Genomic DNA, 72,089 nt, shown 5'->3' with positions numbered 1-72,089 from the left:
AAATAAATAAATAAATAAATAAATACAATGAGACTCATAGAAACAGTAGAAAAGTGGTTACCAAGGATTAGAAGTAGGGGTGGGTGGAGGAAGGTTGGATGGTGTCTGGCTCCTAGTTCTCATTAGGCCTCAAGGAAAGATTTATCTTTGTCTTTGAGGTGAGCCTTTTCTCACTTTCAGAGAAATGATGAGGGTTTTGCTCTCCATGATGGAAAAGGAGGTGTTTTCTGACCCTGGAGTCGGGTGTCACCAAGGAGATGCGCCATGGACAGTGTGCACCAGCCCTGTGGGAGTTTCCGGGGGTAGGAGATGTAGATGGAAATGTCAACATCAGTCATCTCGGGCACTTCTTCCTTTTGAACTGGAGGCAACAGAGAGAAGGTAGATGCCATCGCAGGGAGAACGGTGCATTTAATAAAGGGAAGGCGTGCTTGATGCCTGCTGGTGGAATTTATGTTTTCCATAAGGTTTAAGGCAAGATCATTGGCTTAGACTGCAGCAGGCATGTTGGACTTTTAGGGGAAAGCGGACAAGATGAAAAATAATGATTTTAGGAAGTGGGATGAGAAGTATCCTGAGGCAGCAGTGTGCAGGGAGTGGTACCACACAGAAAATGGTGCAAGGGTGTGGTTTCTTCCTCCAGCCACACCCAGCTCAGCTGCATTTCCAGAGTGGGTTTAAGGAGGGCTACTATCAGGTCCTATCATCAGGGCAAGGATTTTTGAGCTAAGGATGTTTGCAAGGTGGTGATCAGAGCTCTCAACTATGCAATTGAACACAAAGGGTGGAAATAAAAGCACATTAGTCCATGTATTAGGAACCGGATGACATACAAAGAGGAGCCTAGAAGGAATGACCCAGACCCAAGCTTGAAGACCTGCGTTCTGGAAGCCAGTACTTCAGACATGACTGGGGATGACCAACATCACGTGACTGCAAAAAAAAAGGTCTTGAAAAAAAAAAAGGTCTTGAGAGAGCTGAAGGGGAACAATACTTGGGATGCACTAGAGCAAAGACACAGGTGAATTTCACAGACTTCACAAGTATTAGAGTTGTCATTATCCAACTCGAATATCATTTGCATTCCATCATTGTAAGTTGGCTCAAGGAAGCCATAAAAATAACTGAACACATTTCTAAGTGGCCAGAGAAAGAGGAGAGTCTGTTTTCTTCATTCCTCTGGCGTTTGGGGCAGGTCGCCTTTTTTTATTTGACTGTAAGTCTATCTTTATGTGCCTGTAAGACGATATATTTTTCTTTGTGAAAATACATAAATTTAGGATGACGGCGGTGACATCGGAGCTCACCAAAATACTTTAGGAAGAGAAAATTCATTAAATTGTTTTCTGTGTGTACCTTTTGGATGTGCCTTCAGAACTAAAAGTGGAGGGGGGAGGTCAATCAAGCCAAAAGTCAAAATAAATAAATGAATAAATAAAAAGTTTGAAGGGGATGATGAAAATTTACCATTTGGACTCTGTTTGCAATAAATAAAGGCACATACCTTCGACAAATCCAATTCTTAGAGAAATACTGTCTCTTTCAGAGTGTTTTTTACACAAGAGGAGAAAAAGGCAGGAACGTATGAATCACAAGGCCATTTGTATGTAGACTCTACAGTCGATGTATCACCTCAGTCTTTGGGAGCTGATATGGTCCAAATGAAGTGTTATTAGGAATTTAATCGTGGTAAATATTTCCTCCTGGTAGTTACATCTCAATGGGACTGGAAATCCCGCCAGTGTAGACACCGATGCCCCTTGAGGTGCTCAGAGGCACTTAAAGGGGAGTCCTGTCCACCTAAGATGCCCCAGGTAGACCCCGCAAGACACGTCCTCTTTTCTCCTACCCATCTTCCCCCCAGCCGTGCATGTATGGACACCAAATGCAGAACCAGCCTGGACCATAGCCCTCATCAGACACTGTCTCTGGAGATCTGCTGTCAACGTTGGGGCCGCAGAGTGAGTCCGGTGGGAGCTTGAAGCTGTCTGCTGCTCTTCCGTGTAGGGACCCCACACAGTCTTGTTCTACACAAGGCAAAGCCATCTGTGCTGGGCCACAGATGGTGGGTGGCGGATTATCCTGCTAGGGCTGCAGTATCAAAGCTGCTACTCTCCAAATGGGGATGGTGATAATAAAATTCTTTCCCGGGTGTGGGGCCTTTACTACAAATGCAAGCGACTCATAGAGCTTTCAGAACGTGATAACGTGCTCAGTAAAGTTTTGATGCCCCATGGGGGAATGGGAGTATTATTTTCTCTCTATAACCGCCCAAACGTCCTGGCCAGATTGCTCCATCAAAACTGGGAGAAGGGAGCTTAAAAGATAGTTTTAGTCTGAGGTTTTCTTAAGTGGTAAGTTTCGCCATTGCCTGTGGGGGGACGTGAGCCAAAACTGGCTCAGGAGTGTCGGGGTAAGAAGCAAAAAGAGCCCTTGTGTTTGAGGTATTTCAAAGATGTTTTTCACTGGGTGACAAGAGAAGAGGGGAGCATCGTGCACAGATTGCAAACTGACAGCGAGTCCTAAGGGGCCCGGTTGCAAGTCCCACGTGGAGAGGCTACACGATATGGGGCTGCCAATTAGTTGTGCAACGTGTCAGCAGGGATCTGTGCTAATGAGGAAAAATATTTGAAGATGTCACATGTTAAACTCTGCTTGTCAAGGGCTTGCAGAGACTTGGCTTGGGGTGCATCTCAATGGAAATGGGATTTCCTTTCAGTTTTGACGAATGACTTTCAGAGCCCCACAAACACCCAGGTGAAGGTGCAGTGATAATACCTACTTGGTAAGAAAGGAATTCACCATACGGTTTTGATTTTTTTTTAAATTTTATCTCATTTCATTTTTATTTTGTACAATGTATTTTTTTTATTGTGGGAAAATTATAGAACATGAAGCTGACCATGTTACCCACTTTTTTTTATAAATTTATTTTTTATTGGTGTTCAATTTGCCAACATATAGAATAACACCCAGTGCTCATCCCATCAAGTGCCCCCTCAGTGCCCGTCACCCAGTTATGTTACCCACTTTTAAGAGCTCAATAGCATTAAGCACATTTACCTCATTGTTCAATCATCCCCTCCAACCATCTGTCTCCAGAACTTTCCATTTCCCCAAACTGAAGCTCTGTCTCTATTAAACAGTAGCTCCCCATCCCTGTCCTCAGTCCCTGGCACCCACCCTTTTACTTTTTCTCTATGGATGAGACTCCTCTATGGACCCCATATATGTGGAGTCACACAGGATTTGTCCTTCTGTGTCTGGTTCATGTCACTGAACGCCACGTCCTCAAGGTCCATCCACACCATAGCCAGTGCACATCTTTTCTTTTCAAGGCTGCATCATACTCCACTGTGTGCATGGACCACATGCTATTTATCCATCCATCCATCCATCCATCCATCCATCAACCCATCCATCCATCCATCCATCCATCCATCCATCCATCCACCCATCCACCCATCATATCTGTCCATCCATGGATCCTTGGAGACTTCCACTTCTTGGCCATTGTGAATCCTTCTTCTGTGAATGCAGGCGTACAAATATCTCTTAAGTTCCTGCCTTCAATTCTTTTAGATAAATATCCACTCATGGAATTGCTAGATCATACGGTCATTCTGCCGCACTAAATATTCTAAATAAACTTGCACCAAAATGCTTCTTTGTAGAAGATGTTTTAATGGCTTAAAGTTGACGATTATATAATTCTGAATATTTGTATCAGGGACTCCAGAATTCTGTTCCCTCACTTACAGTTGAGCAAAAGAATATGTTAATCCTCTCTTCCCTTCATAGAAAATTTATTGTTTCTCAAAATCTATGGACCCTAAGTCAAAATCAGGGTTTTATTAAGGGTGGTATTAGGTTTACTATACAGGGGGCCACACACTTATGGGAGAAGCCAGTCTTTAAAGAGGGATATAGTTTAATGTAGAGGCAATTTCAGTTCTTCTCATAATTATTCCGGTATGCCTCTTCTCGTTCCTTTACTTCCAGAGAATCCTATCCATTCTTGTGTATGTTGTTTGCCCGTTAGAGGTCTGCTATCAATCCCCCTTTATGAAAAGTCAATCTGCAAACATCTCCTGTGGCTGAAATTCTGACATGGAGTAACATGTAGGATCCGAATACGTTCTATATTCTTTTTGGCTGCTTAGTGTATTTGAAATAGCTATTTTCTCACTGTGAAAAAATAAGCCAAGATCCCTTGAAAACCACCCTGAGGCAATTTTCATGAAGAGCCCAACGTCACCATGGCACTCATGCCCATCACCCTCCGCCTCCAATACCATTTAACAGATGATCTGGTAACTTGCAGGTTCATTTTTAAAGGATTGATGTCATGAGAGATCATAATTGAATGCAGGAGTTATTTCACACTTACCCTCAGAGGGAGTAAGAATTTATCTACCAAGACGTCTGTCTCCACGTCTGTATTTTCCTACCACCTCTATGTCAACTCTCTTCTGGGCAAAAAAGAAAAAGGGTCAAGAAGTTCTGAGATTTAAGTAGAATAGAGTTTAATGATGTGATGCAGGGAAGAGTTTGTTTTCTTGACATAGTGGATATGTGTGTTCTAATCTCATGGCCAGACTCAACTGGCACAAAATCTTTAGTAAGCTTCACTGTCATCTTCTCTCATTGCCTTATCAACGCCATAGACTGATCATCAAAATAGTAGCCGATAAGGTTGAGAGGTTTTTGGAGATTTTTAAAGATGACACTTGCATTCATTACTTTTACCTCTCAATGCTTAAAACACCCCCAACAGCAGCGGCTGCCATGCCACATGCAAAACTACCACGTTTAGAATAAAATTCTACTTTGTAACTTCAATTGAAATGTTTCCTAGATAATCTAAATGAATAAAATATCTTCTAGTCAATCCACCCCGTTTTAAAAAAATATGTTATTTAAAGAAAAAAAATGTCTTCAGGTAGAAACAGAAATAAGAGCCCATCTCCTATGCAAAAATACCAGAATGAGAGCAAAGAAGAATCAGAACCAACGAATATATGGGTTACGGTAGTAAAATAAGTCATTTCGTGGAGGGAAAAACATAATACGTACGCAGGGAGTGTCATGGCTTTTATAAATGGTGGAAATGTAGGCTGGAATCAAGAGCCAAAACTTGCTGTCTTCCGTTACCGATGAAAATGCATTCTCTTCCCTTGGGTGATATTGTAGGTGAATATGGTAGGCTGAATCTGGGTAGAAAGTATCTACCCATATTTTCCCGTTTTTGTCTTCCCTATTCTGGCGTGTGTTTGAACCGTGCTTCTCAGCGTATTTTATTCTGCACAAAATATATCAGACGGGATTGCAAGGTGGAGAATTTGGAAGTTCCAGATTCACAAGGTTAGGAGGCCACGAGCATAGCAATGAACCAAGTAAAGGATCAAGTCCTAGCCATCACTGTATTTTTGGTTGATTCTCTTTCTTTAGGACAAACCATCTGGTGGACTTTTATGACCTGTACTGTTTGCTTTTCCAAGTATAAACCTATGGGTTTATGCACAGTCAATAATGCACAGTCAATATCATTTTCCTGAAAACTGAAGAAAAGCAGTTTTACATGCTATTTACTACTTACACATAAAATTACTTGAAACTCCCTCCAAAGTAGAAGGGGAATGTCTAACAACCTCCTTCATCTTGGTGTATTGCAAATACAAACTTGTGATGCACCCACTTAATGATGCCAAATGGGCGTCTTTCGCAGACACTTACCTGAGAGTAACACCAGCACATTGTTGCATGAGTAAAGAGTCAGAGATAGCTCATGAAAACCTTTAAATATGACAGGAATTTCCCTGTATGACTAGAGAAATAGATTCTTAAGAAAATGAGTTTGATAGATAATGCCAGATATGTGTATCTGGATCCTTAACATCAAAGATCTGCTAAATGGATTTATAGCTTAAGGTATGCTTACGTGTTTTTTTTTTTTTTCGTGATGGGTTTTTTAAAAAAGATTTTATTTATTCATTTGAGAAAGAAAGAGCACAAGTGGTGAGGGGAGGGGTTGAGAGAGAGAGAAGCAGATTCCCCACTGAGCAGGGAGCTAGACATGGGGCTCCATCCCAGGACCCTGAGATCATGACCTGAGCTGAGCACAAATGCTTAACTGACTGAGCCACCAGGTGCCTCATGATGTTTTGGGGGGTTTCTTTGTTTTTGTTTTTGTTTTTAACATAAACTACCCTCAATGTGGGGCTGGAACTCAGGACCTTCAGATCAAGAATCACATGCTCTACTGACTGAGCCAGCCAGGTGCCCCAAGATATGGTTCTATTAATATTTGTGGATATACATATTGACTATATAAGTTATATACGTGTGTAATATTTAAAAATGATCACCTATAATTTAATATATGAATATACTTAGATATTTAATCTATGCTTATACTTTAGATTTGGGTATTAAATAAAGCATTAAAATGTAAAGGGTAAAGTGAGGAGAGCCTTGAAGAAAAAAAAAGTCTACTCTTAGCAGAAACCAGGAGCAACATAAAATGATTACTCAGATGCCTTTTTTCTCTTACCTTGGCACTGACATTGAATTTTATGAAAGACATACCCTGGAAGCAACAACCACCCACAGCATCGTTTTCGTTGTGTGTTTCCACCAAAATGTCAGTGCTCATCGGTAATATAATTTGTGTAATGGGATATTATATTATAAACACACTATCCTGTGGTTCTGAAAACCACAAAGTAACTCCAGACCCCATCCAGGGAGAGGAAGGACGAAGCCCGAGGAGTCCAGGTTGAAACGGGGTTAGTGTTGTTTTGTGGCACGGCGTGCTTTAAATCTTCATTCACGAGCTTCCATGCTTCAAATACGAAAGCTTCGCCATGGAATTGTTTCCACTCTCCCGTGCTAGTGATGGAAGAGAGCCCTGTAATTTCTGGAGGCCACACGTTCTCCCAAACTAGCAAGGCGGCTGGGCGTTTGCTGACGTCTCCAGGAGGGGAGATTAATGGGCTTCCAGCATTCATGGTGACCACCTGTATGGACTGTGTTGACTGGGAGGACAATGGGACTCTCCAAAGTTCTGCAAAGGGGACACCTGTGGGCATGAATAGGCCTCCAAAATATTCCTTCCGGACAGAGTAGAAGATGGAACAAGGTCAAAAACCTTCAAGGGGAAGGAAAAAACATCAACCCAAGTGGCTCTTGCATCTCAACATAAATGCAGAACAAAGCTGGCGCTCATATCAGCAGCCCCTTGGGGAGAAAGGCTGGGTGCCTGGGTCATTTTCTTCCAATCTGAGTGAGTTTTCTTTATCTACCCAAATCATTAGAAGTTAAATGGAGAACACAGGATGAAAAGTAAGCTCAGAGTCTGCCTAACTCAAGACACCCTGGCTCCATAAAGAGTGTTTCTGGTTGCATTAAAGACCACCGGCAATTATAAGCTCAGGATTGGGAGAATCACTAAGATTTTGTAGTGTTGAATCCTATGGAATTAAAGTAGGTGATTTCTCTGTAGTATATTTTGTTCTCAAGTCACTTTCTAGGGCCTGAATTAAGGTCACTCTAGTGTCTCTACAGTAGGCTTGCTGTCACATGAATTTCCATCTCTGCTCTTCTCTTACTGATTTTTTTCCCCAAGTTCCTGGACCTTCACTGTGTGTGTGTGTGTGTGTGTGTGTGTGTGTGTGTGAAATAAATATTGAATTTGCTTTCACAGAGCTTTGTTGAGACTCCTGATTGAGGTAATACAAAAGGCAGTTCCTAAAATCCAAGTGCACGGTGTGTCCTAAGTGAATGTTAGCTTTCACTCTTTCCTTAGGGAATCACTGAAATCTAGGTCTGTTGTCAGAATGGAGGGAGAGCTGAGACTCAGCAAGAATATATACAATATCATGAGTTTATCACATCAGCCGTTGTGCATTTGGGATTCGTTGCTTGATTCAGGGGAGAAGAGGGCAGAGGACTCCCCTCTGCATGGCAGGACAGGAAGCGGGCACTTCACAGTGTGCTGTCGACAAAGGGAAGACCAGTTTAACTGGGGGTGGCTTTAGAGATTGAAAAGTGGGTGCTATAGGGTCCTGGAGAGAAAAGGGGATGCACATATGGAGGGAGCTACAAGTATGTTAAGAACTTAACAACAGGAGGGACACCTGGGTGGCTCAGTGGTTGAGTGTCTGCCTTTAGCTCACGTCATGATTCTGGGGTCCTGGGATCGAGTCCTACATCCGATTCCCCACAGGGAGCCTGCTTCTCTCCCTGTCTGTGTCTCTGCCTCTCTCTGTGCATCTCATGAATAAATAAATAAAATCTTTAAAAAAATAAAAGAAACAACAGGAGAAGGAATTCTAGTGAATTGGAATGCCTGGGTCCAGCCATATAAGGAAGTATGGACTCCCAAAGGGTTAGTACATAACCCTTGCACCAGGCTCTGCTTTTTGGGAATCCAGGGGGAGTCTGTCAGCAGTAGCCAGCCCGATCCATCGTTTTTAGAATTACTTGAGATGATATACATGTACTGCTTCTCACCTGTCCAACCTGTTATAGGTCCTCAGGATAAGTTGGGTCACCAGAAGAATCTAGAATCTGTGCATGAGAATGTCTTGATTTTCATAAGTGGCTTTTGGGGTTTTTCAACAGTTATTATGTTGTGATGATAGCAAATGTTTGAGAAAGTTCATTGCCAAGGAAAGGTCATTTGAAGGTGGCCACCCTAACCGACAAGGATGATGTTCTCAGGACTCTAGCTACATTAACAGGAGGATGAGAATGTCAAAGTAGCTCCACGTCCAACTTGACTTGCTTTGCCATGTTTGTTCAGCCCTGCTTGGGGTTCCTGGTTGGAATTCTAAAAAGAAAGGGATTTTGACAAGCATATTCTGATAAGCTATTTGAAAGAAGTGACATAAATCCCCAGAGGCCCTGGGCAGGTGACACCTTATAGACGATGGGGAAGGCGGAGCACAAGGCATCATGGGTCACTGCGTGGGAGAAATCAGGTTGTTCTGGAACGGTCCATGTATGGTGTCTGTGGAGGTCCCAAGCACTGTGTGGGGAATGTTGTGAGCTTTACTGCAGTGCCAGGAATGTTTGCACTCTAGGGCCATGGAGAAGAATAAAGCCAGAGAGGAAATATCAGTTTAGGAATTCCACAGCCTGAAATTTGTCAGCAGCGCAGACATTAACATGTGAAGTAAAACAAAACAAGACAAAAGAAGACCCTAGTAAGATAGATGGATGATGGATAGATAGATAGATAGATAGATAGATAGATAGATAGATGATAGATAGATGATAGATAGATAGATAGAGGATGGATGGATGGATAGATAGATAATAGAATTGATGGATAGATAGATAGATAATAGATGATAGATGATAGATAATAGATGATAGATAGATAGATAGATAGATAGATAGATAATAGGTAGATGATAGATGATAGATTGATAGATTGATAGATGATAGATGATAGATAGATACATGATAGATGGATAGATAAGAGCTATAGATGGATGGATGAATGGTTAGGTGAATGGATAGATAGATAAATATGATGGATGGATGGATACATGATAGATACATAGATAATAGGTAGATTTTTTATTTGCCTCTAGCCATTGAGTAAATGCTTTTGATCAAAATTAAAGTGCTTTTTGTCAACAGGTGAGAAACAGATTGCTCTTGAAAATCTTTCTTGTGTTTCCACAATGCGTATGTACATCACACCACCTCATCGTTCACTTTAAATATCTCACCACTTTATTCATCAGTTATACGTTCAGGAAGGTGCATTGAGGGCAAAAGAGGTCACGGTTTAAATATCTTTTTTTTTTTAATTTTACGTGAGTGCATAGAATATTAAGATGTGAGCTACGTGAAGACAATGAGGGGGTCCTGGGACATGTGAGGACCGTTTAAGGTGGACATTGTCATCCATGGGCATCTTCCTAGGACAGCAGGGGCACCCAGACGGGCCATGTGGGAGAGGTCCACACGTCCCAGGGCAGGAGTGCAGTGAGAACTCATGGTTTCACGGCACATAATGCTGATTCTCAGAGCCTCTGACAAGGTGGGTAGTGAGTTTCCGTCTTGCCACTGATAAAAGTTGACCACAGGGGCACGTGGCTGGCTCAGTTGGTAGACCCTGCAATTCTCAATCGTGGCGTTGTGAATTTGAACCCCATATTGGGTGAAGAATTTACTTAAAAAAAAAAAAAGTTCTCTATAGATGAGATGAGGAGTGGCCCAGACGGAGGAGCAGGTCAGGGGTTCAAACCCAGCTTTGATGGCTTTCCGCCTGAGCTCTGCCGATTGCCATTCTCTTACCAGGCCTGCCTCCCTCAGTCAGTGGAAAGAATGAGCAAGTCCTCCCGGAATGTGCAACTGTAGCTCCAAGTCTTCCTGCCCCAGGGCCTGGGAGTAGGGGTTTTTGATGTTTTGTCTTAAGGATTCATATGCAGACTGCACTTGCCTACACTTTGTTTTGCTAAATACTTACCAGCATGAGGTGAGGCCTGTCCCCAAGTCCCTCCCTTCTCCCTCTCGGGTGACAAGCAGCTGCTTAGCAAAGTCATTCCGTGGACACATAACAAAGTAGGGAGCTCTATCTCTGGCTCCCTCCTAACTTCTTCCTCCCGTCCTCCCTTTAGTGGAACCGCCCGGTTGAATGACGGTCTTGGAAGAGCTACCATAGAAAAATGCAAGCGTGTCTTTGGCTTCCTTTGGCGAGTATCAGGTCATGTTTCTACTCCCCCGTAACGATTACAAGAGAGGACAGGGTTGCGTTCTTTGACAAAGACAAAAACAAGGGGAGCGTATGTCCGTGTGTGTGCACATTGGAATTGCAGACACTGGTGGTAGTTTTGCTGAGGGAACAATATGTGCCCTACTCTGGTCTCCAGGCAGGGGCTGAATTGCGGCCCCCCTAAAATTGATATTCTGAAGCCTTACCCTTTTTAGCTCCAAATGGGGCTGTATCGGGAGGTGGGGTCTTCATAAAGAGGGAATTAAATCAAAATGAGGTCAGTAGGGTGGGCTGTGGGTCCCCCCTCTCCCATTTCCCAGTGTACTCTGTCAAGGACGTTCCCAGCCTATCGAGGACGCGTTGGTTTCGAGTGTCACCGCCATGATGACCATGACGTTGAGCGTCTTCTCATGTGCATATGGGTCACTGGTGGGCCTCCTTTGGAGAAATGTCTGTTCGAGACCCCTGCCCACCTTTGAATGGGGTTGTTAGTTTGGTTGGTTGGTGTTGAGTGGTAGGACTGGTTCTATACTCTCCATGTTAATCCCGTCTCAGATGTGGGATTGACAAACATGGTCTCCTACTCTGTGGGGCGCCCTTGACGATCTTCATAGGGCCCTCTGATGCACCAACGCGTTTAGTTTTGATGGAGTACAATTTATTTATTTTTGCTTTGGTTGCCTGTGCTTTGATGCCATAGCCAAGACATTACTGTAGTTTTTCAAAACACTTAAAAAAAAAAAAAGTCAAGCTGATGTGAGGTCAGAATGGAAAATACGAGCGTCAATTGGATCTCTCCATCCCCAGGAATTCCCGGGTGGGGTCACGGGTCCCAGCCTCTGAGTCTTTTTTTTTTTTTTTTTTTTAATTTATGATAGTCACAGAGAGAGAGAGAGAGAGGCAGAGACACAGGCAGAGGGAGAAGCAGGCTCCATGCACTGGGAGCCTGATGTGGGATTCGATCCCAGGTCTCCAGGATCGCGCCCTGGGCCAAAGGCAGGCGCCAAACCGCTGCGCCACCCAGGGATCCCCCCAGCCTCTGAGTCTAATGGCACTTTGGGTCACATGTTCACTCTGCTGCTTGTCACCACCCAGAAGACGGTGTCACCTTTGCCAAAGGCACTGAAGCACTGACTGGTCACCGCTAGCTCTCCCTTCATGCCCAGAAATCAGCGGACTTCCGGTGTCCCAACCCCAGCCCCCCACCTGCAGTACCATTGCTCAGCTGCACCAAATTCTCCGAGGGCCATTTTGGGAAAGTTCCCCACATTTTGTTCATGTTGTTTTCCCAGTTCTCTTCTCTTCTCTTCTCTTCTCTTCTCTTCTCTTCTCTTCTCTTCTCTTCTCTTCTCTTCTCTTCTCTTCTTTCTCTTCTCTCTTTCCTCTCCTCTCCTCTCCTCTCCTCTCCTCTCCTCTCCTCTCCTCTCCTCTCCTCTCCTCTCCTCTCCTCTCTTTCCTTCCTTCCTTCTTTCCTTCCTTCCTTCCTTCCTTCCTTCCTTCCTTCCTTCCTTCCTTCCTTCTCCTTCCTTCCTTCCTTCCTTCCTTCCTTCCTTCCTTCCTTCTCTCCCTCCCTCCCTCCCTCCTTTCTTTCTTTCTTTCTTTCTTTCTTTCTTTCTTTCTTTCTTTCTTTCTATGTATAAAACTGCACTCCCAGTAAGACCCTCTTTGTGTCTCTTAGACAACATTTGCAAAACGTTGCAAAAGCTACGTTTTCGGAGAGGCTGTGTTTTCCCCCCACCCCCGTGGGCGGTGACGTTTGGAGATTTTGCATGACCGATGCGAGTGCCCCCGGAGAGGACTTTTGGAAGGGAAGGTGATAGATAATGCTAGTGAAGGATCGCAGACCTCCTGCCAAGTTTGCGCAGACAGGGCAGGTTTTCATCCCGTTGGCGCTCAGCCTTTGCCAGCACTTTCCAGACCAGTGACGTCACCCCTAAAAGGACTGAGGCACAGCTGTCTGTCCAGAGGCATGGAGGAGACGATAAATCTCACAGCCGTAGGCCCTGATACCTGAGCCAGCTGCCCAAACCATCCCAGGCCAGGCCTTATTTCTGTATGGTGATTTTTTTTTTCTTTTTTTTTAGGGGTCGTTTCCCCGTGGAGCCAGGGACATATTGTGCAGCCGTCCTTGTGAGTGGCCTCCCTAAACAGGCGACTGCGACTCTTGCCTCACCCTGCAATCTGTCTCTACAAGAAGAGCATGGTTTAAAGTTATATTATTCTGAGACAGCAGAGCCTTCTGGCTCCGGGTTGAGCCATGTGTAGAATTTGGAAGTGCATGGTCTCTGCTTCTTATCTTTCTCAGAGGTCACTGTGAAGTTTGGGGGGGTCATGTGTGCAGGTGATAAATAACGAGGTTCAAGACACTGCATGTGTGTGTGTGTGTTTAGGAGACAGTGCACATATTTAGACCGCACTAAGCAGGATGTGTATGAAGATATCCAATAGAATTTTAATGCTCTAGGGGGAAAGCCTTGGCCACCACCCATCATGTAATATTTATAGATGAAACATATTATTTTGGAAGAGTTTTTCGTGTGCATTTTGAGGCAAGGTCTCTGGGCGTTTAAGCAACTTCACGTTTATCTGTTGGAATCTTAGACCAGTAAACATTTTTTTTTCCCCTCTTGGAAACGTGTTTGAAGGTGTGGTGTTCTTCGGGATTTATTTTCACATAAACTTCGAACTGTCATATGGGAGCGATTCAAAAATCTCTGTTCCTAGCCTAAAAACAAATACCATTGATATGTGTGGTGAACGGCACACACGAGAGATTTCAGTGAGCTGGATCTTTTCACTGTTGTTTGAAACTGCAGTTCAGGAAAGTGAGAAAAGAAATGGGAAAAAAAAAAAAAAAGATCCTCAGTCCAACTCAGTCCAAGGAGAGACTTTCAGTGATGCACACAGAAACACGTAAATACACAGACACATACACGCATGTACACTCAGAGACGCGCGTAAGCACAGGCGTGCACAGACGTGCACACACATGCATACAAACACAAGCTCACACAGAAACACACACATGCAGACACACCAGCGCCCATGGACACAAACCATGCACATGACAGACACACATAAATAAACTCATGCGGAAACACACACATACGAACACCCACACACGTGAAAGCGAAAGGCACGTATCCCAGGCCAGGACCAGATGGAGGATGCAGGCAAGATTCAAAAGGGCCCCATGGCCAGGCCAAATAGCCGGGAGCCAAGCAGGCTGCAACCGACAGCCCCCAGTGCCAGCTGTGTGCAGGCGGACGAGCCTGGCCTCAGCTCCAAGACCAGCCCAGACGGGTCCCTTCTGGGCCCCCGCTCCCTGGAAATGAGGCCTTCCTCTGCGGTCAGAAGGACAAGCTTGGTCCCACCATCCTGCATCCACAAAATCAGCTTGGAGGAGCTCTTGGAGATGGTGGTTGAGAGGCAGCTAATGAGGGACTCCCCGTGCATTTATCCAGAAGGCACCATGTGCGATGGACACCACACGGAATTCCTCATCTGCACTAACTTTAGGTGCCTGCCACTCTCCCTGCTTGCTGGGAGCTCGGGGAACCCAATCAGAGCAGCCGGCAGATTTTCAAAATGGCAACTGTCCCCCTGTGCACATCTACAGGAGTCTTGCAAGCTGGGCACCCAACGCCACCGTAAGAAGAAACCTGTGTGGTGCAGGAGGTGGGCTCGTGTCTGCTACTTACTGACGATTCCTGCTCACCATCAATGCCTCTGTCCAAGGCATTCGCAAATTTAATTCTCTCCCCGTATCGTGCAAACCCAGCCCTGTGAACACTCATGTCAAAACCCAGCTCACATGGTCAAACCGGTGTCAAACCGGCACCATTTTTGGTGGCCATTGTGAAGCTCTGCTCGGGTCCAATTTTTTAAACTAACCCACGTGCCCTGCCTGGGAAGATCCCAACAGCCTGACCGAGGATAAACTCACTTAAAGGACTGCACTCTGCATCAGATTCGTATGCAAAAGGATATTAAAAAAAATTTTTTTTTTTTTGAGAAAAAAAAATTGAGATGGGCCACCTGACGCAGAGGATTTTTCTTTTTGTGCTTCCGGCAAATGCTTCACCAAATGTTTCATTATGCTGCTTGACGGATGGGGGGGAGCCTCGCTTGCAGTACATGGACCATTTGCCTCGGGGTATTTATTTCCATCTGTTAAGGACTGAATGTTTGTGCCCCCACCTCCCTGCAAAGTCATATGATGATGCTCTAACTCCCGGCATGGATGTTCCTGCAGGAGGGAAATAATGAAGTGATATGGGATTATCACGGTGACGCCCTGATCCCATAGAATGAGTGTCCTTATAGGAAAAGACACCATCTCTCTGTCGGTCTCTGTGTCCACCTTGTGGACACACAGCAACAAGGGGGCGTGTACAAGCCAGGACAAGGCTCTAGACAGAAACCAAATGTGGCGATACCTTGATCATGGACTTCCACAGTCCAGATCCGTGAGAAGCCAGTGTCTACTATGTAGGGCATCCGCCGGCTATATTTTGCTAGGACGGCCTGTGCTAAAACACCATCTCTGGCTGTTTAGCTCTTGATTTTCTATCTGTGGGCCACACGGATTCCGTAGCCTACCGTACCGTATGCTTGTTAGGTGCCCCGCGGATCCGAGGGAGCATTGGCTGGGCCTAGAGGCCATGCAGGGGGGCTGACGGTGCCTGACTGCGGTGTGTGGCTATGTTTCTGCCCCTTCACGGGACTGCGGGAGAACATGTGTGCACAAGTGTGGGCTGTGTTTTCTACTCTTCCATGTTTGTTTTGGCCGAGGTGACAGTAGAGACGTGGCAACTATGTATTTCTCGCTGGTTTCCTCTGAGTGGGCTCTGGGGTGGGTAACTCTCCTTAATTATTTACACTTGCGGGGACCCTGCCCGTCTGGCACTTGCTGTGTCCGGCCTCATGGGTGGGCGAGCCTGTGCTTTTGCTCATGTCAGCTGGTGATTGATTTCCTGCTAAAATGCTCCTGGAATTGACATTTCCAAGATTAACCGTGCCGGAGGACAGCATCGCGGAGAGAGGGGCTGGGGGGCTCTCAGGTGCTGCCATGTGAAGGTAGGTACTTAGTTCTGGACGAACGGCAGCGCCGCGTGGAATGCACCTCCTCGGGGTGCGCATATGACCCTTTCGTGCTCTCACGTCTCTCATTTCAATAAGCGTGATTTGAATATAAGTGCACCTGCTATTCCGGAGGGACGGGGACAACAGTACGAGAGAGAGCCAGAAAATATCTATCTATCCATCTACCATCCATCCATCATCTATCTATATATCTATCCATCTACCCATCCATCATCCATCTATCCAGTGATCTATCACCTGTCATTCAATCTATCATCTATCTATCCATTCATCCATCCATCATCTATCATCTATCACTCTATCTATTCATCATTTATCTACCTATCCAGTGACCTATCACCTATCAATTTATTTATCTATTCATCCATCCATTATCTATCTATCTATCTATCTATCTATCTATCTATCTATCATCTATGCATCCTCTCTATCAGCCATATATCTATTCATACCTACTATGGACATTGAGCGTCAGTCGCGGCTTCCCAGTGTACAGGCTTCATCCTGGTTAAGCACTCTACGAGGTTCATGGATGATTTCAAACAATGGGGGCGGGGGTCAAGCTTAGGGAATGGCCCATGTATGCAGGAAGGGCCCAGCTCGCAGTCCTACCCTTCTAGGGTATGCACCGAACAGCTGTGTACACCAAAGCATGTCCTAGGAGCAGTTCGAATGCCCGTGGCAGTCTTGTAAGTTGACGTTTCCTTTTACCATGTGGTTGTTTGTATGAACCATGCTGACTATGACCCAGTAGGTGCCTCCATGAATTCCCTGGTGTTTTGTTTCTCCGCTGCATGGGCTCTGTGGACAACACACACCAGGAATACTATTCAGGACTGAGTGCCCGGGGGAAGGAAGCAGCAAATCTGTGATTTGGCTTCAGGTCGCCACCACCGTTAGAGCAACTATTTTTAAAACAATGCATTTAGGAAAAATACATGTTTGGATATACGTTCAGAGTTGCAAAGAACAATGTGTTAATTGTTGTGAATTCTAGTTTTTACCTACCAAATATAATGTCTCTGACAATTGCAGGAAGGAAATTCATCTTTAGAATTCCCCGGCATCTGGGCCACGGTGTGACTTTTGAATAAAACTGCCCTAGACTCCTTTGATGGGGGCCGGATGGGGGAGTAAAAAGCATGGTTTTCATGCTCTAGGACAACCCGTGGGGACGTGACGCTGACTCAGGAACAGTGTCGGTCACCACCCTCACCGCCACCATTGCCGTAGGGTGAGACAGAGGGGCTGGGAAGACAAAAGGAGCTAGTATGACTTCAAGCTCTTAGGAATCAACATCTGACCTCTCCCCTAACAAAACGTTTCCTGGGAAATCCTCTGCTCTGTGTGCATTTTTTTTTCTCCCCTGGAAACTTCACTTGGAAGCTCCTCATCTGACAATTGGGAATCTGAGTCCACATAGAAGACTGGAGTTGGCCAGAGACATTGGACTCCCAACGCATAAGTCCTCTGGGCTTTCGTGAGAAAACCTTAACTCTGGGTGTATCCCAATCTTCTCCATATTATGTCACTTTGGGCAATTTGAGTAACCTCTGAATGTGTGCTAATTACAGTATTTTATTTGCCAATGTGTCACTATCTGATTGCATCCAAGAAGTTTCAATGCATTTGGCTCCAGTTGGAACTCAAAGCTGCCAACTCTAGAGTTTTCTCTGTATCTTCACCAATTCCCTCCTCTTTCTCTTTCCTGATGGTGTGTAACAGGTAAGGAGCTGCCCATACCCAACAAGCATAATTTGTAATGCTCAGAATCACCTGGGATGTCTAGGTTACCACCATGCATGGTAAACTATAGAGTTTTGTGGACAAGAATGAATTAATATCCTACCTTAAAGGTGTCTCTTTTTTCCAAGGAGACAGTCACCATGTGCCCAATACTACACAGGAAGCTGTGGGATCTCACCCTGACCTACGGGCCCTGTTTCCTTCTTGACTAGGCTCTGCTGGCAGGTGGCACGTTGGCTAATATGCACTAGGGCTCCGACAATACTTGTCCAATAGACACGTTGAATCTCAAGCCCTGTCATCCTTTGATGAATGAGTACATTTCAAATTCACCCAAGGCCCTGATGTCATAACTAGTAACAGCTCTTGATCAGGCATTTTTTTGTGGGGTAGTTTTGGCATCTCATTTTTTCCCCCAAGACTCCAAGGACACGTTCATTTTAAAATACTTTCCTTTATGGAAATACAAGGCACAGCACAGGGAATATAGAGTCAATGGCATTGTAATAGTGTCACATGGTGACAGATGGTAGCTATACTTGTGGTGAGCACAGCATAATGTCTGAATTTGTGGAATCGCTATGTTGTATGCTTGAAAAAAATGTAACTGTGTGTCTACTATATTCTAATAATAAAACAAAATCAAATAAGATTCTCTTGGAATGGATAGATAGGTAGATAGATACATGAATGAATGGATGGATGGATGGATGGATGGATGGATGGATATGATATCTATATGATAGATACAAAGATGATGGATGGATAGATACATCGATAGATAGATAGATAATGGATGGATAGATAGGTAGATGATGGATAGATCGATAGATAGATAGAATACTTACCTTTGACAGTTCTTTCTTTTTTTTATTTTCTTGGTTGTAAAGATCTAACATTTTCCTTTTTCCTAAATAGCTACAACTTCTTTCCCCTTTTGAGGGTCAGGGGTCAGTCCCAGCTATGTTTCCAGCTTCATTTTTTTTTCCTGTTTCAGCATCTTTTTTGGTTAATGAAAACAGTTTAGGAACATTTGTAAATTTGGTTCAACATTCCGATCTGTTTCAATAATCCTTTCTGACTTTTCTCAAATAAGCAAGTGATGGTTAAGTGTTTCCAGGCCTGTGGACATTCTCCTGGGGATATCCTGAGGGAAATACTGAATCTTCTTGGGCTTTTTCTGAAATCTAGCTCATGTTCTCCCAAGGGCACACTCTGCAGCCGTGTGCACAGAGTCTGTTCTTCGGAAAAATAATACGAGAATTGCTTGCTCACTGAGACATGTCACCTTCAACTATGACCGAAGACCAGGTGATTCATGCAAAGGTGACGTCTAACCAGCCACTGGCAAGACTCACTCTCCCTAGTGCATAATATGACTTCCCAATTTTTTTTTTTACCTTAAAACCTTGTAAATCAAGAAGCATTTGCTTCTTACATCCTTCTCTCATACTCTGCTATTCCATTTCTATAAGTGTGCCCCTTCCTAGGGAAGCAATTTAAGTATTTCTAGCGCTTGCAACAAAAATCTTTTCCAGTTAGCATTTAAAGATGTCTTCCAATCACATGGTTTTACACACATTTTGCCATTGGTTAAATATTGACGCGCGATCAAAATCACGTCCGTAAATTACAGACTGTCCTGATTTTGTCGGCTGTTCGAGAGTGTTTTTTGCTGCACTCACAAATTTTAGCAGGTCTTGCTATGAATATGAGCACATTGTCAGAGTCATTCTAACACGTACGAACTAACACGTCTACACGTATACTCCTGACATGTGTCCACGAATGTGGTTTAAGACCAAACAAAAGAAGGACACCGTGGGTGTTTCCTGTATCACATGACATCACGGCATTTGGGAAGCGTTTTAGCTAAGACATGGCACGGCTCTCATTGCAGCTGCTGTCTGAACAAGGATTCCCTTCTCTCCGATATTCTGTAGAGCAGAATGCTCACGCTGTTTGGATATGGAATGCCTCGATGGAGGAAAAAAAAAGTTTATTAAAGATTTGGTTACCAAAATGAAATATCTGGGGAGGAAACGTCTGAATTTCAGGGGATCATTTGTCCCTTTTATACAAATGTCTGTGTGTTTCTGTGGAAATCCAGTATTATAGCTAATTGAAGGGGAATGTATGTCTCTCCCTTTTTTAAAGGGTGCTGAGGATACGTCTGCAGTGTAAGGTGCGCAATGCATAAACGCAGGATGGGATCCCAGGAAAAGCCCAAGCCATCCCCGTCAGACTCTCTTCCATTCAGCCTTTCCATTCACTTCATGGCAATGACCTTTTTTAGTAGAAGTGAAAGTGGCCTCCCTGGTGCCCATTAGCCAGCAACAAGGGCTGAATACTTGCCACGTTGTGATGGCCACAAATAACAGATCTCCACCCTGAAAATATGACACGGACGCCATCTTACTATGGAAAGGTCAAGTTGCATCTTTTTTCTTGCTAAGATCACACAGCTGACCTATTTGGCCAACAAACGTGATGAGAGATGGAACATCCAACCTCCACCAGCCAACGTTATGGTAATCAGTTATTTTGCTACGTCTCCCACCATGATTCTCTCTTTTTTTAAGATTCCATTTATTTGTTTGAGACAAAGCAAGATAGAGAACACAAAAGACAGACTCCCCGCCGAGGAAGGAAGCTCAACTCGAGTCTCTATTCAGAGCTGTAGATCCAGTCTCTATTAGATGCTCAACCGACTGAGCCACCGAGGCACCCCTCCCACAATGATTCTGTTCAAATTTTGCAGAGTTTGCTTTCCTGAATTTCCATGCAGTCCAGGTGAGCACATGTGTCTTGAAACACTGATATGAAGCCCCAAGGTAGCAGCTCTAAAGGGCTCAAGCCACGTAGGGCAAAAACGGAGTATGTTGGGTTCCTGGGGGATCTCCTTGGGTTGCAGACTTTCCAGAGGGGTGATGGGCAGGATGTTGCTGGATAAGGCAGAATGAGGCAAAACTCACTTCTGGGTGCACAGAGATACCCTCAGGAGATCTAATATGAGGAGAGCCATGCTGATCAGTCGTGGCAATGGTTATCGGCTGAAACTCTTCATGAAAACCTAATAGAATAAGGATTATGATGGTGATAATGCATTTTTGAGCTCTCATAACAGCACAGGAAAAGCTCACCACAGTTTCATTTCCCTTCTCTCTCCGTTGAAGCAAGAGTCACAAAACATGAGATGAACTCACGGGCATTTAGTGCATTCACAATGTTGTGCAAACACCACCCTGATCTAGTTCCAGAACTTTCTCATTCCCCCCAAAGAAAAAAAGCCCCACCCTCATTACCAGACACTCCCCATCTCCATTCTCTGCACCCTAATCAACCTCTCATCTATTTCTTTTTATTTATTTCCCTATTCTGGATATTTCTTACCAGTGGAATCTTACAATGTGGGGTCCTTTGTGTGTGGATAAGGTTTCTGAGATTCATTCGTGGTATAGGATGTATCAGAATTTCTTTCCATTTTATGGCTGATATTCCAGTGTGCATACATACATATGCCACAATTCATTTCATTTCCTCCTCCACTTGGTGGCCTGCATGCATGTCTTTGCTTGCCTGGGATTGTCCCGATTCACACCTGTGCCCGCGAATATGAAAAGCTCTGCTTTTGCATCTCAGTTTGGATGATGAACAGCATGGCCGCCTCTGGTTCTAGGAACACATCCCTGCAAACTGACAAAACTAGGAGTATTTTGTTCGTTTTCTAGCCGACAGCTCTGATCATTGTAAACCAAGGAGAACTCAAGGCCTCCTAGGACAGACATGACGTTCATGCTGATCCACAGGAGGGTGGGGGTGGTGGACCACGGACTGTCGGGCCTGGGGTGGGAGCAGGGGACACGAGCAGTCCCCCACATGGAGAGATGCTAGGATGGACTGGGACACACCCCTTCATGTTCCTGAAACACCGCTGTTGCATTTCCAGCTGCCAGGACAGCCCCGTGACCTTCCTCAGAACCCACACGACAGGAGCAGAAAGATGTGCGATTCGGGGCTGCATCTGTGGACACCTGGGCCAGCTTATCACTGCCGTCCCCATCATCCTGATACCCCTCCCCTGCTCCCTCCTGGAATGGCTGGCGACCTGCAGGCTAGGGCCCCCCAGCAAATGCAGCAAAGAAGGTTGATGTTCTGTTGCAGATCTTGTTAGTCTTGTTGGCCTGGTTTCTGTAGCTCCTTACTGTAGACGGCTGGTCTCCCATCCCTCTGGAGCTATGAAAACTTGCCCTCCCTGTGTGGTTGGACGCACCTTTGCATTCGACACCTTTGCCACATGAAAGCAAACAAGAAACAAATAATGGGAAAATTGCATTTGTGCTTGAAGTGATTTTATGGGAGTTGAAGACATGTGTTTGGTAGGACGTACACAAAGTCCTTCCATTGGCAGGGCAGGGGAGATTTTGCCTGTTTTTATGCGTCTGGCTGGGATTTCCCACGTTGACATGGTCATAAAATGCCCGTCACGTGATACAAGATGAGAAATAGTGCATGATGGGGTGCCTGGGGGCTCAGTTGGTGAACCATCTGCCTTTGGCTCAGGTTATGATCCTGGAGTCCTGGGATGGAGCCCCACATTGGGCCCCCTGCTCAGCGGGGACTTGCTTTTCCTTCTACCTCTACTCATGCTCATGCTCTCTCTCTCTCTCTCTCTCTCAAATAAATTAAATCTTAAAAAAAAAACTCACAAAAAACAGTAGTGCATGATATCTCAGTAAGCCTTTGTCCTTGAACACTTGGGAGTCAAGACCTCAGACAGACCCCTAAGCATCTGAAAACTTCAGGGGACATTCTAGATAAATGGTCTGCTGGGGAAGGTGTGATTGGCGATGAATTATCACATGTCCTGAATCCTGTTGGGAGTCCAAGGCATTGTGTGCATGTCGGGGGTGTTGGGAGGAAATCTGTGGACACATGAGCATGTGGGGTGGTGGCATAGAGTCCCACACACTTCCATGCATGGTGGCAAGCACACCCATGCTTGTAGCAAGACCAGCTAGCTATACATGGTAATGCAGGGAACATGTTGGAAACTTGCTCTGTGGGAAGTGGAGACGAGCCAAGAACACACCAGAGCTTTGTGCAAAGGTGAGAGGGGGCTCAGAGTCCACAGTCAGAGAGAGCAGTGGTTCTTCTCCTAGGGCTGGGGCAGCTGGGTCGAGTCTTCACAGGTGAGAGCCCAGCGAAGGAGGCAGAAGGTTCTGGAAGAGTTCTGCTTCTGTGAAGTTGAAGCGTATGCTCAGCCGCCAATCCAGGCCAGCTGGAGGAGGTGCTGCCGAGAAGGTAGAGGCAGAACTGGGCTCAGAGGCAGAAAGGCCAGCAGAAAGGTCAGAGTGGGTGCTCAGCCGCTTTTCCTGGAGGCAGGTGCGAGAGCAGGCCTGGGAGGCCCAGTGGATGCCCTCATAGGAAGCATCAGTGTTGCTTTGCTGTCAGGAAACCGAGACCGACCTTCTGAACAAACGTTGGCCGATGACGGTGTGACCTGGAAAGAATGATGTCAGGGCGCGGGATGTGCCTCTCAGCAGTTGAACAGTACAAATCTGGAGGAATTTTTTTTTTTTTTTTTGTAGATGCTCTTCTGTCCATCATCAAAGGCAGCGATTGTCACCTGGAGGTGATTCTGTCCCCCAGAGGACATGTTGCAATGTCTGGGGACATATTCGGTTTTCACAAGATATGCATGGTTCTACTGGAATCCGGTGAGTAGATGCCTGGAGTCTTGCTAAGGAAGCATCATACGATTCATGGGATGGCCCCCAGTCCCCAGTATTATAGGATTTGTGTTCCCTTTAGTTCCCTGGGTTCTTGGTCATGCTGTTTTGAAGAATGGAGAGCTAGACCAGACATAGAGTGGTGGGCGGCTAAGGTTATGGAGCAAGAGTCTAAAGCTCCTGGAGAGGGAGGAAAGCCCGAGTGGGTTGCCCCAGTGTTTCTAAGTTTAGGAGTTTTTATGGGGACTTTTGCTGAATTGTGGTAAGCAATCTAAACGTGCTGAGTCATGCCAATCTGGGCTTTGGCCACATATCTGTCTACCTATTAGATTAATGTCCACTTGCTGGTGGTCTTCTCCTTCTTCTCCTTCTCCTTCTTCTTCTTCTTTGCTGACATCTGGGGGCTTAAGTCTTAACTGCCCCCTTGCCTGTAATATTGACAAATGCTTTTGTGGCTCATTGCCTTATTTTAGGACATTTTGCAGAAGCCATTTCTGCAAAGGCTGCAAAGCAGAATGCTCAGGCGGCCCTGTCTAAGCTGCACAACAGGATCGTCGGTGCCGTCTGATTTTAGCTGTCCTGACTCCAGATTTCCTCGCTGGGGACCCCGGCCCTGACTCCGTAACTGTCCGCCTGACTCCCAGCAGCAGAATGACCAGGTCATACCACATACATGTCTGTAGGGCTGCTGGCAAGCTCAGCCCAAGGCAGGTGTGCCTTACGCCAGGTGAGATGGAAAATTATAGCACAGGCTTGTGCGGCATGCCCGGGAGCTCCGAAGGGACGTGAGGTTTTTTGAGTTCACCCATGTTGACTTTGTGTCCTTCTCCGCTTTGAAAAACCGGCTCATCAAGTGATGCCAGGGGTATGGAAGCTTTCCATCCTGTCGTCTTGGTTCAGTGGAGCTGGGTTTGCGCTCCAGCTGAATAAACAGCCTGTAAAGTGGATCCGACATTTCAAGCTTGTTTCTTTGTTGGGAGTCACCCTGGGGAGGGGGCGGGGGAGCCCTGCTGGGATCTCTTTGTGGTCTCCTCCGGTTCAGATTTAACAAAGGTTGGGACACAAGTCCCCCCACCCAGCCTGCTGCCCCCTGACTCTGCGTTTCTGATGGTGCTTGAAACGACGATCCCACAAGAGTTGGGTTGTTTCTTTTTTTTAAAGCCAAGTCCTGAATTGAACACATTGCTAATTTCCATTGTTAGTTTATGAGAAATTGTGAAATCATGAGCCAGATTGAATTAGATGGCGAGCCAGGCTGGCTCTCAAAACAATAGCGGGGCTGCCAAGGATCGAGGCTGCGTGCACCCGTCTCTGCAATAGCGTGACCTCCCTGCCTCCCTCGATGCCCCACAATGCTGTGTGGTGTCCTGGGGTTCGTCTGCCTCCAACCCCGGGTGGAAGCGCTTAATCCTGAGGGCAGACGCTAGCGATGGGCTCCCAGCTGCAGCTGAGGTCACTGGCTCCTGCGTGAGCTCTCCCGTTAGCAACGTTTGCTACCTTTGTTTCAAGAATCACATATGGTGGCCCCTCCGGGTGACAGACACACAGACTAGAGCCAGTCCTAGCGATGCCCACTTCCGGATGTTCATGTCCTTGTGTGAGCTGCTCCTCTGGAGCATGGGTGCCACCAGTCAGCAGCCAACAAACCTACTCATATATAACAGAAACACAACAGTACCTGTAGACATGCATATATACTAAACACCAATCCCGACAGCTAGTGCATCGTGAGCAGGGACGTAAATAAGCAACAGCAAATATGCAGCTTTTCACAAATATCAATGAGAGCCATGTCAAAAAAAAGACACCCAGGCGTATATAATAAAGCACGGCAGACATGCGCATGGTGCGTACATGTACAAATAAATGTACACATAGGCACGTATCTGTTCATTATAAATAACAAATCACAGCGTATTACACAACGCAAACATAAATAACCAATGGTGAATTTAGTCATATAAGCAGTGTCATGTGAACACGGTATATTTAATGCATGATACGTGTATAATATACAACAAAAATTCACGTGATCAATAATGATAACAGATACATGGATATCAAAGGACAACATATATGTGCACACAAACACAACAGTAGCAAAAAATAGAGATTTTTCGTGTACGTGTGCATGTATGTATATAAATGTGTATATTTATACATATTAATATTTATATTTAAACATAGTATATAGTTTAATACATTATATGAATTACATATGTGTGGGTACATGTGTTACATAGTGGATACATGCATTATACATATTATCATTTTATGTTGTTAGTATATATACAAATAGGTTTATATATATTTGTCATCATGTCTTTTTTGGAAGATTTTATTTTTAAATAATCTCTACACCCGATGTGGGTGGGACATGAACTCACAACCCGGAGATCCTCTGCAGGCTCTACAGACTGAGTCAGCCGGGCGCCCTTGTTATTGTGCATTTATTTGTACGTTCACATATAAACATTTGGGAGGATTTCTAAAGAATGCATGTTGACATCATTTTTTTCGTTATTTGAAATCTACTTATATGAAGCCACGTCAGGAGATAACGTCATCTGCTTCCTGCCACTGTAGGCTGCCCTAGATTCAGTCCCATGTGATATATGACAAGAAATCTGCAGGTATTTGTTGCATATGTATGCTTACAAGCATACGTAAGAAGGGAATAATAAAATTCACGAATATCTAGTAAAGTATATTCATATAAATTAGAGCAATAAATATACAGGTATATGTGTGTGTGTATAACATGCATTTAATATATATTCAATATGTGTGAGACATAATATAGAAATATATTATTGCATATAAAATGCATTATATATTATATTACTAATTAATATGACTAATAATTAATTTGTTAATTAATATATGTATATATGTATATTTTATATATGTATGATATATGTATATATGACACACTGCTGTTCCTACAGTATCTTCTAAAGGACACACACTGTTGACCTCATTTTTTTGGGTAGATATTTGAGATCTACCCCTACGCAGCCAAGTCCGCAAGTAATGGCACTTGGTCCCTACATGCCAGCCTGCTCCACATTCATTCTCCTTGAATCACCCTTTGGAGTGAGAATAAAAAGCTCCCACAATCTTAGGTCGAGACTGTTTGTTTTGCAGCCACGGCAACAAGGAGCCATGACAACCTCTTTCAAACCTGTTCAATCCATCACGGACCACAAACCAGCCCATCCCTGAAAGCCAGCCAGCCAGAGATGGAGGCCCTCCAAGGCACCCGCGTCCCGGTGCCAAGCGCTTTACAACGGTGCCACCTGGAGCTGCTGCAGACGGTGCCAATATGTCATCACCTCCACACATGCACCCATCCCTCAGCTGCATACTGTCCCGAGGACCCCCCCTCCCCCCCCCCGTGAGGTTGGCAGTCTGGCTCTGCCTGGCAGGGCTGTCCTTGCAGAGCGAAGAGATGAGGTGTTCAGCCTCATGTCTGTGTTTCAGATGCTGGGAGCTGGCCTCTCCATCCTTGGGTAGGTGGAAAGTCATCCAGCCGGAAGGGGCATCCCCATGGAACTCTCCTGGAGTCCTTCGCGGAGGTGGGCAGACATCCCCACCCTGTGCTTCTGGGATAGAGTGCTTCCTGAATCTGGACACAGAAAGATGGACACCGCATCTGGGCAAAGCCCACGAATGGAGTGAGCAAGGGGACACAGGAGCTGTACCTCGTAGCGGGGTTAGGTCAGTGAATCACTCACTGTGAATGTCTGATTCTTCGGAAGTCCACCTGCATACCCTGGCCACTTTGTTCATTCCACTTTACGTCTATTATTAAAGCACGTCTTGATGTATATGCACATTCTCATAACCGGTTCCTTTTCTTGTGGTTAAATGCGAGTAACACGAATCTTGCCATCTGTATGGACTCGTGGGATGCTGTAACAAAGTGCCACAGACGTTTGTTCTCTCCCAGTTCTGGGGCTCAGAAGTCAAGAAGCAAGACGTGAGCAGGACCGGTTCCTTCTGGAGGCTCCAGGAGACAATCTGCTCCACGTCCCTCTCCCAGTCTTGGAGACAGCTGGCAATCATTGGTGCTCCTTGGTCTGTCGCCACCTCATCCAATCTCTGCTTCTGTCCTTATATGTTGTTCTGCTTGTGTGTGCATGTATGAGCCCAGATTTTCCACCTTTTAAACATTGTAATATTTTATTATTTTTTTGGTACTCTCTATGCCCAATGTGGGGCTCAAACTCATAACTCAAGGATCAAGAGGTCGTGCGTGCTCCCCTGACAGAGCCAGCCCCGTGGCCTCAGATTCTCCATGTTTTATAAGGATACCAGTCATATTGGCTTAGACTCCCAAACTCCCAAAGTATGACTTAGTTATACGTACGATGGCCCTAATTCCAAATAAGGTCGCATCTTGAGGTGCAGGGGTTAGGACTTCAATATAAGATTTTGAAGGGAACAGGACCCAAGTGATAACACCCTTGTGACCCCGTTAGAATGCACCATCCTGGGGCATTTCGTGCATTCACCATGTTGTGCAAACACCACCTCTAGCTCCAGGAATGTTTTATGGCCCACAAATGGAGACCTCATCCCCATTAGGCTCTTAACTCCCTGCTCTGTGCTCCCTGCAGCGCTTGGCAAACATCGGTCTGCCTTGTGGCTTTCTGTTTAACAGCCAGCTACCACGGGTGTTCAGCAATACATTGCAGGCAAAGACACCTTTGAAGGAAGGCCTGACCCCTCTAAGACAGTGCAGATGTCTTATCGGGTTTGGAACGGCGGCCTCTCTCCGGTTCTGTCTCCATAAAGCACACATGGCAGCTTAGATGACCTCATTCTTGGATGGTTTAAGATTTTGGCCAATCTTTCCAATGACCACATTACAGGGAAGGCGTTTCAAGGTCGCCCAGGGAAGACCAGCGGAAGACAAGCCAATCCGCTCCCTTGACCAGGAGCAGATGAACAGATATGAGCACGGGGAGGAGTTGCAGGCCTGACAAAGTAAGACGAATGTGAAGCCCAGGGGTGATAAGGTCACGGTTTTGTCTTAAGGGAGCTTAAAAGATGAGAGCAAGACCCAGTTAAAATGAGGAAAGTTGTTGAGAGTCTTGCACAAATAAGGAATGTCCCTCAAGCTAAAAGTGGAGGCCTCCCATTTCTAAGCATCTGCCCTGCCTTCTGGTCTGATGGTGGCTGCGAGGAGAAGCCTCCCGTCTCCATCCCGCCTGCATCCAGAGCCCGAGCAGGATCTGACATATCTGTGTTGAGCGAGCAAACAAACTCAAGGAAACGCCACGGCATAGACGGGCCCGGCTGCTTCCGAAACTCTTTAGGCCCCAACACATTTCATGGGAAGCTGCGGGTTTGCCTCGTGTTCTGCTCCGTGCACATCTCGCCAACAAAGACGCGACCTGGATTTCCTTCGCCACCAAATCAAAACAGGGGAGTTGCAAAGGGATCGTTTCGTATTTCTACCACGCTCTCCTCCCTCATTGCTGGGCTCCGCTGCACCAAGACTGGGGCTTTGCCTCGCTTTGTTCTCAGCGTTGGGTTTGATGTCAAAGGCAGAGGCAGAGGAGCTCTGAAGCGTGACCGTGCTATCGCGGGGTTCTGTTGACGGTTTGGTTGATTTAACAGTGTGCTGATGGAAATGGCATTTATGGAACAATTACCAAAGGTAAGGGACACCACTAGTAAAGAGGATGGACGCGCCAACGTCAAGACTGTGCCGACCCTTGGCCTACGCGGGTTGGTGAATCTCGGCCATGCACAGCGTCGTCGCATGGGCGCGACAGTAAGGACACCCACATCGACTGGACTTGCAAGGTCCTGGAGTCGAAACAGAGTAAAGTGATTCATCAAAAGTTTAGAAATACAATAAAAGGAAGAGAAGAAAACCATCTTAGATCCCTTTAAGGAACAGTTTCTTGCAACACAGAATTCTACGCCGTGGAAGAGAAGCCACACAATCATCCCCATAGATGCTCCTTCTTGTGATTTGCTTTAACCGGTGCCAGGACTTTTCAAAAGTTTTGGATGGCACCCCCCTGGACAATTAAATTGCATCTCACAACCCCAGGGCCATGTCATCCACGAGTTAACGAATACCCGTGGAAAACGTCCAGTGTTTGAAACGCTCTTCAAAATCCCCGAGGAATCCATAATTTGGGAATCCGAACCGATCCCTTTCTAAATGGAATTTAGGTCAATGGAATTTCTTCTGGTGAAGTCTGGTCAGGCTGTTGAGACGATGTTTTTGGCGGCAAGTCCGCCCTGTCTGTGGTTCATCATTCTTTTCTTTCAGTGCGACTTTTTTTTTTTTTTTTAAACTTCTTTATAAATTAAAGCACAACTTGAAAGTTCACATGAGGTAAAAGAAATATGGCGGTCATAGTTTTCTAGCATAACCGAGCCAGAAGTGTTCCTTCTTTACGTGGGCGCGGTGAGACCAGATTTCTGTGTAGACCTGAGGCAAACTCAACTCCCAAAGGCATCCACTGCTGTTCATCGCTCCCTTTATAGTACAGTTAAAAATAATTTTTGTCTTATTCTGAGAAGAAGACCACCCCGGTCAAAAAAAACTGTTACTAAAAAAGGAAAGAAAAAAAAAATGAGAGATGAGTCATGAAAAGTTCCATTCACCACCTCCACGGGTTGTCTATAAAGCAAACCTAAAAAACATGGTAGCTGGGAAAATGCATTGTTGGATTGGCTTCCTTTGTGGGATTTTTTTTTTTTTTTTAAAGAAAAAGAAAACTGGTTTAGAAATGACACGTGGCCTTTTTTGGGGGGAGGGTAGCTAAGAAATGTTTAAGAGTGTGAAACAAATAGTAATATGGAGATGATTGGAGGAGGAGGGCGCCTCTGTTCCTTTTGGCTCAAAGGGAGGGGCCAAGACTGGGGAGGGGCTGGTGATTAAACACTTATGGTTTTGCATGAAAACCCACATTGTTGGGAAACCCGGGTCGCTCAGCCATTGAGCGCCTGCCTTAGGCCCAGGGCGTGATCCTGGAGTCCCAGGATCGAGTCCCACGTCGGGCTCCCTGCATGGAGCCTACTTCTCCCTCTGCCTGTGTCTCTGCCTCTGTCTCTCTGTGTCTCTCACGAATAAATAAATAAAATCTTTAAACAAAAAAGGAAAACGCATTGTTGTCTCCAGTGCTTCTTGCTCCGACAGGTGATAAATCTCAAATTCGGGTGAGTGCTGAGGTCAAGCATTGATCTGCAGGTGTCTGGTGGTTGCACAAGGGTTCGCCCACTGCTTTTGGAAACTGAAGCATCCCTTCCCTTAATGTGTAAAAAAAATGCTGTGCATGCAGCCGTGCCAGAGGGGAGTGAGCGTGAGGAATCCCGAACCCACTTCCAGTTCTGGAAGCGCCTCTGATACAGCGAATGCCTTTCCCTTTGTCCTGCTCAGCTTCAGAAAGAAAGAGAAGCAGAAAAGAGAAGAGAGCAGAAAAAGATGTTCCGGCCTATTGCACATCGGGTATGTCCGATGCAGAAAACCGTGGGTGTCAAGGACCGGGTTGGAGGTGTGCACCGGGTGTGGACATCCGGAGCCGGGAAGGGTCGGGGAAACACATCAAGGACCTGGAAGCTACTGCCCGCGTCGGTGTTTAGAAACAAGTCCCTGTGTCTGGTTTGGTCCACACCACCAGCCGCCCGAACCAACCCATTGTGAGTGCCCTGGCCGAGTCAGGAGCTGGGGCAGCCCCACTCACGCACCTGGGGGCAGCCCCAGAGCTCGGGAGGCGGCGTAAACCCAGCGGGGGGGCAAGGGAAGCAGGGAGGAGGCCTCAGAGCTGCTCCATCTGGGTTCGACCGGGGTCCTGGCGGGCTGGTGAGACACTTCGGGGTCATGCGCTCCTGCCCTTGGCCGTGCCTGCGCTCCCCGACCACATGTGCCCTACGGCCGCCTGCTGCGCGCACATCCTGGCTCGTGGTGCACACGTGTTGGGGGAGGTGGTGGCCAAGGCATCCAGGCCTCTATGAGGTCAGCCCGGGCCTGCAGGAACTCAAGGGTCTCCGCAGCCCTCACACATGCCCCCTGGGTGCACTTCAGTGCGCGGTGCCCGGTGCATCATGTGGGTCACTGAAGTCCCAACGCGGCCCAGATTTTCTTCAGTTCTCCCTGTATCCGGAATCGTGACATTTTGCACCAGTGAGACTTGATGTTTTGGGTGCTCCCAGGTCAGGCACACACGCTGGGCGAGGGCGTGGAGGCAGCTGGTGGAGCTGGCCATCGGGGATGCACCTGCAGCTATAGGCACCTGGCTGCGACTCTCCTTCAGGGGGCAGGAGGGAGGAGGCCAGTCCAGTTCTGCTGCAATAAATAAATAAATAAATAAATAAATAAATAAATAAATAAATAAAAAATAAAGGGAAAAAGAGAAATATAAGGAATCACTCGTCCTTCCTTTGAAGGCAGGATGCGCCCAAAGCAAGGAAGCTTGGCTGTGGGCTGCTCCCTTTATTCCTATGACTCTTCCAAACCCCGCTCCGTGTAGTTACGAGACGCTACTAGCTGCAAAGTTGGGCGTTGTTAGGACTTTTTTTTTTTAATTAGGACTTTTTTGTGGCAATTTTTTACATCGCTTTGAACTAACATTTATTCACCTCTTCCTCCCTCCCTTCCTTCCTTCCTTCCTTCCTTCCTTCCTTCCTTCCTTCCTTCTTCTTCTTCTTCTTCTTCTTCTTCTTCTTCTTCTTCTTCTTCTTCTTCTTCTTTCTTTCTTTCTTTCTTTCTTTCTTTCTTTCTTTCTTTCTTCCTTTCTTCTTTCTTTCCTTCCTTTTCCTTCCTTCTTTCATCTTTTCCTACTAGCATGTCCCTGGGAAGACTTTCTCAGTGATTATTCTCAGACCTTGGCAAGTAGCGAGGAGCTCGGTTCTTTTCAGCCCGATCCTAAGAGTTCAGGTTGATTGAGTCATATTTTCGATCCATCTCTATGGGCGACACTTGACGGAGGTTCTCAATTCCCAGCTGTGTATCTATTTCCTACGTTCTACGAACCGCCCGTTTCCTTGGCTTCTGTTAATTCTGGGTTTTGTTTCTTAAAAATCCACCCCGTTTTTGCAGAGAAAGCTGCATTTTTCAGTGTGCACGATTTCCGTGATTAGCCACAGATTTTACCTGCATCATGACGCGAGCAGACCCCAGCAAAGCTACCTGATTCCCCTGTTGTTGAAGAAATGGCTGGTGTCGGCGATGACTTGCATGGGTGCCGTGGGAATCATGCCCAAGCTGCGGTGCCCTCCTATAGTCCCGGTCCCGGTGATTTTATCGCCGGTGGTGGCAGCCAGTGAGTACATGAAGTCGGCATCTGTAGGCAACGACAGTCCGGCTCTCGGTCTGCTGCTCACTCCCCGTCGCATCTCTTCCCCCATCTCCCCTGTGGCCCTGGGGAACCCCCAGCCATGCGGTCAGCGAGAGCATTTCCTCTGGGCTCAGGGGTCGGACACACCTCGCTCCATGCAGAATGCCAGGCAGCCCGTGACGCCCTTCCCGTGCCCGACACACACTGTCCCCGTCTCCAGCTCCTCCTGGCGCTGTGGGGACATCCTGTCCAGGTCCTGCTGGCTGCTTTGCAGGCGGCCCGGGTGTCTCGCTGTAGATGTTTTAAGAGATGCTCGTGTGTGTTTGGACGCCCCGTGCCATGCTCCTTGGATGCGTCAGGTTGTGTGTTCATGGTCCGCATCAGGCTTTTGGAGTCAGAGCAGGAAAGTCTTCACGAACCTTGGAAAACTAGCAGTCATCGTTATTTCGACTAGGACCCCGCCCCGTCTTTCCAAAAGACTCCTTACGTGTGTGCACGTGCATGTGTGCAAAACAGGTGTGTGCGTAGAGACACGTGTCCGTAGAAACACACAGATGGTGTATTTACATGTATTGCCCTGGGGTTTTGGAAACGTTTTATACTTTGCTGTGTGACTTTTAGTTATTTTTTATTATTTTTTTAAGATTTTATTTATTTATTCATGAGAGACACAGAGAGAGAGGCAGAGACACAGGCAGAGGGAGAAGCAGCTCCATGCAGGGAGCCCGATGTGGGACTCGATCCCGGGTCTCCAGGATCAGGCCCTGGGCCAAAGGCAGCGCTAAACTGCTGAGCCACCCGGGCTGCCCTGCTGTGTGACTTTTAAACTTGTAGCATTTGCCATTTTGCCTTTACTTCCCTGAACTCAGCATGACCCTCCGGCTTCTCGATTGCTTTTCGTTTTGTTTTGTATTTACTAGTCCTTTGGGTTTTCAGCAAATCGACGTACAAATGTGTGAAGTGTTTTATATGTGTGCACGTGCATGTATGAAAAATGGACGTGTGCATATGTACACCTTTGGGTGTATATTGCACACAGGTGGTATATTTACATGTACTGTGCATGTGTATATAGATGTATATGCACATCATGTATGATGGCATTTAATTCCTTTGTTTGCGGTTGGAATTATTTCAGCAGAATGGATGTATGTGTATGTGTGTGTGTATGTGTGTATATAACATGGAAATGACGGGCAGCCCGGGTGGCTCAGCGGTTTAGCGCCGCCTTCGGCCTGGGGCGGGATCCTGGGGTCCTGGGATCGAGTCCCCCATCGGGGTCCCTGCGTGGAGCCTGCTTCTCCCTCTGCCTGTGTCTCTGCCTCTCTCTCACTGTCTCTCATGAACAAATAAATAAACTAAAAAATAAAAATAAAAAAAAGGAAATGAAAAAGCACATATTCATTCGTGTGTGTGCAAATGCATGTGTGCCTGTATACACCCCCACACATATGCAGGTGTACATCTACATGCAAATATACATATTTATACCTGTATATACATACATATTTATAAATATATTTTGTTTCTTCTGAAATCTATTTGGTCTTTGTTTATTTATTTATTTTTTTCAGAAGACCCTGCCTTCATCTTCATTATCACTTTAGCATCTCTTTACATCTCAAATCCTTAAAAATCAGGGCTTTGCATTCTCATTCAGATTTCTTTGTTGTCTGCCGAGTTTTTGGTGGGGGGGTTTCAAATCTGCATTTTGCTGAGGCTGTGAATTCTTTTTTTCCCCTTTTTTAATTCAATTTGTTAACATATAGTGTCACACCCAGGGCTCATCTCATCATGTGTCTTCCTCAGTGCCTGTCACCCAGGCCATGAATTCTAACTCATTGTAAAATATTTTGTCATTGAGTCAGCAGAGCTGAGGAGAAAGTATCAATACTGACACGAGGGTGAAATACTTTTTTCTTTATTTTTTTTTAAAGGTTTTATTTATTTATTCGAGAGGGAGAGCCAGAGAGAGAGCACAAGCAGTGGGGAGGAGCAGAGAGGGAGAGAGGGAAGCAGATGCCTGGCTGAGCAGAGCAGGGAGCCTGATGCAGGACTCGATCCCAGCACCGTGAGATCCTGACAAGAGCTGAAGGCAGATGCTTCACCACTGAGTTACCCAGGTGCCCCAACGGTCAAGCACTTCAAAAGAGCAAATGTAACTTTGCCTTTAGGAAGTGCTGGGCCACAGGGATATGTGGCAGAGGCCAATGTCTCTGGCGCGGGGAGCTCCCGGATGCCCGCGTAGGCTGAGACCCAGAAGGAAGCCCTGCACGTGGGTTTGGGGGACATGCACGTGCCCAGCCTCCCAGCTGCTCTGCAGGGGCACACGTGGCCGCTGAGAACAGCCTCGGCACTTGGCTGCCCTGCCGGCATCTCGCCCTTCTGTTCCCCGCTGTGCCAGCCCTGCTGGGACCAATACCCCGTCTCTAAGAAGGGTGGACCCTGAGGGCATGGCCCGGCCATGGCCGATGAAGCAAGCGCTAAGCGAGTTCCGCGGGAGACACCCCACGTGTGAGCGATCTCGCGGCCGATCCATGCACGCCTCTGAGGCCTCTGATGAGAATCTACGGTGCAGTGCAACTGTCCTCCCCAGGAACGGCCATGCAGGGTGGCCCGTTCTCAGGACGCCCCTACAGCGGGACTCCGCCTGCAGCCACGTGGCTCAAGCGGTGAGATCCGTCGCTCGGACGACAGGGGCAGCTCAGGGACGCCCGGGGAAGCTGGAAGTGCAGTCCGTGCGGAGACACTCAGAGACAGAGTCCACCCTCGTGCACTCACTCCAAAGGCACGGGCTCCAGCACGGAGGTGGCCTTGCCGTGAGTCACACACAGCTATCCCGTGGCCCATGCCTATGCCTGGGGCCCCAGACCGGCCCTGTGTGTCTGCAGCTGCTCTCTGAGCACATCTGCATTCCGGGGGCCCCGTGGCGCCCCGTGTCCTCCCATGCAGCAAGGTCACAGCCCTCATTCTGAAGACGCCCGACAGCCCACAGATGCTCTCTTACTGCCAAGCGTACGCCGTGCGATATCACGGTCTACGGAGAAACCCTGGCCGGTGCCTGTATCTGCTCCAGAAAAGTCGTGCTTTGCTTTTTGCTCCCCACCCCCCGCCCCTGACAAAAATAGCAACGGAAATTACTGTTGCTCTCAACAATTTGGGAGACTCTCCAGCAAAAGTGACAGCAAGTGAAAGAAGCCAATCCCTAAAGCTGCACGAATAGTGCATGAATCCGGTTCTCAGTCGTCCCAGGAATGAGAAAATGATGGAGCTGGAGAACAGATTGGGGGTCACCAGGTCTCAGCCTAGGGCGGCAGGGGGAGGCACGTGGGTGTAGCTGTGCAAGAGCAGCAGAGTGGATCCTTGGGACAGAATGTTCTGTGCCTGGATGGTAACAAGGGGAACACCCTGCTGGGATGTGGTTTTGTAAGATGTTGTCTTTGGAAGAAAGCAGGTGAGGGGTACAAGGGCTCTGATGGAACGTTCTGTGTCTGGATGGCAACAAAGTGAATATCTTGGCTGGGACATGGTTTTGCAAGATATCGCCATGGGCGGGGGCGGCGGGGGGAGGAGATGAAAAATACAAGGGATCTCAAGGTGTCATTGCTTTTTCCAACTGCACGGGATCTGGGATTATCTCAAATTTAGAAGCATAATCAAACCTTCTCCAAGCTGCAGAAAAATTTGACAGAAAGAACACCTGTCAGTCCACTCTACTTCCTTCTCAACAGGCAACATGACATCGGGAAATGTTTTCTCTGCCAACCCTGGCTTTCCAGCGGAGGATCTGGAAGGGATTCAGACACAGAAAATCATTCAGGAGGCAAAGCGGAGGAATGACGCTCGTCTCGTAGCAGGTGTCCACGCGTCTCCGGGAGCCTTGGATGTACTTGCATCTGTGGACTTGTGAGTCCCGGACGTGACAGCGTTCGCGGGATGCGCGGTGCTATCTGAAGGTATTGCCATGTCCGTTAGCTCGCAGGCCACACGTGAGCGGAGCCACGCCCGTTCTCCCCGGCCTGCATGGACTAGAGGACACGGTTACGCAGGCGGCAAATCACAAGTCGCTGTGACGTGAGCGAGGCTCAAGTTATATCCTGGGGATCGGACAAGCTCCTCTTAGGAATCATCTCACTTTGGCACCGGCAGTTAAGTGGGGTGGAGGCTGGACATGCCGAGCCACACGGTTCTGCTCGCAAAGCCTGACTTGGGGGCTGTGGCTTTGAGGAGAGCTGCGTCCACCGTGTTTTCGCAAGGCCGTGGGGCGCCGAAGGCAGCACGAGCTGAGGGCCACTCACTCTGAGGCACCTGGACAGTGTCATCCGGCCGCCGCTGGAGATTACAGACGATGGGTTCGTCAAAAGCAGCAAGTTCCCTTAACGGTCTCAGCGGTGGGAGCAGAAGATCGCATCCTGCTCTTCCCCTCTCAGTATTGCCTCTAATCTACCCAAGTTTTTGGTCCCACGTGGCCTGGATTTCTCACCATCAGCTGCTCCCGAGCATGTTTCAGGATTAACACTCGAGGCCGAGCAGGGATGTGTGTACTTTCCAGAAACCCTGTTTCTTTCCCACCCGAGTCTGTGCCCACGTTCTCCTTGCTGTGAGCCTGATCCATATCGCGGGATCGGCCCCACCACCCCCCATCTCCCTGGGTCATAAATTCTCAAGTCCGAGATGGCAAAAAATAGAAGTCAAAACCTACCATGAAAGCATGATTCACGTTCTGAGAAACTAAATCGTATAAACATTTCGCTGGCCTTCCTCTGACATTAGGCGTCATGGGCTGGTGCCTTCAATCTAAGTAATTAATCAAGAACTGGTGTGTTTTGTTTGTTTTTTGTTTTTGTTGCAATGAATGAGTCACTAAATTCTACCCCTGAAACTAAAAAGAAATAAAATTAAAATACTGATTTTTTTGTCCTACCAATTTTATGACCCTAAAAGTAAAAAAAAAAAAAAAATCAAGAAGAAACTTCTGGTTTTTATATCCCAGTCTGCATCAGATAATCTCCAAACCTCCTTCCAACTGCCTCGACGTTTGAGAATAATTCTATCACTTAAAACGTGACAAGAACGGAAAACAGATACACATTCTTGCTGTTATCTTGCTCCCCCTTTCAAACGTTTGGGAACTTTTAGCATTCAAGTCATTGTAGGTTCAGAAGGTGTTGCAAAAATAGCACAGGGCGATCCGTCTGTTGTATGTAGTTTATGTTTTAATATTTACCAGGGAGGTAGTTACCCAATATGTGCATTATTCAAATGAGCACATTATCCAAATCGAATTTCATTGATTCACTTATGCATCTACTGCCCCAACACCTATAACCTTTAACATTACATTATGCATCAGCTGGATCTGTCTTAATCAAAGGCCGAGATTTGCCATTATGTCATATATTATATTAATTGCATCATATCATAACATATTAATTATATCATATTATATTGCATCATTATATTATTACATCATATTACATGATTATATTGTATCATATTATATTATATCATATTATGAGCAGTTTCTTACCTGTGGGGTCCAACGCTAGTCTCTGGATTCCAGCCCCAGTGGCCAGAAATGGTCCAACCAATGTTTACCCCCTTAGTTAAGGGAACAGTGTTTGTGAGTCTCTGCTTTTAACTGGTGCTGTTTATACAGTTGCTCAAAGGTCTGTTGATCTAAGCAAATCTGTCCAAACAAATGCCTCTAGCAGTGGTAATAAGCAGCTGCTCGGGTAGCATATTAGACACACATTCAAAAAAAAAATATCAAACTTTTGGAAGAATTGACCTCTTGATGTCAAGGCAAACTCATCAGCATTACTCAGAAAATGCACCAACCTAAGAAGGAAAATCTGAGGGGGGAAAGCATGTGAGTCTGAAGGAAGACAGACCAACCAGAGACGTGGCTCCTTTTTCAGAATCATGATGTCCAACGCTCAGCTCATCTGTTCCTGGAGTCTGTGACTTTACACTTTACCTGTACATGTACTTCTTTTTATCAGAACATTTTTTTAATTCTTTTTTTTTTTTAAGATTTTATTTTTAAGTAATCTCCAAACCCAACATGGGTCTTGAACTCACAACCCTGAGATCAAGAGTCCCATGCTCCACCCGCTGATCCAGCCAGGTGCCCCCTCAGAAGAAATTTTAATATGCAATTCTTTTAATTATTGTGAAACGAATATGCTCACATCATAGCAAACCAGGAAAACCAAAGCACATATTAAAGTACAAATTTGGCAAATTGGTCTAGACGGAAATCAGATTGGTGGTGGCCAGGGGAGGGCGGTGGGTTATGGAGTATTAATGACGACAGGGTTCCTTCCTGGGACGTGATGAAAATTCTCTAACATCAATTGTGTTGATAATTTCACATTATAAATATACTAAAACCTATGAATGATATATTTTCAATGGGTGAATTTTATGGTGTGTACAACTGTGATAAAAAATTTTTTTTAATTTAAATTCAAGGGAGTTAACATATGCTGTATTATTAGTTTCAGTGTAGAGCTTAGTGATTCATCAGTTGCATATAACACCCAGTGCTCATGACATGACATAATAAAACAATATTTTTTAAGAAAATTTACTCAGAGGGTCACAGCCAAGTGATAAACACAGTTAATATTTTGCTCCATATTGTTCCATTTTGGGGAGGCATATTTGAGAAGATGTGTTTCTCATAATATAGAATTTAATATGCTACTTTTGTTAGTTGATATTATGCTATTTTCTGCTCTAAAATATATCCAAGTTGTGCATGGAATTAATCAGGTTTTTCCATTTCTTTTGTTTGTTTGTTCTGTTTTGACCATCTACCCACAGCAGTATGTATAAGGCATAAAAACATTGCACCCAGTTGTGGACTGAATGTGTGTCCCCCTCCCCCCAAAAATTTGTATATGGAGGCGGGAGCCTTTGGGAGGTGATTGGGTTGGGATGAGGTCATGACGTTGGGGCTGCCATGATGGGATTAGTGCCCTAATAAGAAAAGGAAGAGGGGCCAGAGCTCTCTTTCCCTCCACCATGAGAAGACATGGCAAGAAGGTGCCACCTGCAAGCCAGGGAGAGTCCTCACCAAGGACAAAATCCAGAATCCGGAAAAGTGGGATTGGATGTGGGCAGTCAGGTAGAAATCAAAATGCCATGTCTATGAAGGGAAGGAGAAACTCTTCTTCTACCAGCTTCAAGGGCTCCCAGCTGGGCTAAGACTGAAATTCAAATAAGACAGATTCACAGGACAAAACAAAACAAAACCCAAAGTTTTATTCCGTGAGCATGGAGGTCCAACAATGAGATTAAGACGTAAAGAACTAAGCAAGGTGGGCAGTGTTGATGCTTTTCAAAGAGATAATAAATCTCGTGAGTTATGGACAAGACAGAGAATGTCACTTTGGGAGCCCCAGTTAGTCAGGAATTCTAAACAGAATGTGAGCGGGGGTGGGGGTAGTAAATTCCTAAGGAGTAAAGAGCTCTGTTTATCCAGCCCTCTGGGCTCCGCATGTCCCATCTGTGGTGATAAGGATGTCTCCCTCTCTCCGAGGACAAGAGGGCACCTTGCACGCGGCAGATTCATTTCTCACCTGCAAGGGGACAGAGGAAGAGCTGAGTGTCCCGTCTTTTAAGTGGCTTCTATTTAAAATATCAACATGTCAATGCGGCACATTTGGGGGCAGCCTGCCCTCAGCCCCTGCCACTATTGGGATTGAAGAGGCAATTAATGTCTCTGGGCATCATGTCCTGATGCATGAGCCTGGCTAAGATGGTGAGGGAGCCATGCAGGAGAAGCAAATCCATAACTTGAGGGGGAAATATCAAATTCAAGGTATCACCAGTGCATCGAATCATCGCACAGAACACTTTAAACACGATCTAATATGTTTTATGTTAACTGTATCTCGACAAAGCAGGGGGGCAAATAATCAATAAAGCTGGACGGAGTAAGTGTGGTGCACACATACAATGGAAATACCATTCATCTCTTCAAAAAGGGAAATTGTGCTTTGGCAATGACATGGATGAGCTTTTGAGACGTTTGCTCGGTGATGTGGGCCAACTGCAGAGTGACAAGAACCACAGGATTCTGGTTCACTGAGGGGAGTGTACCATGGTTATCTCCCAGGAGTAGACTAGGTTGGCTGTTTCTTCGGGGCTAGAGAGAGTAAAATGGGGAGATGGGGTTCGGCAGGTGTAAAGTATCAGTGGATCAAGATGATCATGCTGCAGACATCGGTTGTAGGCAACTTTCATGCAATGTGCCCGTAAAATTTTGTTCAACAGTGAATCTCATGGTTGGCGTTCTTACCACGGTGAAGACAAAATAGCGAGCTTTAAGCTGGCACCCAGGGACGCACATGGTCACCTGGGGATTCCGTTAAATGCAGATTCTAATCCAGCAGGTCCTGGCTGGGGCCTGAGATCTCCTGAGATCAACAAGCAGTTGGAGATGCAAGACAGTCTCCATGACATTTAGTAGATTGCTAAAAAGTAGTCTTCAGAAATTAAAATGTGAGTTGAACATAAGGGAAGAGGGCTACCCCTAGGTGTAAAACACAAAATGACATTAGGGGATCCAGCTCAGGCTGGGAAAATTGGGGAGTTTGGTGTTAGGAAGGGATGTATGAACCCCTTCCAGGAGGCCCTGGGATCCCAGGTCTGGGAGCGTGACCTTGTACCTGAAAGGAAGCAGCTGGTCCCCCAATGGTGGCAGGTGTTTGAACCATCATGGCAGGTCAGTGGGCATCCTCTGGCCTGAGCTTGGTGATGTTGTGTCCACAGGGAAGATGCCATGGAACTTCTTGCTCCTGATGCATAGGGATGGAAAGAAAGGCCGAAGAGCATTTCTACACCAAGCAGGGAGAAGGTGAGTGAGCATGGATGTTCCTTCTGTGGGGAGTTGATAATTGGATAATCCATAGAGATTAGAGGTCATGGGATCAGGGGAAGAGGGCTGTGTCTAAAGAAGAGGTTGGAGCTTCCATGCTGGGGTCATATCATGATGGTCAGTGAGTCAAAGTAGGGGGCTGGGATGCTCATGCCCAGTGAGGGGAGCATGGACTAGGGGGCGGGTAAGAAGCCCGTGATCCATCTCAGGCAATAAGATACAAAGATCTGATCTCGACTATGAGAGTTTTGGTGACAAGAGTCAGATGGGGTGGCCAGGGGAGCAGGGCATGGATAGGAAATGCATAAATGGAGCCTCTGAGAGACGGCTTGGGCACCAATCGAGAGTTGCCGCTCCTTCAAATGAGTGGCGTCACTTCCTAAAAGAAAAGGTTGAGGCGAGGCTAGGTTGAGGGGGCCGGCTAAGCGGTATGTGGTCCTTCCCGCACATGTACACGGCAGGACGCCCAAGGAGAACCAACCCATTCTGACTGCCCTGCCTCGCGGCTGTGCTGTGTTGGCAAAGTGATGGAAGCTTGGTCAGTCTCCGTTTATGGACGCGGGGGGTCCCCTGCCTCTATCCCACGAGAGCAGCGAGTTGAGGGGATTCCGACAGTGGGAAGAGCCGGGTGTTGTGTGTGGGTACATGTCGGACATCAGTGTCTCTCTCCCGCTATGACCCGGGGAAGCCTGCCCACACCTGGCTGAGTCCAGTGGGCCGACGACCGCCAAGGTTTGCCGTGGGAAGCATCCATCGTTTATCTTCATGCAAAGCCCACCTTGCAGTCCCGCTACAGGAGATTCCGTGGGCATCCCATACTCCAGCCCGCCCATGGATAGAACTGGCATGAGTCCCTTGCATTGTGCACATCGGCTGCTCATGCACCAGAAGCTCAGGGCACGTGGCTGCCACTGTGCCTGGCAGATGCCTTTCTCCCCTGTCTTTGTGATAAAACACTTTATGTGACATTCAAGCCTTGTGATTATGGTACCATGCCTCCCTCCAGCTCCTGGAGATGCCCGGAATCCCCAACAGCATTGGCGGCAGCTCTGGAGGTTTCCTTTTCCTTTAGCCAAAAGAGCTGGGTGCTGGGCGGGGAACATCTGGAATCCCCTAGTCTACCAGGACAGCTCATTCCAAAGTGACTACATCCCAATAAAAGGGAAACCGAGACATCACAGCTCCTTCCTTATGTGCGTGGAAAGCTGTTACAGTCTAGGCTCGGGTCCCAGAGGCCGGCTTTCCATGTCCAGCTAGAGAGCCATGGCACAGCATCCTCTTTGCTTTCCAGTCTTCCCTTCTGCAGATCCCAAAAGTCACTTCCTATCGAGTACACGACAACAGTCAACGTCAACATTAAAAAGAGATGAAAAAACAAGGCCAATAAATGGGTTTTGCAGCCTTCATCTGTGTTTTCTGTCCTGGGCATAGCAAAACCTGTGTTCCTGACACCCTACAGTCTCCCAGAAGAGGGACACTCAAATACATCCTAGTGAGGGTTAAAAAGTAAGTAAGTACATGGCCCCACCATTGAGGATCTTCGTCAAATATATATATATATATATATATATATATATATATATTTTTTTTACCAGCAATTCTATGTCATAAACTTATTGACTTACTGTCCCATCCTCTTATTTTCATAAAATAGAAAAGTATGGTAGACACGGCACTTGAATTCCCAGGTTGGAAGATGAGAAGATACTTCTAAGTAGATGAGAATGGAACAGATGAGATTGCCTGCTGACAAATCCATGAGACGCTTTGGAATGACTTTGTCTGGGGCCATTTTGACGTCCGTCTGCTGCCCTGTCCTCCCCGTCCAACTTCTTGCTGAATACCCCAATCTTCATGGTTGGGTTTATGTCCACAGAACTCTTGCATGAGGGAAGAGCAGAGCTCTATCACCAAAAAAATGCAAGGAGTCTGAATATATCATCTTGCAGTGACGACGATAACAACAAGAACTCACCCTTTGTGTTGTGCGGGCAGAAACGCATGCGAAGGACACATAGAAATTGCTTTTAGGGTCACGAGAGTAGAGGAGCTCCATGAAGGAGGCAGAGCCACCGCTCAGGGACACCTTCTCCATTCTTCCCTCTAGAAGTGGCCACAATCGGGAATGAGGACAGGAAGTTCCTGTAAGGGTCATGCCCCCTTCCTCCTGCCCCACGATACGTGGTCCAGAAGTTGAATATGGAAACCAGATGGAGATACACGGCTGAGCCCGGGTGCCCTGCCATGGGGTCAACAAGGACCCTCCCAGACAAGTGACAATGGAACCCACAGAGGGCCATGCAGGGATCCAGGGGACACCGGCGACAGGAAACATTGACTCCAGGGTGCACGTTTAATTCCATACGGGCAATGATTCACTCTCTGGTTTTCTCTTTGTCCAAAATACTTTGGCGCGTTAGGTAGAGAAAGAAAAATGTCAGGTCTTCCCTCCGCTGGAGAGAAACAACGTAGGATCTGGTGCAGCTCGCCCGAGAAAGGAATCAGCAGCTCCATGACTCAAAAAAAAAAAAATGCAAATACAGTTCGGTGTTTCGTTATTGCAATGATGCCTGGTGGATACACAGAAACACTGGCTCCTGATACAATGGGGCGCTGGAAGCGAGCCAGACGCGATTTCTTGTGTAAGATCTTGCAGAAGCTGAGCTGAAATGCTTCATAGCACCCCATGAATAGCGGCAACAGTGATCCCAACGCCAGCGCGTGAACCAACCTCATAAATACGATCTGAGAGGGAGATGGTAACAACGCGGAGACGTGTGCGTCCAGAAGGCAACGTGAGATCGAACATGTTGTCTCTATTTGCAGGAGAAGATTTACTAACACACCAATCCGAACACTTAGCTTATTTATGATACATCATTTGCTGTGTAAATCGTTGTCGGCCGCAGCAGCATGCAGGGAAAGAGATTCATTTCATGGAGAAATGGCACATTAGGAATTCACTGTTTGCTTCTTTGCACATGGCCTGAACGTAAGTGCCCTGATTCCCATCCACCCAAACGTCTTTGCTACGAATGTAAGAGCTCGCGGTCAGAGGGGGCGGGGGTGTCCAAGTCATAACCGGAAATTTCCAGACATCGTTCATCTGCTCCTTTTCAAGGGGGGACATTTCTAAATGATATGAAGGGGGCCAAAGATATTTTTTTTTAAATCATTCATCTAAATGGAATAGTCGTTTCTCGTTCATACGTAAGGAGTCCCCGAAGCAGGAACGTCATATGCCCCCATTGACTGGGAAGGTTTCTCCAGAATTCTGTGTCATCGAAATAAGGAAATGGATTGGGGAATGTGAATCTACATTCTGCAATGCAGATGAGACATTATTGTTCCAGAAAGTGGGAAATTTATTCTGATCACTCTGGGAAGACACGGACCCCAATGAACAGCAGGCAGGTAGATTTGAGGGTACCTTTCAACCTAATATAACGTTTAGGACCACCGTTTGTTTTTTTTTAATAGAAAAGGGTCATGCGCCTCATTTGAAAACAGAGGTTGTTGGGGATCCCTGGGTGGCGCAGCGGTTTGGCGCCTGCCTTTGGCCCAGGGCGTGATCCTGGAGACCCGGGATCAAATCCCACGTTGGGCTCCCGGTGCATGGAGCCTGCTTCTCCCTCTGCCTGTGTCTCTGCCTCTCTCTCTATATATATATATGACTATCATAAATAAATAATTTTAAAAATTTAAAAAAAAGAAAATAGACGTTGTTGATAGAAACATGAAGTCTTGGAGGGCTAGGAGGGCAGAGAATTTTAGGGAACGGTCATCAGCATGATCGATTAGGGGGCTGGGATTGTAGGACCATATGCTTGCCCTGACTCTGTCTCTTCCTCTCTGTCTCCCTCTGGCATGTGAGAGCATGGTTACTAATTTTGGGCAATGCAATTTATTTAACATCAATCTCTCCCTGGCGTGCCTGGCTGGCTCAGTCGGTGGAGCACGCGACTCATGATCCCACGGCTGTAGGATTGAGACCTACATTGAGTGTAGAGATTGCTTCAAAATGAAATCTTAAAAAAAATTTTTTTTTAAATAAATGGATGCTTACCAGGTGGATGAGGGAAACAGGTGGTGGTGATGAAGAGTGCACTTATGATGATGAGCACAGAGTCGTGCAGAGAACTGTCCGATCACAGTACACACATCCGAAATGATTATAGCGCTGTACATTAACTCTACTGTGATTTAATTTTTTTTAATTTAAAAAAGGAAAAAAAAAGAAACATAAAATAAAATAAATCTGTACCCACCGGTGGCATCCCAAGACTGGACAAAGTGAGCAATATACTCTACATAGAAGAAAGAAGGGGATGCGTATCTGCAGGAAAATGTAAACGTAATAGGAGAAGTCACCCAAAATGTGTGTTATTCAATTCCCACCTGGCCCCGGGGATAGTTAACCTTATCGATGATGCAACAGTCCAGCCTGAGAACGTGTTTTGTTCATGCAAGTCGTAAAATAAATCGCTACAGTTCCTATGCTGTCGTGATAATACGGTGCGTAACGGAGCTTCAGGTCACTGTGCTTGTACCGATTGTGTTTTAATGGGTATGGTCTCTTGCACGGCAGTGAGTTCAGGAAACTCAGGGCAAACCCCAACATGGAGAATGTCCACCCACGTGTGTTCACTGTCAGCTGTTCACAGTCGTGCAAGTGCACTGCGGGCACCGTTGTGTGTGCACACGTCTCATACCCTCACGTCCTCCCGGGGGTACAGAGCGGAAATCACTCATGGAAAGTCGTTTTTAAGGAAAGATGTAACACAGCTTTGTCCCAGTCGATCTTATTATTATTATTATTATTATTATTATTATTATTATTAGTTCCTTTGACACCATCAGAAGCGTTAATAAATGAAAGTCTTCGCCGGGCACGATCGTTAGGCTTTATCATCTTATGGTCACTAAGAACAAAGTTGCTGTCTTGCAGAAGGGGATTTGCAAAGCAATGCATGCAGGCTGTGCCACATGTTGTACCATTCTGTGTTTGCTCCGGGGACGATGGAGGCCATGGATGCTGGTGTCCATCCCTACGTGGCATTGGGTCCTCTGCTGAGTGACTGCAGGAAGGCTCCATAAGTCACCCATTGCTGCGTAACAAGTTGCCCCAAAGTTTAGACGCTTCAAAGAAGAAACATTCACCATGGCACACAGTTTTTGAGGGTCATGAGCTTCTTGCAGGGGCTTCCAGCTCATGAGGTTGCAGCCAAGATGCCGGTGGAGGCTGCCATCACTGGAAAGCAAGAGTGGCCAGTAGCATCCCCGTTGGAAGAAAGACTTCCTCGGTCCCTTGTGATGTGGACCTTGCCCAAAGGTTGCCTGTGACAGGGCTGCTGGCTTCCCCCAGCGTGAAGGGTTCAGCGGGGATGGTGAGCAAGATGGAGGTTGTATTGTGTTTCGTAATGTAGGCGTCCAAGTGCCATCCCTTCTGCCATATTGGTGACAGGGAGCAAGTCTGGGGATGTCTGGGACACACACACCAGTCTGCAGCATGAATGTCAGCAGGGCAAGGCCATGAAGAACCACTCTGGGGGCTGACCACCCCACAAAGAATGACCCGAGAGAACCACTCATTGAAAAATACCCCATGGGACTTTGTGGGAGCAAGAGGCAAATATGTCTTGTCCGCATTCCCTGAGTTTGGGGATTATTTTTAGAACACGTAGCATGCGTTTCTCTACACCACATTCTTTTCTGAGACTTTCAAGTGGGAGTTTTCAAGATAAAAAATGACACTCTGGAAAGAGAAGCTTTGCTTCTGATTGTGCCTTCCCTGGGTTCGTGCTGGCACTTTTCTCGATCTGTTCCCTGCAACGGGTCCACCTATGTGGCCACAAGGACATGTCTGCTGCCCAGACTGGGAGTTAGTCTGCTGCGCAAGTTGAAAGAATTTTCATTTTTCACAACAGCTAAACCAAAGCCAGATTCTGTGAACGGTTTCGCTGTTTTTTAGTACATTATTGCAGATACTGTAATGTCAATGCCTTGCTGCTTCCTCCTACACACGCAAAAGTGAAAATCAGGGCTGATTGTGTGTTTCTGAGTTTACGCATCACATGACAGGAGGAGGTATCCAATCCAGCAGATGCAGCCCTAAGTATGGGAATGATTCAAACCACCTAGTGCTTACACCTCTTGCACGCAGACACAATCTGAGACATTTGGGGAGCTTTTGCTAGTGTGTCTCCAGGAACAAAAGGTGAATTTTCAGATGAAAACTGTTAAATGTTTCCTCAGGCATCATTTATGTGCATCATATCGATTATGAAACATCCTGACCATCCACACTGTAGTTACAGGAAGGGCCCTTGGGGGTGTGTGTGAGTGCATGAATGTAAGCATGTGTGTGCGTCAGAGTGTGTGTGTGCAAGCACATGCATGTGCAAAGGGTGTGTGTATAGGAGAGTGATTTGTGTCATGCGTGCACAAGTGTGTGCATGCATGTGGGGTATGTGGTCTATCATGTGCATGTGTGTGAGTGCATGAATATGGGCATGTGTGTGTAAGCACATGCATGTGCAAAGGGTGTGTGTGTGTTTTAGTTATTTGTGTCATGAGTGCAAGTGTGTGCATGCATGTGGGGTATGTAGCCTATCATGTGCATGTGTGTGATGCATGAATATGGTCACACGTGTGTGCCAGCATATGTGTGTGGTGTGTGTGCAAGCACATGCACATATGCAGGGAGTATGCATCTGAGTATGTGGATGAGTGTGTAGTCTGTGCTGTGTGTATATGAGTCACGTGTGCAGAATGTGTGCTGCATGTGCATGTGTAATGTGTGTGTGTGTAGCCTGTCATGTGCATGTGTGCATGCATGTGGTATGTGGTTGTGCACATGTACGGTCTGTGTCCTATGTGCATAGTGTGTGGTACGTGTACATGTGCAGCATGTGTGCTGGAGAAGCCCAGAGAGATGTGACCACTGAGGAGAGTGTGCACATCGATGCACAACCCAACACGGGTGTGCTTGTTCTAAAGCAGCCAGGACCACAGAGAGGAAGGAGCCTGAGCAAACGCCTGTAGCCCAGGACCATCCGAGGGGCCGGGGCTCCTCTGTAGGCAGACGTGGAGGGAAGGTTCCAGAATGATCCTTCTCTTTTAAAATGAATGGAAACAAACAAACACACATGCGAAGAAGCAGGCACGTTTTGAGTTTACCCAAATAGCCAGGCTTTTTGCTGAGAAAATGCTTTCAGTGTCACCAAAAGCCTCAGAGAAGGGGCTCATGGTGGGGGGGACGGCAGCTGGGAGACGCTGCTGCTCGCCGCTGCTTTGACCCAAGTGTGTTGCAAGGCCGAGGCCCACGGCATCCAGACTTGACAGCAAACAGCCTTTTCCCACCAACTGCACAGTTGGCAGCCAAACCAGAAAGGAGCTTGAGTGTAAACAATCAATAACTTACTTGCAAGGCCTTTGAGTTGGCTTCAGCGTGGCCAGCAGCACGTCTTCAGCAGCTCCATCAGCTAAGGAAGGGGTCAGGGGGACGGGGGCTCCAGCCATCACGGGCCTGCCGGGGAGCTTTTGCTCTCTGTATGTAAGCAGAAGTTGATCTGGGTACGGCTGGAGCATTTCCCACTTCCTGGGACCCATCTGTGCCTCTGGGCTCTGGGGGAAGATGTTGAACAATTGCCTTGAACCCAAGCAGTGCATATGATTCAGATCAAGTCATAAAAAATGACCCAAGATTAGGAAAAGGAGGACGAGCCGGAGAGAGGAATTTACCGTTGGTTCTGTGCACACACCAAGAGGCAATTAACTCTCACAAAGATCCACGTGATCAGAGTTTTATTTTTCTTTCGTTGGTTGTTCATTGCCTGGAACCTTCGAAACCATGCAAACAAACCTAATCGAGGCTTTCTGTGTGCTGACTATTGTGCTGTTGGGCACAGCAACCACGTCCATCCTCAAAGAAGATTCGGTTTCTTAGGCATTTGTGTAAGTCTACAAGAAAACATAACTTCAATGGATGGAAGTCTTTTCTTTTCTTTTCTTTTCTTTTCTTTTCTTTTCTTTTCTTTTTTTTTTTTTTTTTTACCAAAAGTGGTAAAGTGGGACTAGACCAGGGGTTGGCAAACTTTCTGTAGCGGGCAACAGAGCAAAGGTTTTCAGCTTTGTGAGTCACTGGGTGTCTGTTGCAACAACCTAACTCTCGTGGAATGCAAACACGGTCATAGGTAATATGCAAATAAGTGGGTAAGGCTGTGTGTCAATAAAACTTTATTTGCACAAGCAATGGCGAGGCCAGATGTGACCCACGAGCCTTAATTCCCTTACCCCAGAGGAGGTTCTGATTCCTTACAGTCCACCGATCTGTCAACTCAAACTTGAGCCATGTGCTTCCCTTATTCTGATCCATAGTGGCAACTGGAAAATACAAACACAACAGACACCTCCCTTTCACAGATACAATAACGGGAGACCGGGAATCTGGTCTATAGAAATCATATGGCAACTTAGGCCAACACTTGCTTATTAGCGGAAAGTTCTGGAGGTTAGTTGAGGCGCGGTGTGACTGGGACCTCTGTTCAGGGTCCCACCAGGCTGAAGTCAAGCTTCTCATCTGCAGCTCGGGGCCTCCTCCAAGTCCCTGTTGTTTGTGGGAAGAATTCAGCACCTTGCGTGGGAGGTCGGGGGTGTCTGTTTCCTCCTGATGATCAGTGGGGAGTGGCTCTGAGCTCATGGAGATGCCCACATTCCAACCAGCAACAGAGAACCCCCTGACGTGAACCATCTCCTCACTGTCAATCTCTGTGATCTGAGTCTCTTTCAACAGGAAGCGCTTTCCATTTCTTGTTAGGGGTTCTCCGGATTCGGTGAGGCTCACCGAGATCCTCTAGGTAAAGGTCAACTGATTTGACCCAATAATGACATCTGCAAAGTTCCTGATGGCTGAGCCTCGATTGGGGTGTGATTGAATCATGGGGAGAAGCTGCGTGTCCTGTAGGGCAGCAGGGATCAGAGGGACATCCTAGGCTTCCACCTGCCACCGTGCTTTATTTCTTTGGTTCATCATCCGCCTGCCTCTTTCTCTTAATGGGTTGATGGTTTGTTTGTTTTTTTTAAAGATTTTATTTATTTATTCATGAGAGACATACAGAGAGAGGCAGAGACACAGGCAGAGGGAGAAGCAGGTTCCACGCAGGGAGCCCAACATGGGACCTGATCCGGGACTCCAGGATCACACCCTGGGCCAAAGGCAGGCACTAAACCGCTGAGCCACCCCGGGCTGCCCGGGTTGATAGTTTCTTTGAGCCCATGTGACACTGTAGGTTTCGCTGGGAAGGAAGCACACTTGACAGGATCTGATCCACTGACCACTCTTAGTGGGATTTTACTGCACAAATCCTGTGGATGTGACAGTTGCCCAGTCCTTAAAGCTGTGCACGATAAGACGTCAGATAAGACGCCTGATTATTGTTTTTATGTCTTATAACAAAACATCGGTATCTGGAATATCTGCAAAAGTAGCCAGTGACGTGTTGCAAATGGCTAACGTGTGATGCCATGGAGTTGCATGTGGGTACAAGACGCATCCAATGGCCACCGGGAATGGTGGATCGTAATTTGACAAAGTGTGAAATGCTGATTGATATAAGCTCCCACACACATGGCAACCACCCTTTGTGTAGCCCCCATGCACCAGATTTTGGTGTTGTATCAGAGAAGAGTATCCACGATGATCTAAAAACTCTAAAAACAAAACAAAACAAAACAAAATAATTAAAAATAAAAATAAAAAAAAGAAAAAGTCTGAAAACACTCCTCTCTTTCCCAAAGATGCACCTGGGTGAGGATGAACTTTATTTCATATCCTCCCTCCAAAACAGTGTATTGACCACAGGTTGATGCCAAAGTGGATACGCAAACTCCGTTCTCTTGAATTCAGCCAGACGGTTGCAAAAAAAAAAAGAGAGAGAGATAAAATTATGTCACTCTGCTTGCTTGCTTGTTCCCGTTTTGGAACAACATCATTATTTTTCCTTTAAAAAAAGTATTATTTTGTAATACACTGGATAGTTGTCTTTATGGCTTTAAAATGAAATCATGTGTTTTTCATTGCTCGGTTGTAATTGCTGATATGGTCATGAGTGGTAGATACAAATGTCCATTAACCAAAACTCTTTGGGGTCCTTGATAAAAGAAAAGCCTTGATGATGGAAAGAGTTTCTGAAACCAAAAAAATCTTTGGGTATTTGTGGTTCGAGACGTGGAAGCAAAGAAATGAGAGGTTGTTGCATATGTGGTTTAAAGCCTAGGGGAGAAGTCTGATATGCATGTAGATTCAAACACGTCCATATCCGTATATATGTCCATAAATATGGACATGAGTGTGGATACACATGGGGATATGGACATATATGTCCATGCAGAGATGTATATCATGTCTGCAAAATATCTATGAATAGACGTTGATTCACTGATGACTAAGTGGTACTTGGACTTGTGTGTGGGTCTGTGGCATCGTGTCAATGGAGAATAAGGAATTGGAACCACATGGAGCTTGCAAAGGACCCTTGAAGCCTAAGGAACACTCCAGAGTATCGTGTAGGATGGTGGAAAGCTTCTACATCTCGAGCTGAATGGTGGGCCCATGAGCATCTTCCCAAATCTTCTCTGGAATCTCTCTAAAATCTGGTTGCAACATTTAACAGCCAAGACAGCTCTGCCCAATGATAAAGAAAGAGTTGGCAGCAGGATTGGAAAAATAATGTGGAGTACCATAGTTTTGGTTTGCTTCTGATCCTGGAGGCTGAGAGTCTGAGGTCCAGGTGGCGTAGAGGCTGGTTCTCCTTGAAGCCTCTCTCTTGGGTATGTAGACCCTGTGTTCTCCTCATGTCCTTACATGGTCATCCCTCTGGATGTGTCTGCGTCCTCATCCCCTCTTCTTATAGGACCCACATCCTATGGGATCACAGCCCACATGACTGACCTCATTGTGCCTCAATCCCCTCTTTAGAGACCCCACTTCCAAAGAGAGTCCCATTCTGAAGTCCTGGGGATTGGGACCTCAACATATGAAATTTGGGGAGACTCAGTCTAGTGCCTCACAATCACAAAGTTCAAGGAGCAGGAGCATTTCAAGGAGCACCCAGCGCTGCTATGGAATCAGTAGGAACGGGATGGCAAAGGCCCACGTCCTCTACAGATGTTTGGGGAATGGGAAGTTTCAAGGCCACCGCAAAGTAGCTGGAGATGGCAATGAGCTCAGAGGAGGTGAGTGACCGAACCCATGAGCAGGAACAGACAGAGGGGCTTGGAGATGATCCAGGAGAGCAAGGCCTGCCCAGCCACCTGCTAAACCCCATGAAGGTCTCCCCTAGGAGCACTGCTGTCCATATGGGAATCCCTTGGGCCACCACACCAAGCATGCCCTCTGTCTTGGCCAGTCCTCGCCCCACATCCAAACCATGAAAGCACAGAACAGCACCTGGGCACTGCGGCTGACGAGTGTTCTGGAAGGCCCCTCCCTACAATGGGAGGCGCTCAGCTCTAACTGCTGCTGAAACCATCCGGTGATGGGAGGTATGCACGATACCGTTGAGAGTGCTGAACAGTGTGTACAGGGCTGAGGTCAGGGATGGGTTATCGCTCATATTTGGCAGCAAATTTTGGGAGCCTTGAGTCTGTTGTTCATATGCCTTGGAGCTTATGTGACAGTGCAGCGTCGTGGGGCTCTGGATGGAGACTTTCTGGCTCTCCTCTCTGCAGTGGGGATCCAACTTTAAGGCTCCAAGGAATTTAAGGCTTTGTTTAGAGGAAGCAATTGCAGATAGGATCTGCAGCCCGGAACTCTGCAACACCTCTGATGGTTTTTTTTTTGGGGGGGCAGTGTTTATCACAGCTTTTATGACCCCTACCCCAGCCCCCCCCCAGGAGTGTGACATGCACCAGAAAGGCTGTAACCTTCCCCACCCCTGCACCCTCTCCCTAACAGAATGGATCAACAAAACAGGGCGTGTTTGTGCCCTCTGGCTGCCGCCAGGAAACTGTAGGCTGGGGTGTCATGGCCTTTGCAGATGGCTCCAGAGATGGGACATGGAAGGTAGAGGCATGGGCAGGGCGGGTTCCTTGTGGAAGCTCCAGGAGAGGTCTGTTCCGCACCCCTCACCAGCATCTGGGGGCTGCTGGCAATTCTTAGCATGCCTTGGATGGTAGACACATCCTTCCCCCACGCCTGCCTCCACTGTCACATGCTGTCTGGGTCTCTTCGGTGTTTTGACGGATGCTGGTCCTTGATTTTAGAGTTTTCCAACAGGACCTCCTCTTTACTAAATAAATCTGTAGAAATCGTATTTCCAAAGATAGTCCCATTCTGCAGTTGGAAGTGGACACAAATTTGGAGGAGATGCTACACAATGAGCACGCTGGCTTCCTTCCCTCCCGTCAGTTGGACAAGAGATGTGGTTTCACGTTTCCCCCCCATCCTCATCCTCACTCAGAAAAATAAATGTTTCTTTTGAATTGCAAGACCCGTGTGCCAAGTCCCAGCTCAGAGGGATGGGAGGGGGCCATGACTTCTCATGATGTGGTTCACGCACAGCTCTCCTAAAATCAATGATTGCATTTCCAAATGAGATTTGTAGAAATATCACAGCAGTGTTGATGGGGCCTGGCCAATATTTACACACACATTCACTCACAAAGAAAATCTGAGACCTTTCTCTTCCTCCACACCAAACCCCGCCCGCACAGGGTAGAGATGGTCTTCACCACAGCCATCTTTGTGTTATCTGTACGCAGAATGCATTGATTCTCACTAATCTGACCATTTAAGGTTGTCCAGAGGACAATTTGTGTCTCCAGGCTGCATAGCTGCTTTGCTTCTCTGTGACCGCAGGGTGGACCTCAAAGGCAAGCTGTGCATCTGTTGGCTTAAATGCTTCAATGCCACAGGGAGAAGAGGTCTCTGCATGCACGAACTTGACCTGGACTGTTGATGAACCGTGCTAATAAAGTGCCATTTATCAACTGTCAGGAAGTTATGGATAATTTATCTAGATTGTGTAGGTTCAGGAGGTAGCTGTGTGGGCTACATAAAGGGCCTTCTGCTTACATGACAAGGGACAGACAGATGGCCGTAGGGCTGGAAGCCACAAGATGAGCTCATGTAGGAGTGAAGGGACATCTAGTGCTGTGCTTGCTTCCCATTCTGGCCAGAGAGCTGTGGCTTGCCTGGAGGCATTCCACAGAGCTGTAGGTGATCTGCTCAAGGCTGTACTGGGTGGCTCTGAAGGTGCTTGTGGCAGAGGGGACACTGGTGACCCAGGAGTCTGACGATGGAGCCTCAGCTCTGAAGAGCTGGGCTGAATTCCATGCAGTCAAGGGCGGAGGAAGGAAATGGGAATAGAGATCTGGGAGATGGTAGGTCCCAAGAATGCACTGGAAGGGGTCTGAATGTTACCCTGAGTGTGATGGGAGGACGTTAATTAAGAGCATGGAATGGGCTGGTTGACATTTTTGAGCATATTCTGGCTGCTGTGTAGACAGAAGATTAGGGAGGCAAACACGGCTCATTATGGGGATGCGAGTGAAAGAAAAATATGGATTTGAGAAGTGGCTTTATTGGAAATGAAGGGAATGGACAGACTCAGAGCACCCATTGGGACATGTCTATCATCCTATCAACTGGATACTTGTCTAGGACAGAAAAAAGAAAGAAAATAGGTTGGGAATTTGTCTCGGGTTTTGTTCTTGAAGAACTAGGTCAATGGCGATGGCCTTGTGACATATGGAACCAAGAAAAGAAGCCGGCCAGGAATCGGTCTTAGGTTTTGAACAACTGGGTTAGGAGTCATGGCCATTATTCACATATGCTGGACTGAGGGTGGAGCAGGTAAAACAGGGCAGGAGCATGAGTTCTTCTTCAGACATAAAATGTTTGAGATTTGTGCCATGTATCCAAGCGTGGATAGCAAGGGGGAATCACAGGAGGTGCCATACATGTGTGTTGGCTTCAGTAACATATATTTGAGAGCCAGGTGTATGTAAGTAATGCCCAGGACCAGAGTGGCTTCCAAATTCTGCAAATAATGCTCAGAAACAAAGATGCCTCCTCAATTCTGCAAATAATGCTCAGAAACAGAGTGGCTCCTAAGTTCTGCAAATAACGCTCAGAAACCAGAGTGGCTTCCAAATTCTGCAAATAATACTCAGAAACCAAGATGGCTCCCCAATTCTGCAAATAATGCTCAGAAACCAGAGTGGCCTCCAAATTCTGCAAATAATGCTCAGAAACAAAGATGGCTCCTCAATTCTGCAAATAATGCTCAGAAACAGAGTGGCTCCTAAGTTCTGCAAATAATGCTCAGAAACCAGAGTGGCTTCCAAATTCTGCAAATAATACTCAGAAACCAAGATGGCTCCCCAATTCTGCAAATAATGCTCAGAAACCAGAGGGGCCTCCAAATTCTGCAAATAACGCTCAGAAACCAAGATGGCTCCTAAGTTCTGCAAATAATGCTCAGAAACCAGAGTGGCTTCCAAATTCTGCAAATAATGTTCAGAAACAGAGTGGCCTCCAAATTCTGCAAATAATGCTCAGAAACTAAGATGGCTCCTCATTTCTGCAAATAACGCTCAGAAGCCCGAAAGGCTTCTAAATACCATAAGAACGATGACTCTTGGAGCAACATTTATGTTCCCAAATATCATAGCTCTAAATGTCCGTGGGTATTGTCCACTGATATTCATAAGTGGAGCTTCCACGAGATTGAGTCTCGCACGTGGGTGCTCGCAAAGTGTTCTGTAGGATGGAAAGTCCTGTTGGCACCCCATACAAATGCTGTCTGCCCGTCGAGTGTTCGCGTTTGCTCGAACAGTTGCTGTGTCGCTCCACGTCTCGGTTTCTGAGGCAGTGTCTCAACAATGGTTCACTAGGAACCATGTTCCCTACACTGGGTGGAAATGGGAAGTCAAAACATCTACCAACGTGTTGGGCGTCAGAGATTCCTGGACAGGCTAGATCTTCAGAGCGAGATATTCAGAGATCTTACCATCTGTCCTCCCCACGGCCGAAATGGTTGTGTGCGCTGTGAAAATCTAGCCCATTAACTATGTCTGGGGTCCAAGGAGAAGGCCAACTGCTGGGTGTTCTTCCCACTTTGTTTACAATTTGACTCGTGTCTGGAATCTTCCCTGCCACGTTTTAAGTGTGAAGTCTCATAACCAAAATGGAACACTGATGAGGGAGGGACATGGGCTGAGTCCTTCCACAGTGTATCCCACTCAGCACGGTCTACAAGGACAACATTACATGAGCCGTCGTGAGGTGTGTATTGGAGGAAAGTGGGCATCAGTAGGTTCTCCAGACGATGAAGCATGCCAGGTTGGCATGCCCCCCGGGATTCTGGCCGGGAAGATGGGTGACCCCGTCCAAGAGCAGGTGTGTCATGGCTTGAAATAAATACACACCATCCCATGACATACAGTAGACACTTTCCCGAAATGTGTGCGCGTTTATATGCCGCCTAAAGATTCTTGACAACGTGTGCATTTTGCCTTAATTGATTGTGATTTCTTCTTTCCTTTGCTCATGCAAGATGATAGCTGGTTGCTCCTAGGATTTCAAACCCACTTGGAAGCCGTGAGCCTTCCAAAGCCAAAGGAATGTCGGGATGAAGTGTACTCCGTGCACGGCAGCTGCTTGGTGAACCCAGAGGGGAAAGCATCCTCCACCGCATCTAGCAGGTGCCACCGAGTCATGAAGCCGGCAGTTTTGTTTCCGATGCATCATAAAGGTGGTTTAAAGCGTGTGATTCGTTTTTGTGGAGGGCTGTTCTCTTGATGTTTTTAGAATGCAGCTGGGTTTGAGTCCACCCTGCTCTCTGGACGTGAACTGGGAACACAGATTGCCAGGAAAGGCACATGAAGGGAAGGAGCAACATCCCGCAGAGCTCACAGCAGCAAAGCTGCCAGGAGCCAGCTCCCCAAACGCCGTGACGACAGTGTTTTTATGCATAATATTGTACTATCATGTATTTTATTACAGAGAAGACATATATATAAAATATATACACATATTCGTATGTGATATAAGTTTGTTTTCTTTTGAGTCTCTGTCACTGATAGCACATCATCTGGTCGTGTGTATTTTTTTCTCTCCATGCTGAATTGCTAAGATTCAGCCATAGGTTGCATACAGACTTAATTTGTTATCTCTGCTTTTGCACAACCCTGCATTGTGTGATTATTTCACACTTCACATATGCATTCTCCCGTCGGCACACGTGTGGGTTGTTTCCAGGTTTCTCGGCTGCACAGACGTACCCGCTAGGGGCATGAGGGTACATGCACACAGTATGCAAGAGTTCCCGCAGGCTTTACCCCAACGAGGGGAACCACTCAGGCATGTTCAGCTTTGCACGATGGTGCCAAATGGATTTCCAAAAGGACGGCAGTGATTTGCAGCCTTGGCAGCGAGGGATGGACATTCTCATTGCTTAGAATGCGCATCAGTAGGTGGTCACACCAGAAGGTAGGGACTTGCTAAGGGAGAGAAAAGCAACTGTTGCCTCTTCTCCACTTGATGACATTTCACAGCTGGGCTTACACTGCGATGTGTTCGTGCAGCTGAGCTCTGTTCAAAGGAATGTGAGTGGAAGGGTGTACACTAGGGAAACCTCCCCGGGGTGGGCATGCTTGTCCCCTTGCAGCTGCATGGGGTGGAAACAACAGCGGCAAAAACATCCCCAGTGAGAAGCCAAGAAACAGAAGCAAGCATAGCTCAGGAGGCAGGTGTGGAAGGCAGTGGGGCACGAATTTGTCAAGGAACCTGCACCTCCTACTCTGCACTTGGAAGAAATCTGCTCGAGCATGGACACCCGCCATGGATGAGTGATGTGAAACAAATCAACAGTGATTGTGCAAAGTCCAACCACTGCTCTGGTGTCTTTACCAGCTGCGTGAGCGTCCTTCTGATTAGGACAGCCAGCCTTCCGACTTGAGCAATCTCGTGCATCCCTATGACAGAGGGTGCTCAGCACAACTTGCATGTCTCATTTTCCAACACGACTGGGTGGCGTTTTTGGCTGGTCGTCTTTTTTCGCTGGTTCCTCCTGTGAGAAGCCCAATTCTTGTTTTTTGCTCATCTAGAGATGGTAGCATAATAGTGACGGAACATAAGAATACACAGGGATCATATATACACAGCTGTAGACTTCCACAGCCACGCTGCACATGGATGATACGACGATGCCTACAAACGTAGAAACATTTTTACATTATCTAGTGAGCTGCAAGTTTTGAGACAGATGGATTTGGGTCCTGGTTGTAAAGAGTATGTTGCCGATTATTCTGTATTCTACGTGGGTATCATCCATGTGCCTTCGGACCTTATAATCAGAAGAATTCCAGAAATTAAAGATCCTTTAACCTCTTTGTAATTGGATGTCTCTCAGAAATATCCAGTGTCTAGACTGGATGGGCAGTCCTACAGTGTTTTGTGCAATTATGGGAAAATGTTCCAAGCAATGGGGTCCAATATGGCGGCTATTGAGCACTGAAGTGACTTCTAAATTTTCTTTTACTTTAAACCATTTGAATTTAAATTTCACTAGCCAGAGGTGGCTAGTGGCTACCATGTTAGACAATACATCTCTAGAACCTTTCCACTCAACATGTAGACCACCATCAGCAGCAACAGCACTCACCCCATTCTCGATGGAGCCCATTTTCTCTCAGAGCACAGGCTGGGCACCATCATGGCTGGGACATGTGGTCAAGGAGGCCACACACACAGGGGTGGTAGCTGAAGCTCTTTTCACAAAGATAGTAATGCATGGCTCTAGGCATTGGCCACGAAATTCAATGTTGTGTTGTCCTTATTCATCTCAAATGCAGATGCATGTAGGGGATTTTGTTAGAGTGACATCTATGGAATGGGCCACCGCCATGTTGATGCACAATGCAGATGTCAGGCAATGGCTTGGGTGTTGACAATACGATGTGCACACCCCATGACAAGTTACCCTGAGAATCCTGCAACCCCCTGGCCAAGTTTCCCTTTCTGTAGATCCCAAGCCATTTAGAAGGACTCACGTGGATTTCCTCTCCAAATGGTTCCAGCCTTCCTTGTTCATCACCAGGTTGGGCCGTTGACAGTAGGCAGCATTGCATTTCATTATGGTGAGTCCTTCGCCTACTGTATCTGGATGGGCGAAGGTACTGGGGAAGTGATGTCTGCCAGTGGTGGGGACCCTGGGAAAGATGATGCGATTTTGTGAGCTGAGTGTGAGACACTTGTTCACATTTAGAGAATATTTCTACAGTAGTCAATTGGGTGAGTCCTCACTCCTATATATTCTAGGACAACTCCAGACCCCAAGGAGTAATTGTGGAGCGAGGCCAAATATCTCTGGGTGGTGAATGCAGGCAAATATCTCTCTATAAAAATTTCTGCTCAGTTGTCCTGCTGGGAGAATACAAGTGTTTAGAAATACAAGAGACAAGCGATTGGGTTGATGATACCCAGGGCTGGGGGAAATCTGGGAAATGAAAATCCTCATCATGGATCCTGAAACGTTGACAGGCATTATAGTAAATAGGCAAATGCACAACTTTCTTTTTACTTTGGACCCCCAAACTCAGCGGAGACCATCATTTAAAAACAGGGCACATGGTGGGATGAACTGTGGATGTTGTATATAACGGATGAATCACTGAATTCTACTCCAGAAACCAATGTTGCACCATATGTTAATGAAAAAAAAAATGAAAGAAAAAAGAAAAATAATTAAGTCTGATACTATACATTTTTTAAATTAATAAATAGCATGTATCAGAAAAAAGTACATTGGGAAATTTGAATAGTAAATGAATGAGGGCAATCGGGGACTTGGGTGGCTCAGTGGTTGAGCACCTGCCTGCAGACTCACGGTGATAATAATGTGTTGATGCAGGTTTTAATTTTAATTTTACATGTATTTTAATTTTACATGTATTTTATTTTTATCTATTGTAATTTTACAAGTGTTCCAATCTGGTGCGGGATGTTCATCGTAGGCCAGTCTCTGGGTGGGTGGAGGCAGAGGGTATATGGGAACGCTGTACCTTCCACTTAATGATGCTGTGAATGTAAAACTGCTCTAAAAACTAGACTATTAAAAAAAAAAAAGAAAACACTATATGGATATAAAATTTTGTTGCAGAGCTGTGCTCCCAGGCACAAAGTGAAGGAGTATAATGGTTGAGGAGCTGCTTGCTTTTTTCGTTTCCAAGTGGGAAAAGGCCAAGTCAGCGTTAACAGAGAAACAAAAGCATTTTGCAAAGACCATGGTCTCCTTAGGTATGTCTGAGAATTCTAAATGGACCTGTAGAGCAGCAGGCTGAGCCCGCAGAGGGCAGCGCTGCAAGTGAGGGGACCCCCTCTCATTGCTCTGGGCAGCTGGGGTTGCCTGGAGGGTTGGCATCAAGTATAGTCAACTTAAGACAGGGAGGCAGGTTTGCAGTAAGCACAGCAATGGCTCGAGCTGAGAAGGACACAGCCCAGGGGAAAGAAAGAAATTCATGGAGCTATCAGAGCTTCAAGACAACCAAACTGGAAGAAAACCATTACCAGGGGAGGAGGCGTCACACTGCTTTCATTTCCGAATTATGAATGTGTAGGAGGGAGGCATATGGAGGGAGTCGGCAGATTAATGAAGTGCATGGCTATCCTGTCGAATTGCTAAGCAATAAAAACAAAACCCATGCAGTCGTCGCTGAAGAATGTGGACAGCCTGCAACACCCCGCACACAGCTGCAGGATAGAGCCACTGATGCTCCCAGGAGAGCCCAGCGCTACAGGCAGGCTTCTCAAAAAGGCCCTAGGCAGAGCCGCACCCCAGGGGATGCCGTTACCCACAGAGAACTGTCCCTGCTGAAAAGGGGGAGCCTCCCTGATCCAGCCAGAGGGCTCCTGTTGAATAGTCTTATGCACTAGTGAATGCAAAATGATCTCGGGGGCGGGGGAGGGAGGATTAAACTTTAAAAATAATGTACTTTGGCTGCATGGATGCCGTAGGCCCCGCGAACTTCATGCCGCTCTTGCCAATCTGAGCCCTGATGTCAGAGCTTGAAAATCCCGCTCAGCGTCTGAGGTTTAGACATCTTAATAAAAGTCACTTATCTTGACCTCCCAGTTAACAGACCACAGGTATTTAGAATATTGTGCAAGACAATCCTGTGCGGATTTGGAGCGGGCTCTGCTCAGATGCAGCAAACCAAAGACCTGTCTAGACAAGGCATTCTCAGATTTTGCCCCAAGTCAGCGATTCCCAAAATAGTTTAATCCTCTCACAGAGATCACGGGAATGAACTTTGCCCTGGAACCACACGTGGTGCAGCTGGGGTATGTGCCGTACCTGTTTTGTGTTCTTCGGGCTGTGGACTAGGTTCTCCAGAGAGAGAAGCAACAGGAGATTGTGAGAGGTAGAGGCATAGACACAGAGATAGATAGAGATACAGAAATACTTTATATCCCTATCTGCATCCCCATATCTATCTATCTATCTATCCACTGAACCATCCATCCATCCATCTATCCATCCATCCATCCATCCATCCATCCATCCATTCAACTACAAGTCCATCCATCTATCTATCCACCTATCTATCCATAATATCTATCTATCCATCTATAATATTTATCCATCCATCCATCCATCCATCCATCCAACCATCCATCCATCATATCTCTCCATTCATCCATGCTTTCTATCATCTGTCCATCTATCTATCCATCTATCCATCCATCTATACATACACCGACTTAGAGAGAGGCAGAGACATTTATTTTAAGGAACTGGCTCACATGATTTCTGAGGACCAGGAAGTCCAGAATCCATAAGGCAAGCCAGCAGGCTGGAAATTCAGGTAAGAGCTGATGCTGCCGGCATCCATACAAAGTCCGCAAGGTAGTGTGCTGGAAACTCAGGAGGAATTTCTATGCTGTGCTCTGGAGACAGACTTCCTGCTTTGTTAGGGGAACTTTGTCTATTTTCTGTTAATTCTTTTAATGGATTTGGTGAGCCCAACCCACACTGTGGTGGGCAATCCACTTGATGCCAACGTTACTAATATAAATGTTCATCTCATCTTAAAAATATCATCTCAGGGACATCCAAACTGATGTCTGACCCACAAGGGCATCATAGCCCATTATCCATCATTGGCTGTATTTAAACAAAGCTACTTGGACAGGCTCATCTGATGGTCTGACCCATGGGTATATCCCAAAGGCCAGTCATTCCAGCTCAATGGTAGATCCCTCTGAGTTGAGTTGCAGACAGATAAAAGCAATCATTGTTTGGATGTCGGGAGGACAGAGTCAGCATCTGTTTTCTCTACTCGTTTGCCTTTCTTATCCTGCAGACCCCGGAGTGCCTTGGCTGGAAGTATCAGCTATGGAAGCAGGGCTGCATAGGTGAAATCCTGTGTGCTTCTTCTTATTAACTGTGCCACATTTGGTACGCCTCCAAAAACTTCTTATCCTCCCTAAATGTTAATTTCCTCATTCAGGAAATGAGGGCTCTAAGAGCCTCCACACCCTGGAGCATTTAGGACTTTAAATGGAGTCCTTTTAGAACTGTGTCTGGCACACAGAGATATCCAGGAAATACCAACTGTTGTTCCAGACACATTTCTGACTTGTGGGGATCGGAACCAGTTTGCTTGATGTGAGCCGGAAGGAAATGTGACTTCCTGTTCATTCCCAACCATTATGGGGAAGAAATGGGGTATTGCCTTCTTACGAATAGCTGGAAGTATTGGGGTCCTTTAAGAAGAGAATCATCCGGAATAGTACTCAGCCATCAAAAAGGATGAGATCTTGCCATTTGAGACATCATGGGAGGGAGCTGGAAGGTACTATGCAAAGTGAAATGAGAACGACAAATACCATATGATTTCACTTATATGTGGAATCTGAAAAAGCAAAACATAGGAATAAACAAACAAAAAGCACAAACAGACCCATAAGTGCAGAGAACAAATAAGTGGTTTCCAGAGTGAAGGAAGTAGGGGGATGAGCAAAAAGGGGGAAGAGAAGAAGGAGTGGCTACACATGTGGGGAGCACAGCATAATGTGTAGACTTGTCAAATCTCTATGTTATACCCTTGAAATTAAGGTAACGTGTGTCAACTGAACTTCAATAAAAACAGAGAGAAAGTGAGCCATGTGAACATAGATGCCATGAAGAGGATGAATGAGCCACAGGGAGGGTCTGAGGACCAGGATGTATGGTTCACAGATGGGGATGATGGTAGCAGGGTCCATAATGTAAAGGCAAACAGCCACAGCTCATGGGGACATTGATTGGAAGCCACACAGCTCCCCCCACTATCTGCAGCCCCCACGATGCCAGCACTGGACTGTGGACCCTTCCTCTGGCTTCCTCAGAAGAACCAGAGCTCCCCCTGCCACCATGCTGGTGGGAAGATGTGCTCCTCTGCTTTGACATGTGTCAAAGCTCATCTCTGGGCCTGATGCAATGACAGCAGACCTACTTGGAAGAACCTGGCTCAGGTGAGGATCCCCGATGCCAAGGATCCTAGGGCACGGAGCATTAACTTCCTGTCTTCTCATCCAGGCAGCCAAGTTGGAGGGTCCTTGACCTTGCAGATGGCAGATGATGGGATTTCACAGCCTCCTTAATCATGTCAGCCAATTCCCCGTAAGAGATCTCTTCCTACGTATATATCCAATCAGTTCTGTTTCTCTAAAGAAAAGAGAGTCACCTAGACCATGAGTTGAGAACTAATGACCCACGAGCCACACATTGCCAGCCACCTATTGCTGCATGTCATCTAAGATTCATTTATGCATTGTTTTAATTCGTTGGGGGAAAATCAAAAGAACGATCTTCTGCAACACCTAAAAATTATGTGAAATTCCAGTCTCTGTGTCTATAAATAAAGTTTTATTGGAACCCAGCCATGCCCATGTCTTAGGTATTGCCTATATCTGCTTACCCACTTATAGGGCAGAGTTGACGCTGCACCAGAGACCATACATACGGCAAACAAAAGCCATAAGTTTTTACCCTTTTTACAGAAAAAGGTTGCCGAGCTTTGCTCTACGGCTTTGAGTAGAAGTCAAGAGGAAACCCAAAAGCTTAAGAAACAATCTAGTAGCTCCCCTCTGTCTTTGACACTGGATGACACATTTTCCTACAAATCGTCCTTCTGGGATTCCACAGACTTTCTCCCTTTCTTGCTTTGTTAACAAGGGTTTTCCACCTTTGAGAATCTGTCCTCTGTAACACCCATGCCACCCATGGACAGGCCTCAGTAATGGGTGTGGTCCTCCCGACTTCCCGTCTTCCTAACTAGTACCAAACAGCCCTGCACTTAACAGCTTCCATTGCTCTGAGTCAATACTTTTGGAAAACACAGTCCATTACTTTTACTTCTATAAGCAGCCAGGGCATGTCTTCCCCCTGCCAAGTGCACACAAACTGAGAGAATCGTAATTGCTTAAGTGGACTAACCATAAATACCAATTTCGCAAGACTATAAACCCAGCAGCAGCTATGAACTCGATGCACATTCCAAACGACAGTCTCGTTTGTCTTTGATTTAGGAGAGCATTGCGATGATGATTTATGTGTCAGGGCTGCATTGCCGTGCAAGCCTGACAGCTCAGCTGAAACCACACAGTCATGGAAGCAGCAATGGTGTTTTGAGGAAAACTAAAGATGGCGGAGCAAGGCTGGTCGGTATGGCGTCTTGGCTTCTCAGTTCATGGACAAGGGGAAAGTACCAGGAAGCATCAGGCGCATCTCACCTCCTGATCTAAGCAGATTTGCACACATACAAACTCGTCTAATGCTAGCATAGAATGGGCTCTCCTTCCAGAATCCCAGAAGGTGGCACACCTCCTTGGTCAATGGGTCCATGAGTAGCGGTTCCAGTTATGACGGGGGGTAGGGGGGGTAGAGGGAAGAACCATTGATCTCTTCTGACCCCTGGAGTATCTTACTAATAGTTCAATCATGAGATACACGTTTTTATATTTTTTAAGTTTATTTTTATTTTTTAAAACATTTTATTTATTTATTTATGAGAGGCACACAGAAGAAAGGCAGAGATACAGGCAGAGGGAGAAGCAGGTTCCCTGCGGGGAGCCTGATGCAGGGCTCAATCCCAGGACCCTGGGATCATACCCTGAGCCAAAGGCAGATGCTCAACCGCTGAGCTAGTCAGTCATCCCTCCCTTTCTTTTCTTTCTTTCGTTTCTTTAAATTGCATCTTTTCACTTTGGCAAGTGCCAGCAGGGCCCAAGTAAAAAGAAACTCAGGTAACGGCCATTGATGCCACAGCGACACCAGACAATAGGCACCTTCCTGTCAGCAAGGGATGGTCTTGGGCTGGTTTCCAAGGCTGGATCTGAGTGCAATGGCGATCATATGGACATAAGTTGAAAGAATTGTGCAAAAAGATGAGTTTTTGTAAATATGCACGAATCCCTCCCGCTCCACATACACACACATTCCTAATGTATTGTGTATAATGCTTAATGAGATGCACGAAATAAGATGTGATTAAATAACTGAATGCAATTGTCCCATGCATGGGATTAGCTTCAAGGTAAGCCTGGGGGTTGTAGGAGGGGACAGGTATGGATGTAGATTAAACAGGCTTGCCCAGAGGTTAGTAAATAGTCAACATAATGGGTACGTGGGGGATCCAATATAATATTTTCCATGATTTTTAAAAATGTTTTTATTTATTTATTTGAGAGAGAGCATGAGCAGAGCGGAAAGGCAGAGGCAGAGGGAGAAGCACACCCCTCGCTGAGCAGGGAGCCCAATGAGGGGCTCAGTCCCAAGAGTCTGGGATCATGACCCAAGCTGAAGGCAGACACTGAACCAACTGAGATGCCCAGACACCCCTCTCCCTGCTTTTAACTAACTTTGCAATTCTCCAGAAAAAATTTAATCTAACCATAATGAAAACTTTGGAAGGAAGACATTTAAAAATGTACTCTTCCCCCTTCCCCTTGACCTGAAAAGTGTTAATATAAATACATCCCTGTCAATCACAATGACAAGATTTTCAAAGATGATTAACTTACAAGCTTCCTGGCAGCCCAGGGAAAAAGTGAGACCTCATCTGTTGTATGAATAATCATTTCCCAACGTTTCCTTCCCACAAAGGAAAACTGTTCCAGTCATATCTCTGAGTCATTAATACCAAACATGTCTTCATTAATTCCCCTACAGTGAAGGGAGTGACATAATTTGTAAATACAGTCTGCTATAAATATTTTCATCTTAACCCCCAGTGTGTCATAACAAAGTGCTCCTCAGAGGATGCAATTCTGTGCAGAAGCGCAACAAAAGTGGTCCAGAATCCAGCTTTTGGACGGTCCTGGCGAAGTTGAAAGTTGTGGTTGACAGGAATATATTTGTAAACAAAAAAAAAAAAAAAGGAATATATTTGTAGTAACAGATTTCAGGTCAAGAGAATGAGGGAAGAGTAAATTAAATAGTCTGCCTTCCAAAGTTTTCATTAGGATTATATTAAATTGTCCTGGAGAATTGCAAATATATTGAGATAAAATAAGACCCATGTTATCTGGGACCAGTGTCCTTCTAATCATCATCCCCAAATACTGTATTTCTCATGTGGTAGCTTGACCCAAATGAATGACATTTTAAAGTCATATCAACCATGGGAAACCCATGTTTTCTGTGGCTGAGGAAGGACAGATGCATAAACCCTCATAATCTGCCTCAAGGACAACATGATTATTACCCTATCATGGTGGCTCAGGGCAGAATGAGGTGGTGAGCCTTTCTCAACATAGCAAATATATTCCCTATCCGTGAGCATCCTTCCTGTCCCTTTCTCTCTCTCTCTCTCTCTCTCTCTCTCTTTCTCAGTTCTCATATGCATGTGCTCACACATGCACATGCACAGTCTCCAATCCCTGCACCATCCATATCCCTCACATCATTTTTGTCAAAGAAATGTTTCAAAATCAGATTGATCCCAGCCACAGAAATATCCCCACCCCCTCACCTGTAGAGTTTCTGGGTTTGAGCAATGCGGAGTCTTTGCGAAGTCTCTTTTGATGTGACACATTTCATGCAAAAGGTCACCTTAAGTCATCAGAACCACCATATGGAATCACTGCATGGAAACGCACTTGGTCTTGGTGGACACCCGCCGAAAATAGTAATACGCAGTTTAGACAGTGTGCCATGAGTGACTGTTACGGTCACGGCGTCCTTGTAAGAACTCGTGTCTATTGGCATCACTCTGTTATAATAAATTAATGTACTATCAGGATTGTAATAAATTAACAGTATCAGAATTATAATAAATTTCTATACTCCTATAATACATTAATATACTATCAGGATTATAATAAATTAATATACTACAATGAATTAATATGCTAACAGGTTTAATATATTATATATAAAAATTAATATATGATCAGGATTATAATATAGCTACTATCAGAATTATAATAAATTAATATACTATCAGGATTAATACATTGTATATAATAAGTTAACATAGTATCAGGATTACAATAAAATAATAAACTACTACGATAAATTAATACATTGTTAGGATTATAATAAATTAACTTAGTATCAGAATTATAATAAAGTTCTATACTTCTATAATACATTAATATACTATCAGGATAATAATAAATTAATATACTACTCTAATGAATTAATATGCTAACAGGTTTAATATATTATATATAATAAATTAATATATGATCAGGATTATAATATAGCTACTATCAGAATTATAATAAATTAATATGCTATCAGGATTAATACATTATATATAATAAGTTAACATAGTATCAGGATTATAATAAAATAATAAACTATTGTGATAAATCAATACATTATCAGGGTTAATATACTATATGTAATAAGTTAATATACTACCAGTGTTATAATAAGTTAATATACTACTATAATACATACACTATCAAGGTTAATATACTGCATATAATAGATTAATATACTAATTATATTAATTGTAATAACTTTTTTTAAATTTTTTATTTATTTATGATAGCCACACAGAGAGAGAGAGAGAGGCAGAGTCACAGGCAGAGGGAGAAGCAGGCTCCATGCACCGGGAGCCCGATGTGAGATTCGATCCCGGGTCTCCAGGATCGCGCCCTGGGCCAAAGGCAGGCGCTAAACCGCTGCGCCACCCAGGGATCCCTAATTGTAATAACTTAATAAGCTGACATACTATTGATACAATAAATTAATAAATAATTAACATTTGCTGTTCTGAGACCCTTGGTGTTGGGGAGGTATAGCATTTTTCTTACTTGCTTCCACCTGCCATGGGCACAGGGCTCTTACAGCTGGGCTATCTCCCACAGTGAAATCAAGTCCTCCGGATAGTTACTGCTGATATGTTCAAAGACCACATGCATAACAGGTACAATAGTTTCATATCAATCCTACATCAGCAGTAAAATAAAGAACCAACCGTGGCCATAGCAAGAGGTGCTGGGTTCCCTCTCCAAGGTCAGTGTAAGGACACTTACATGGGCTCATAGGGGCTTAAGCAGAAGCCAACCATAATGTAAATTCCCACTGCCTCGGAACTCTTGTGCTCGGGAAGATCACACATGTGAAGTCACCTTCCAACCTCTATCAGAGAGAACAATTTCACACAGTCAAAAAACTTGGTTAGAAGGTATTTTCAAGGGACTCTACACAGCAATAGTAAGTTTTAATAAAGCTAAGTTATTTGGTGGAGGGACACCTGGATGGTTCAGTGGTTGAGCATCTGCCTTTGGCTCAGGTCGTGATCCCGGAGTCCTGGGATCGAGTCCCACGTCGGGTTCCCCGCAGGAAGCCTGCCTCTCCCTCTGCCTGTGTCTCTGCCTCTCTCTCTCTCTCTGTCTCTCATGAATGAATGAATGAATGAATGAATGAATAAAGTCTTTTTTAAAAAGTTATCTGGTGGGTATATGATGCCAACTGAATTACCTTAAATTATTCTGTAGAACAACAATACAGTTGAATACAACCGATGTCTACAACTGATGTGGTGTAATGATGCCTCGGAAGCAGGTAAAATGTCCCAGTGATTTGTGAATCACACACACACACATCTTTAATGAAAGAGGTGGGAGAGGACAGGTGTCAGCTCCATCTCTTAGGACAATGACCCCTTCCTAAGGTAACTCATGACCCTATCATGTGGTTTTTCATCTGAACAATGGGAATAATAGCAGAGTCACTGCTATTATTTGGATATTCGGTATGAATAGATAAATGTATAGATGATAAATACGTAGGCAGATAGATAGATATGATGAATGGATAGATAAACGATGGATAGAAACATAGATATTGGATGAATGGATGGATGGATGGATGGATGGATGGATGGATGGACAGATGGGACAGATGATGGATGGATTTATAGTTCAGATAAATAATGGTGGATGGATGGATAGATAAATAGATGATAAATATGGGTAGATAGAAAATGTATAATTTTGATAGATGGTTGATAGGTACAGATAGATGAGAATTGATAGATCTGATAAGTAAAAGATAGGTGATTGGTAGATACAAAAGAGTTAATACATGTGATATGCATTACATATTACATGAATTTCTACTTATTCCCATGCAGTTGAGCTTCTCATGAGGGGAGCCCCACAATTAGATGTCAGTGATTTCCACTGCAATTTGGATACGATGGTGCCATCTAACAAACTTTAGAAACCAAGTTTTTTTAAAATTCCCAGGTTCCTAGAATATTAAAAACAACTGGCAACCCTCCAGCAAGGACGCGTCTGAAAGGAGCGCGCAGCTACCCCGAGGGAGGGGTGCTTCTCTACGTCATCGGCTTTTGTCTCTCACGCACCAGAGCAGATGCACATGTGCTCCTGGTTTGCTCAAGTTGGGAAACACACTTCGGTTGTTAATATACAGATTCTAGCCTGTGCCCTGAGAGACTCTGGAGATCCAACGCATTTGGAAAATTGTTTTCAAGGCTGACGTCACTCTTTCATCATCTTTGGAAGAGGCTGTGGTCAGGTACCAGTTTTGCTCAAACAGATATGCCAAGTGGATGAAGGACTCTGTACTCTGGGAGACGCTGACCTAAGTGCAATGAGTGAGCACTTGTTTCCAGCTTCTGCTGGTGACTCACCACAACCTGTCGGTGTTCAGAGTCTGAGCCCTGGCGGGGTGGAATCTGAAAGGACAAGGTTTGCTTAGGCCAGCAGGATGCAGGACTGGGAACGTCAGGCAACCTTAGCCCCTCTACCCTCAGCATGCATCGGAAAAGGATTTCCTTCTGCAGGTTTTGCTGCAGACCGTCAGCCCCTCCAAGTCCAGAACAGGTAGATTTTCAGGCAAGGCTGAGCTCAGCTATGGACAGCCTGCAAAGACCCTTTCTCCAAAGAAGGTCACATCCCCAGGTTCTAGGATCTGGAGACCTGGTATTTTGGGGGACATTTTTCCAGGTTCTTAGAGGAACACGTTGCTACAATTTGGAAGGGGCGTGCTTTTATTTTTTTTTAAATTGTGAGCAATCTCATCATCTGGGAAAATGCTGAAGCAGGGATACACAGCGACTGTAGTTCAAGGCTGTCTCTCTGCTGGAAGAAAGCCAAGTGGTGTTTGAACGGAAACGGATCTTGGGACTATTCCCTGTAGGGTTAACAGAGAGCTCAGAGGGGTCCCAAGAGGTTAAATGGACCAACTGGGGCCAGACCCCAGCCAGAAATTTCCCTAATCTTGCTGTCTCTCCAAGAGAAAGTCAGATGATCTTCTACAGCGGCCGCTTTCCTGTTCCCATCCTGCTCTTTGTGCTCCTGGAAGACGCAAGGAGACTCTACAGGATAAGAATCAGTGACTCTCTGGCCAGCACGTGTCCCTGAATGCTTGGATGAAAACAACTCCACGTGTCAGGAGCAGAACCCACCCTCGAAGGAGCTCACAGGTCCGACGTGCTAATGTGTCAGAGAAGGTGAGCAAATGTCAACCATGCGAGGAAGAAGAAAACGTCTCGCAGCCATTGAAACCCGGGGAGGCCGACGCCTTCATCATCACTGACTTCTCCCCACCAAGGGAATACATGGTCTTACTAAGGGAAAGGACATGAATAAACTCCACAGGATTCCAACAAAACTCCAGGGGATGAATTCTTTTTCTTTTTTTAAGCTCTCTACATCTGGAGCTTCTAGATTCTGTCAATGGTGCATATTTTTTAAATAATTGACATATATTGAACCTCTCCATATGACATCAAGATGCTGCTGGTAAGCTCTTCGTGCTTCCCTTTCACGGCTTGACAGAGCAGGTTACAGAGGATGGGACTTTTGATAAAAAACATACAGACTCTCTTCTTATTAACTTTTGTAGGTTTTTTTTTTTATATATATCTGCAGACGATCTTCCCAGTGACAATGGTCATTTTTTTTTTCAATCATAAAGACGTTAGGGTACACCCTTGAGTTTCTCATAAACTCCTTTGGTCATGAGAAGGAAAGTTTCCATCATTAATGGAAAGCACATGCTGAGGTTGCGATGACATCAGTCTGATTCCTGAAGAATGAGGGG

At 45.9% G+C, this 72,089-nt stretch overlaps 1 long non-coding RNA gene across 1 annotated transcript; it reads right to left on the bottom strand.

Moving 5' to 3' along the window:
* Nucleotides 1-39,845: 39,845 nt before the first annotated feature.
* LOC144307937 (uncharacterized) lies at nucleotides 39,846-49,765 on the bottom strand. The gene is made up of 3 exons (XR_013374595.1): nucleotides 48,935-49,765; nucleotides 41,303-41,431; nucleotides 39,846-40,210 (listed from the first exon to the last, which is right to left on the bottom strand). It is a non-coding gene; the product is annotated as an uncharacterized LOC144307937 (long non-coding RNA).
* Between the last annotated feature and the right edge of the window lie 22,324 nt (nucleotides 49,766-72,089).

This window comes from Canis aureus, chromosome X, assembly GCF_053574225.1.
Source record: "Canis aureus isolate CA01 chromosome X, VMU_Caureus_v.1.0, whole genome shotgun sequence".
Taxonomy (NCBI): Eukaryota; Metazoa; Chordata; class Mammalia; order Carnivora; family Canidae; genus Canis; species Canis aureus.
The sequence above is the reverse complement of the archived record's forward strand: the minus strand, read 5'-3'. Positions and strand labels throughout refer to the sequence as shown.